Consider the following 72089-nt stretch of genomic DNA (forward strand, 5'->3'; position numbering starts at 1 on the left):
CCCCTCTTAATTTTAATCATTTTAGACATAACCCCAAGTCCTAGAAACCTCTAGAGACCTCTCCAAACACATCCAAACATATTTCTAAGCCTAAATCAAAGATCAAGGTGAAGATTAAAGTGTTTAGGGTTTCCAAGTGAGCTTTACACTTGCCTCCTCTTCTTGAAGATGCTTAGGTGAGTATTTTTAAGGTGGAGTAACCTTGGAATTCAAGTGTTCTTGAATTTTGAGGTAAGATTTCATCTTAGTTTCATGCTTATGAGTTTATTTGATAATTATGTTAAGATTTGAGGAGAAGAAATTGGAGAAAAAGTTCAAATATGAAATTAATGATATTTTGAGTTGTGAATTAACTTGAGCTATAATTATTAGTATGTTTTGAGCATAATCTTGTTATGAGGGATAATAATGATGTTAAAGAAGTGTCATATACAAGTGTATAAGGGTTGTGTTGAAGTTGTTGTTATGGGTTGATTATGAAAAGAAGTTTTGGGATTGAATTGAGTATAATTTGAATGTAATCTTTTGATTATGGAATTGTTGATGTTTTATTGTGGTTTGGGAGTTGTTTTGAGGATTGGAGGAAGTAGAAGTTATAAGAGAAATGTTGTCCGATTTTTTGCCAATTAATCTAGTTTGACCCTATAAACGCTTCAATGACTTACTCTTAGTGCAAATCATCTTAAAAGTAGATTTACAAGCTCGGGAGGATAGACGTTAAGTAAATTAAGGAGACGACAAGGTATGTTAAGGCTGTCCCTTTCTTTCTTACGGCATGATCTTTTGATACAAACCCATTCACATGATATCCATAATGTCCTTAATTTTTAGAAATGCTAGAAGCTTATGGTTCTTGAGGTTCTTATGATATTGTTGCTAATTGTCCCATGATTATTGATCTTATCTTATGATTTTTGATCTCATCTTGTGGTAGTTGGTCTTATTCTTTGTTGTTGATCTCATCTTATGATTTTTATTCTTTCAAGGTGAGATATGTTCATGATGATAGCTCCATAATGATAATCGGAGGTTTACCGACTTTACGTCACTCCGATAAAGTTATAACTTTTAGTTGGGCTCTCATGCATGCTTTATATATATATATGTATGTATTTTCTCACACCGCGCCGTGCTATAGTTGGCCGGGCAGGCACGTATATGTGCACACCACTGCAGTGGGCAGGTTATGATATTACTCCGTACGGGGGATGATGATAACACCAAGCCTAAATGGCCGGGCAGGATACTATATATATGTATGTATGAAAATGTTTTTAAAAAAAAGCTAAGCATGCATGACATCCGCCTTAATAGGCATTCAGAGTTACAGGTTGATCTCTTTTATCTTATGTAATCTTCATACTTTCATTATGTTGTTACTCATGCCTTACATACTCAGTATTCGTATTGACATCTTTTTGCTTGTGGACACTGTGTTCATGCCCACAGGTAAACATGGAGACAGTTCAGACTCAAGGCTGCCATCTCAGCATTGGTACAGGAGCACTCCACTTGTTCCGGAGTTGTAGCCCAGTTGGTATGATTTTTTTTGTGTACAGATGGGTATGGCGGGTCCCGTCCTTGTTATGTTATGCATTCCAGTAGAGGCTCGTAGACAGATATGTATAGCTAGATGTTCTGTGACCTTCTCGGTCTCTATTGTATTGGATCATTACTTTGGTAGCCTTGTCGGCTCAAGTACTTGAGACCAGCTTGATGACGTATATATGTATATTATCTTTTGGATTTGTTTCCCATACAGTTTATGATATTTATGAGTTAGCATGATGGCCCACTCAGGTATGGATATGAGATGTATGTATGTGTTGTGGTGCTCAGTAGGTTAGCTCCGGGTGCCCGTCATGACCCTCTGGTTGGGTCGTGACAGTGAAATAACAAGCCAATAGTACTAGAGCAAATGAATTAAAATCAAAAATATAACCTAAATTCAAACTCCAAAAAAAAAAAAAAAGTTTAACATAATACTCTTATGTCAAATTTCAACATTACATTAAGTTCTAACATAACTTAAGTAAATACTCCCTCTATTTCAATTTATGTGAACCTAGTTCCTTTTTTCTCCGTGCCAAAATAAATGACCTCTTTCCTAATTTGGAAACAAATTCACTTTATGAATGATTTACAGCCACACAAATATTCAAGACTTATTTTGAACTACAAATTTCAAAAGTCTTTCCTCTTTTTTAAATGTCGTGCCCAGTCAAATGGGCTCACATACATTGAAACGGAGGGAGTATAATTTAAAAGAAAGGGATAATATAAGTCTATAACTCCATTTACAACTAAGTTCTACTTTAATAACATCACTCATTATATGCGAAATTTGTCAATGACTCATTCTTTCTAATATTGAGAGGTGTAGTTTCAAACAAACAGGAAAAACTGTGTAATTACACCCAATTCCAATTACTTGGGTGGCTTTCCAAGGTGTCCTTAATGAAATAAAAGAAAGAGGCATGATGTAATTTGAATAAGGCTAGATAGAGTACTTGCTAGATAGAGGATTGGGAGGAATTCTTGAATAAGACCTCTGTCTTGCACCTTGCCATATATAGCTCTGACTACTTCGAAGAAGAGTGTAAATGTTGGCTGCACAAAGCGATATATTTTTAATAAGCTAATACTCCAGTTGACAGCTACCCATTCTAGCACAACTTAATTCCTTCACCAAGGCATAATTTAGTGCTAATGTGTTGCTACATAAATTAAAGGGAAAAGTATTCAAAACACACTCAAACTATGACCAAAATTGCCATAACACACCTCAACTTTGCGGGGGTCCTATGACCCCCCTGGACTTATTTTTTGTGTATTATTTACGCTTTCAACCGGTGACCTGGACTAGCAAGTGAAGCTACTCTCCTTCAGCGCGTAAGAGATGATAAAAACTATATGGACCAGTGTATATTTGCCACATGGCCGTCCAAATAACTTTTTTAATTCCCTAAATCCAATATCAAATCCCCACAAACGGCTAGGTCTTGTTCTCTTCTTCCACATTGAGTTCTTCCCCAAATTTTGTGGTAAATTTCTTCTCTTTATGTTTCAATTCTTACCCAAGATTGGATTCTTACAATTTCTTTCCCCAAATTTCTGATTAAAAATTCGGGTTAGCTATGGAAGAAACAAGATTGGATTTGAATAAGCTTTGTATGGACAATGAAGATCCAATGTTGAATGCAGAGGTGCGATGCAGTCATGGTGTGTTGCTCCCATTGAAGACTTCCTGGTCCGACAACAATCCCGGAAGAAGATATTGGTCTTGCCCCTACTATGGTTCGAAGAAGTGTAAATTTTTTTGATGGAGGGATCTTTCCAAAGTTGATGAAAGATCGAAATACATTATTCCAAAGTTGGTGAACAAAATGAAGGAGATGCACGGAGAATTAGCTTCAAAAGAGAAGAAAATTAAGGAGATGGAAAAAGGATGTGGAAGTTCCGAAATTGCCGAGATGTTGAAAGAGATTGAAATGGAAGAACAATCTGCCTCAAGTGATATGAAAATGAAGGAGATGGAAGAACAATCAAGTGTGATTAATCTGGGCAAAATTGAAAATGCAAAAGAGATAAAATCGAAAAAGAAGGGGATCAACAACTTTAGCTCTAATTTGATTTTCACATTTTGTATCTTGTTTTGTTTTGCTAGTTGGATCAGTTGGTTAATGCGAGGAAATGCTTCAACTTGTCATGACCAATTGCCTTAGTGTTTCTTGTATTTTTGAAGTTGAATGGTTTAGTTTTGTGCTTGATGTTAGGTAGGCAGTGCTTGGAAAAATGTCTTTTGTGTTGTGGTTAATGTTAGTTAGGAACTACTTTTCCCTTTTCTTTTGTCTTGTGGTTAATGTATGTTAGGAAATCCTTTCTAGTTTTCTTTTGTTTTGTGTTTAATGTAAGTTCGAAATTGATGAATGAAATCCCTTTAATTTAGAAAGCAAAGGTGTTACATGTGCTCCAACATAAACCTTGCTTAAATTGAAAACACGGAGACCAGTCTAATCTATTTCTATGATCTCCTTTTTTTTTTAACAAGGAAGTGTATCCGGTCCCTAGCAGCGTCACAGGCCTTGAAACACAATACATCCCCTGTCCTGAATCCATTAGCATCTATAAATTCTTTCCATCCTTGATAGAGCCGCATATGAGCACCAACTTTGTATTTCATTTTGTACGCACCTCTTTCAGAGATTACAACAGCTTCACGGTCATCGTCCGGGAGAAATTCAAGAATGCTACTTGGAAGGATCTCGTTGAAAAACATGTGATTACTAAAACTAAAATAACAATTGAAAATAACAAATAAATTAGATGAACACTTACGAAATCATCCTTTTCGACGTATGATTTGGTCAATTTTTTCTCAAAATAAGCTACCATTTTCGAATTAAGGCTCATGTTAGAGGCTATGTAGAATGCTATTTCATAGTATTAGAGTGTGAGTGAAAGCCTATATTTATAATGTGTTTTGCAATAAATTCCCCACTACTTAACCCCCAACCACCTTAGCTGTTGTTGACCACCTTTAAATCCGGTCAAAAGCTTGACCACATTTAGTGAGCAACATTAATTTCGTTCAAAATGCTTGACCAGATTTGGTGAGCAACATTAATGTAGTTCAAATGCATGACCAGATTTCACTTGGTCCATAAACTGCACTTTCAAAAAGAAACAGCTGCACCAACATAGGTTGCACATTCTGGACATTAAAAATGTGCACCAACAATTTCAAATAGAAACAGACATTCTGGACATTAAACATGTGCACCAATCAACTGCTGAAAGAGACAGGACTTAATAATAGAAACAGACCTTGGTATATATAAACAATTGCACCAATATAAGTTTGTACAAAAGTAGTGCATCACATTCATGATGATGCAACATTCAAGTGCAGTAGCATAATGTCACAAAACAACCATCTAAACCACAGCTACTTTAGTTTGCTTATGAACTGCAAAAACTGCCAACTACATTAACTTGTTCTGCCAACTACATTAACTTGTTCTGCCAACTACATTAACTTGTTCTACCAACTACCAACATATTAACACTACTTCCATGGATCCTTTGTCTGCGAGTTCTGGGTTACTGTCACTTTTTTCCTTTTCTTTACCCTCATCTCTTCAATCTGGCTTGATGTCATTCGTCGCTTTGCCCTTCCACCTCACTCGGCCCTTGCTTTGTGACCAAGGTCCCCAGTAACATCAGCTGACCTTATATGCTTTCTTGGAGCAGCATCAATTATCCTACTACTTGGCAAGCCATGTTGTAGACAAAGCAAAATAATTGTTTATAGTTAGTAAACTCACTTGCAACAAATATACCCATTCCAACAAATATTTCAGCTCTTACATTGTATGTTGTAAATCCATTTTCTGCGACAAATATACCCATTCCAACAGTCCTAGGCCTTTTGTAAGGGGTAGTTCTTCTTCTTTCATTATCAACAGCTGTTACACTAGAAGCTTGAGAGGTTTTTCTTGGTCTTCCCCTCCTCACATTAGACTGAGAAGCAACAGGTTGATCATGTGCATTGGCTGCAATAGGTGCAGCACTAGAAGCTTGAGAGGTTTTTCTTGGTCTTCCCCTACTCACATTAGACTGAGAAGCAACAGGTTGGACAGGTTGGACAGGTGCATTGGCTGCAACAGGTGCAGCATAACTTGTTGCATTTTCAAACCATTTAGCAGTAATGGTTGTCCTCCTTGTTCCCATACCTCTTGTTGGTGCTTGAGAAGTACTTCTGGGCCTTGCACTTGCTGTTGGTGGTGCTTCAGAAGTACTCCTTGGCCTTGCACTTGCTGTTGGTGGTGCTTCAGAAGTACTCCTTGGCCTTGCACTTGCTCTTGCTGGTGCATCGTGGTTAATGGATTTTCCTTGGCCTTCCCCTAGCTCTTGCTGGTGCTTCAGAACTTAGAGTTGGCTTTCTTGGCCTTTCCCCAGCTCTTGCGGAAAAAGCACTTGATTCAAACAAAGCTTACTGAGATGTCGTTAGCAATATCCGGTCCATTACCATAGCTTGTTCTACAAAATCCTACCAAAAACAAGTAGTGTCAAATCAAAACCATTACTACAAAGAGTATAAAAAACAGAGTTTACTTTGGACCTCTTTTATTATGGTTTTTACCATGACAAATGCTGCAAGTCATGTCAACTCCTTTTCTTGACAACTTACCATATCTTTTTGACTCAGTGGCTTCTCTTCTCCTGACCTTCTTTGGTCTGCCTGGCATAGGCTTTACAACTGGTGGTGCAACATAGGGGTTATTGGACTCAGGCCACATTTTCATATTGGTGACTGGTTGAAGAAAATGACAATAAGTCCTCAAGCAGGTCTCCTCATCAGAGCAAGCTATTAACAAACTCAATGGGTTCATACTTCTTATATAATATGGCAGCAAGGGCATGTTGACATGGTATTCCCTTGAGCATCTGTGCCCTACAACCGCAAGTTCTATTTCTCAAATCACAAGTATGTTGATATGGCCCATCACTAATTTCAAACCCTCTCTCACCATTGAAATCAATATTACATTCCATTGACTTCTTTATGTTGATTTCTAGTACCCTCAGTGCCATTGGAGATATATTAGTTAACAATGTTTTTGGAAATTGACTCAACTGACATATTCTAGTCATTACCTTCACTCTAATCTCTTCAAGCATAGTGATAATGGTTTTATGCCTTGGTCCTAAAATCCAGGCATTGAAGCTCTCGGACATATTATTGTCCACACTATCACACTTAATGTCAGTTCTAAAGTACAGTTTACACCAAGTTTCAGGTGGGTAGTACAGTAAATCTGCAACAATATCCTTACCATCCTTGGCAGTACCAAGCTGTTTCATTTTGTCCAAATTTATCTTCATCTCTCCTTCAAAGGTGCTTTTTGCACACTTCCAGAATTGGTTCCTTCTTTGAAGACCTCTCCATCCTTTTGCCCAGTTGGCTAGGATGTGTCTTGCACACATCCTGTGCTCCACCAGTGGTAACAATTCTTTCATAGCTGATTGAAGCCCCTACAATTTTGAGAAACAATTATATATGAATGGACAGAAACTAAATGAAGAAAAAAAAAAGTGATTGTCATACCTTTTGCATGTACGATATCCCGTGTAGTTGCTGCCATCTCCCATTCCCAAATTAGTTATCAACAATTTCAAAAACCATGTCCAAGTGTTCTTATTCTCATATTCCACTATAGCCCAAGCAATAGGCAACATTTGATTATTAGCATCTTTAGCAACAGCAGCCAATAGCTGTCCTTTGGTTATTCCCTTTAAGAAACAACCATCCAAACCAATACATTTCCTACAGCCACCTAAAAAGCATTTTTTCAAAGCATCAAAGCAAATATAAAAACTTTCAAACACCAACCTACCACTTTCACCAGAGTCATCAACCTTAACAACACAAGTACTCCCAAGATTAGTCCTCAAAATTTCATCCCTATAGTCAAATATCTTCCAAACTCTAACACATGATCACCCATGATTTCTTGGAGTACTTTAGCTCTAGCTCTCTGGCAAAGGGTTTTTCCAACATGTATGTTAAGTTCTTCCCTAATCAAATGCCGAAACTTGAAAATCCTAATGTTTGGTCGTTTCGTAATTCTATTCTTGTAATGCTTAGACAAGAACTTAGCATTGCACATGTAATTTCTAGTAGTCTTGACACACCTATGTTTAGGATTGTAGGTTTTGATCATGAAATCATTAGTCTTCTTGTCAAGACTTGCATATAGCAGCCATGGGCAGCCATCCCATATCTCACCCTAACCTTTTTGGGCTCATTGACAAATTTCTCTAATTGCACACCCCTTTGAAGTGCATATTTTGTAACAAAGATCCCTAAACTCATTCACATCCTCAAAAACCATCCCCAACTCCTACATCACTTTTTCAACAGTTTTGTCAAAAATTATCCTTCTCGTAGCCCTCCTAGACCCTCACTCATCATCTGTATCTGATTCAATACTATATGCATCGAACCGACATACACCGGCTCATCCCCAAAGAACCTTACCTTTCAAGCTTGTATCAGGAGTAGAAGTTTCATCAAGGCCCAGATCTGGACCAACTTCACCAACAGGAATTTCTCTAGGGTCATTTGGTATCCTTTCTCTTCTTTTCCTCCTCTGATATGACCTCCTTTCAGCCCTCAAATTTATGCACTCTTCATGAACATCATCACTTTCATGTTCAGCATCATGTTCATTAAAGAGTTCAGCTTGGTCAGACTCAGAACTATCATCGTGGATCGGTCGATTCAAGAATAGGAAATTCACTACTTAATGGGTCTTCGAAGCGAGAATTTCGGCGATTCTCGGTTCAAAGAAAAGTCTTTGCGATTTCGATAGTCGCCGGTTCTTTATTAAAAGAAAACCCATCCCCTTCTTGGATACCCCCATCCCTTTCTTCATTAAAAGCAGCCAAAGATTCCTCATTGGGGCTAGTGTATTCCAAAAAAGCAATGGGACCATCTACATTATCTAAATTATCAACCATGTGACAGACATAGATTTCAATAGTATCCCCATTTTCAAAACTTTGTGAAAGTTTCAAATGTCCCTATTAGTTTGGATTTCTACAACACTGTCACTATTAGGTATCCTAACACAAAATGAACAACTTGTAGTATACCCTAGTTCTTTAATATAATCCCTTAGTTCAAAAAAGGACATCCTATCCACATCAATATCCAAAAACTCTGTTATTTGTCCACCCTCATACTTTGGTTGCCCACTACTGACATCCAAAACCCCACCATGATACCATCTCAATGTTACTAATACAAACCCACTCATACCTGAAATTACAATTCAATAATAGTACAAACAATCAGTACCACATATATACAATAACAATAGATGGTCAACAACAATCACAACCCCACACACACATCAAATAACAACAATTAAATTCATACTTCTGACAATACAAGGCCAAACAGTGTATAAAATCACATTTTGGGGTGAAAATAAATTGGACGCACTTACAACAGTAATACTACACGACATAAGATTACACATCTCTTAACCCCAAATAACCCCAATTTAAACTAGGAAAAACCCATAATTTTTTAACAAACCCTAGAAATTCATACGACAATGTCACAAATCCTATATAATATAGAAAAAAATAAACTTTACGCGTACAATACTGACAAAGAACACGACTAACCTGGTATTTTTTCAGTTCACTAAAAGCTTGACACTACCTTGAAGATAAATCGACGATTTCGGGTCAAAATCCACCGCGATGTTACCACCTAAACTTAGTTTAACTATGATTCACACTGATTTGCAGAATAAAATGGTATTTGAGTGATTAAAATGGTAGAAATCGAGTGGAAGGTGAGACAGAATTTTGGATTTCAAATTTTGGAAAGCAAAATAATGAAAATGACCCGTCTGGTTTTAACTTTATGAGCGCGTGCATACACTCAAACTCGTTTGAGTGACTTTGTCCGGTTGAAAGCGTAAATAATATACAAAAAATAAGTCCAGGGGGGTCATAGGACCCCCGCAAAGTTGAGGTGTGTTATGGCAATTTTGGCCATAGTTTGAGTGTGTTTTGAATACTTTTCCCTAAATTAAACATTTTGTTTAATGTTATAACAGCTCTGTAGCTTGAGGGATGTGTTCTACGGTGAGTCCAAGAAGGAAGCTACTTGAGTTACATATAGATAGACGCAATTAATGTCACCACTTACTTTCGACATTTCAATTTATGTGATACAGATTTAATCAACACGGAGTTAAAAAAAGAAAAAGAAATAAAAACTTTTAAAAACTTGACAGCTTCAAGGTTCTTAAATACAGCTGCCCATGAGGACGCGACCCCTATAATAGAAGGTTTCTTCCCTAATTTGTGTACATTCAAGTTGTAGAGTACCAGTCATTCAACTGCATTATAAATGGCCCATTGTATTTGCAGCATATTTCGTAAGTAAAACTGCAAAAGAACCCACAAAACCTAACAAGATAGAGATGAGTGAAGCAATGAGCAACCGTCACTTGGCAAATTTCCATTCAACAGTTTGGGGATACCATTTCCTCTCCTACACTTCTCAACACACAGTACATATTCTTGTTATTATTGTTGCTTCACACTTAAATGCGTTTCTTTTTTATGATTTGTTGTATAAACTAAGTAGGAGTTTGGCCATAGAAACCAAAAACTTTTTCACTTTTTTTTTTGGAATTTTGGAGTTGGAGTTGGAGTTGTATTTGGCCATAGTTTTTGCAAAAGTTTTTTTTTTTGTTGAAATGTACTTTTTCAACAAGGTTTTCGTTGTCAAAAACAAGTTTTTTTTTTTTTTTCAAATTTAAATACAACTTCATGTTGTATTTGGAATTTTCATGGCCAAACACTAATTTTTGAAAAAAGTGAAAAAAGAATTCCGGAAAAAAGTGAATAATTCTTATGGCCAAACGGTCCTTAGAGAAATTACTTCAAAGAAATTTACAAAAATTATAGGCAGAATATCTAAAGACCCCCTAAGCTTGGGGTGTTTTATTTAAAATCTTCTTTAAACAGTATATGGTCCTCATTACCTCATTGTGCTTGACTTTTTGTATAATCGTTATCCCCTCAAACAATAATCGGTTCTAATGATCCCCTGTACTTGGCTTTTTTATAATCCAAGTGATTTGAAATGATGTCCGACGCGTGAGAGTGTAATAATAGTCACATTATAGCAATCTGATGTGTGAATAATCTAAAATACCATTTCTTTTATATTTAGTCACATTCCGACGGCTATTTCCTTATCTCCTTACATATATCTTCTCTATTCCTTCATTAAACTATATCAATTCTCCTTTTTCCATTTTTCTTTTGAGGGGGTAACAATTATGAAAAAGCCAAGTACAAGGGGCTATTAAGACCACGTATAATTTAGGGGATCTGAATAAAACACGTCAAGTTTAGGGGATCTTTAAGTATTGTGCCAAAATTATTTTGTAGTACTTACGTAGTAGATAAGAAATTATACTGGTACTTTATATAAAGGTTGTGAAAGTTAATAATGCTCAATTTTCCGCATGCAGGAAATTAGTGGCGAAGAGAAACATGAACTTGAAAAGTTAAAGGAAAAGGTCACAAAAATGTTAGTGGAAACACCTGAGAATAGCACACAAAAACTTGTTTTGATAGACACAATCCAACGATTGGGAGTAGCATATCATTTCGATAATGAAATTGAAACGTCCATTTAGAACATATTTGATGTGTCCCAACAGAACGAGGATGATGAGAACCTCTATGTAGTAGCTCTTCATCTTCGACTGCTGAGACAACATGGTCATTACAAATCTACAGGTGAATGTGTTCTATCTTCTACAGCTTCACTCTTTTCTGTTTGTTTTGTTTTTCCTTTCGTCGATTATTCCTGCTCTTTTGAATAGTTTTTATCTCTCCACTTATAGTGAGCTCATACTAATTAAATTTGTCACTATAAAATCTAACTCTTACCTTGGTATTCACCTGAGCCAATATTAAGATACTTAATGAGCAAATACTTTTGGCAGCATTTAAAATTGGGTTTCGTATAGCTTTTAACAAGTTAATTTTTTTTTTTTCAAACAATGAACATGATACTTAATCAGACGTCTTCAAGCAATTCACCGACCAAGATGGAAAATTCAAGGAAATGCTTACTAATGATGTCCAAGGATTACTAAGTCTGTATGAAGCCGCACATCTGAGGGTGTGCGGGGAGGAAATTCTTGAAGAAGCTCTCACCTTTACCTCCACTCCTCTCGAGTCCATGGCCTCCAACTTGTGCAATAACTCCCTTAAGGTTCAAGTTACTGAAGCCTTAAGGCAGCCTATTCACAAAGTCATGTCAAGGTTGGCTGCTAGAAAATACATATTTATTTACGAAAACAATGACGCACACGATGGTTTGCTTTTGAAATTCGCAAAATTGGATTTTAACGAGCTGCAAAAGCTTCACCAGAGAGAGCTTAGTGAGCTTACAAGGTACTACATCTGATCAATCTTCTTCATTCAAATTATGAATGCCTTTTAGATTAATCAAAATGAAATTTGACAACTTAGATTAATCAAAATGTTCTTGCGATCAATCGATGGTGGTGGAAAGATTTGGATTTTTCAAACAAATTGCCTTATGCAAGAGATAGGTTGGTGGAAGGTTACTTTTGGATAATAGGAGTGTATTTTGAGCCTAAGTATAGTCGCGTGAGAAAAATGTTAACAAAAGTAATCAACATGACCTCCATCATTGATGACACCTATGATGCTTATGGAACCTTTGACGAACTTGTGCTTTTGACCAATGCGATCCAGAGGTAAAACATGAACTTCATGACTCTTTTTTCCAATCCCTAATTGATCAATAGGAAAATAAACACGTGTGCTTGAAGGTATAATTAAGTACTTCTTGTTGTTACTGTGAAATGATGTGTAAGTACAAGAATTTAAAAAAATTTGCTAGTGCATTGATTTTGATACAAATTATTTTGATTTTGTAGATTGGACATTCTTGCCCTAGATTCTTTGTCGTCATCTATCAGACTTGTTTATCAAGCCCTTCTAGACGTTTACAATGAAATGGAACAAGTTTTGGCCAAAGAAGGTAATCTAAATCGCGTGACGTATGCAAAAGATGAGGTAATCTTGCTTGACTAACCGACATCTATATATATATATATATATATATAGACTAGTCTCAGGTCTGATTCGTTTAAAAAAATGGGTAGACTTATTTTTTAAAAGTTACAGAGATATTTTTTTTAAACGAATCAGACCCGACTCACAGGAAAAAAAATATTACTCCTTCTGTCCCAAAAAGATTGTCCTCCTTTCCTTTTTAGTCTGTCCCAAAAAGATTGTCCCCTTTCTATATTTAGAAATAATTTAACTTTATGAGATGATTTACAACCACATAAATATCTAAGGCTTGTTTTGGACTACACATTTCAAAAGTTTTCCTTTATTTCTTAAACTTTGTATCAAGTCAAAAGAGGACAATCTTTTTGGGATGGAGGGAGTATGTGACTTTAGAAAAATATGTCTACTAAAAAAAAATGGGTAAACTTTTTTTTAAAGTCACAAGCCATTTTTTTTTAAATTAAAAAATAACCTAAATGATTATTATTTTTAAATCTTGTCAGCGAAAAATGTATATTTGCACCATTTTGTAACGGCAGGGTACATTTGCACCATTTTGTAATGGCAGGGGTACATATACACCACTTTTATAACGAGAGGTATATCTGCTTTAAATCGCAAAGATGAGGGTTATATTTGCACCTTTGCATATATATATATATATATATATATATATATATATATATATATATATATATATACACACACACACACAGAGGGGCGGATCCACCCTAAGGGTTGGGGGTGGCATGGCACCCCATAGTTTAATAATTTTTTATATACTTATGTTGTAATTTACTTAAATTAGGTTAAATACTTGATCCTGCCACCCCCAGTCTTAAATTAGACAAAAGTATCACGACTGGTAGACACAAGTTTGAATCTATCTTGAACATTTTTCGACTCCCGTTTTTCTTTGTGCTTTTTTTGCTGTTCTAGTAATTCCCTTTTCGCCTCTCCCAATTTTCTATTTATCTTTTTATTATTTTATTTGTGATCTCTAGCGAAAACACACAAATAGAAACTTCAAAATCCATAAAATTAAGCATTTCTCTTAATCTCAAATCTGTGAGTATTTAATCGAAAAACTTGGGTCTCAATGGGAATTTTGGATTGAGATCAAAATTCAATATTTTTTTTTTTATAATTTCTTTTGTTTATTACTCCCTCCGTCCATGTTTACTTGTCCATATTTGAATTGGGACACTCAAAAAAAAAAAAAAAAAAAGAGAGAAATGAATTGGAGTACTTAACAATAAGGGTAAAATAGGTATAAAACGATAAATTATGTCTTGGTTTTTCAAACTATATAACTTACAAGTAAAAGTGGACATATATTTTTAGTATAATGGACCAATAAAAATGGATGGAGGGAGTGTATTATAAAAATTTATGCTATTCTATAATTGTTAAATTCAATTTAAATTAATTTACTAGTTAAATTGTGATGGAAATTTCGTAAGTTAATCGCTTAGAAAAAACATGAAATTTATGATTTATTTTTGAGAACTTGTAGTTTATCTAATTCTACATTTACTTATGGGGTGTATTTACCTATTGAAGAGTTTTTCTATTATTTTTCTCATTTTGATTAGTGTAGTTCCCTTATTGAAGATGTTATTTTACTTGTGCAAATTCATTTTTTAATATACATGATATACAAGTCCGTTGGTGAAATGTTGATTTTACTTTTGTTGTTAATGGGTGTGATTCCTTTTTTAAGATGATAATTATGTCGTTTCTTGATTTTTGAGCTGTAATTTCATATTTGCAAATTAAAAAAAGCCTATTAAGTTGACCCGAATAAACTAAAAAGAGATGGACCCGACCCAAATACACGTTCCTAACAAGATGTACATTGAAGAAAATTGTGACACCCACTACATTCAAATCCTAGATCCGCATCTGTACACACTATATCAGTTCAATTAAGTTGCATAGAAGAAAATGATAAAGTTTGTGATAAAACGTCCTTATTGCGAAGGAAGATACTTCCTTATTGCTATATATCTAGTTTACTATTTTTGCTTCATGGATTAAAAAAGCTGAATTTTCTTTTTAAAAAAGGATTTTTTTTTTTCAGATGAAAAGGTTGGTGAGAGCCCATTTTAAGGAAGCTCAATGGTTGAACGCTGATATTACTCCAACATGTGAAGAGAATATGTTTCTCACTCTCTCAAAAATGCACTTGTTAGTTGTGGCTATATGATGCTTGTAACAACTTCCTTAGTTGGTATGGAGGAACCTATAACCAGAGATACCTTTGAATGGTTGATAAATGAACCTCTGATTGTTCGAGCTTCATCAGTAATTAACAGATTAATGGATGACATTGTTGGACATGAAGTAAGTACAACAACAATTTTATTTTTCTCAAAACCAGAGATAGAATTGTCTCACTTAAAATTTTGCAGGTTTTGTTGGACAGACGACAAAATCCCTGTGATTGCTTATCAGCATATGTATATAGAAGGAACAAATTGTATACATGAATTGGATTTGCTTCAATCTGGCTTCGAATCACATAAAAGGAACATATTCAAATGTGTAATTATATTGAAGATAGTGAATTCTTTTAACTGTAGGTCGAACAACAAAGAGAGCATGTGGCTTCATTAATGATTGAATGCTACATGAAAGAGAAAGGAGCTTCAAAGCAAGAGGCATACATTGAGTTTCAGAAAGAAGTCATGAATGCATGGAAAGATATAAACAGAGAATTCCTCCGTCCAACTGAAGAATTCAGAAAGAAGTCACGACATTTGGTTGTTGTACATATTGTCACTACAAATTTATGCACAATGTATATAAAACAATATAACTTTGTTCATGTTGGGCCCGGGCAAAGCACGGGCTTACTACTTAAATGGAAGCCGCTAACGGGAGGAGCTTAGGGTCGGGAGGGCATTTTTGGAATTTCAGATGTAATTGCTATTTCTTCGACGCGTGCTATTCCATTTTTTCCTGTTTTGACACGTTCTCAAGTTTCACGATTACATCAGACTGATAACTCCATATTTTGATTTCAAAGGTATCCTGTATTGCTTCATCTCTTCATTCCTCTCTGTACCTGGTCTTTTCTGATTATTAGTGTTATTTAGATTTAAGATTATGTTTAGTTTTAATTTAAAGAATGTTTTCTTCTTATATTTTGAATCTCACAATGGAAGATTTAACTTACTTTTGCCTAAAATTTTAAGTTAATTGGTGATTAATTGTTTCACCTTTGTTCAAGCGGCTAAGAGAGGAGCTCAGGGTCAGCCAGTAAAGTTACCAAAATATCCTTTTGCTGATCTGAATTTAAATTAATCAAAAGAATCCCACCTTTTGTGATATGAGCCCACGAAGGTATATCTGTAAGTAACGAAATGAAGCAGCTCTTTGGCTGAAAAACTAAATTACTGTAACTCTCTTATAATATCTTTCTTGTGTTGACCAAATTGTCCTTTTACTCACCCCTCGGTAGGGGGCGGAGGGGGGGGGGTGGGCTTCTGAATTCTCAGCTTCACGCCTGTGCACCCATTACTCCATTTGCAGCTTTTACAAAGTTAATTATTGTTTCAATTTAATCTCATTTGGTGTACTCTTTGCTTCAACGTGTATAGGATAGCTTAAGCCTGTCAAACGGTTTCGGTTAAACCGGTAACCGGAGCCGAAACCGGTATAACGGTTATGCGGTTGTGAAAATCATGTTATATCGGGCCGGTTATGATTTTATTTTTTTCGAACCGGTAACGGGTTAACCGGTCAAAATTTAATTTTTTTTTTTTTAAAAAAAAATCTGGGCATTGTGACCGTTATTGGGCCATTGCCCAACGGTCCAATTTTATTTTTTGGCCGTTAAAACCCCAATTTTGGCCCCCCTCCCCCCCTAACCCTCCTAACTTTTATTTTTAACACTTTAACCTCTTTCCCACTCCTATATAAATCCCTCTCCATTTTATTTTCGTTCACACCAATTTTTTCTTCTCAAATTCTCTCAATTATTAGCTACTTTAAAATTACAAGTTCTCTCAAATTCTTAATTATTAGCTATTTTATATTTTGCAACTATACAAAAACAAAATGTTGGTGGAGTTGATGGATTTGCAAGTCTAGCCGCCTTCAATTCAACATTTGTTTTGGCGGAATTTATTTCAGCAATTTGGTACCTTCATTCCAACTCTATTTTAAATTTTCGTAATTTATTTTCTTGCAATTTATTTTCTTGCGATTTATTTGCTTGCGATCTAATTATGTCTAAGAGAGTTAGAAGAGGCGGTGGTAGTCGGGGGGTGGGGAGAATTATGGATGAAACATTTGTGCCGGAAACGGAAGCGTATATGATAGGTCAAGTTGACATTACTCAAAATAATTCAATTTTAGAACATGAACAATTAGAACACCGAGTTGGTCCAACCTATAATGAAATTATTGATGATGACGATGACGAAACACAATCACCGGAAAATCCGATAGGAGATAGTGATACACAACAAGGACATCAACCACAAGAATCCCAAACATAACAAAAAACGAGAAAAATCCGTACGCCAACCTCTAAAGTTTGGAATTTTATGACTAGAGATAGGGAGAAAGAATTAGCCATATGCAATATATGTAAAAAAGCATTTCAATTCAAGTGTAAGAACAGTAACTCTGGGAGAATAGGAACAATAAGCAATCATTTAAGGACTACACATCCGGATGTTTGGGTAGAGGGAACAGATTCCGTAGGGGTACTCAACGAACAATAGACCCATATACCGGAAAATCTTTTGATTACAACAAAAAGAAAGACCGTATAGAGATAGCTAAAATGATAGCTTATGATTATTTACCATTTTCCTTTCCTTCGGGGGTGGGTTTTGTTACTTATATTCAACATAGTAATAATCCAATGTTTGAGGGTATTCCTAGAAGTACTTGTAGAGCGGATATTATTGAGTTATATAAAAAAAATATAGATTTTATTTGCGTCATTTACTTAAATCTTTAAATTGTAATGTTTCCCTTACCGCTGATATTGGTCCTAGTCGTAATAAGTTAGAATTTTTTGCTATTACATGTCATTGGATAGATGGTAATTGGGTCATGCAAAAAAGAATTATAGCTTATTTATACGATGAAGGTAAGGGTCGTCATGACGGTAAATTTTTAGCAGATGGAATGACAACTATTATGAATTTTTGAACATTTACAAAAAAACAGTTTGTATTGCTTTAGATAATGCTACTAACAACACAAGAGGGGTTGGCCTTATAAAGGGAATTAAAACCTCCACTAGCGGATATTTTTCATGTAAAATGTAGCTGTCACATTTTAAACTTGATTGTTAGAGATGGTCTTTCCTTATTTGAAGATTCTATTCAAAAGGTTAGAGATGCAGTTGTTTTTTTTTTTTTTTTTTTTTTTTGTGTGTGTGTAATTCAAGTAAGGCTAAAACGAGAGATTTTAAAAATCAATGTGAGAGCCTTGGTATTAAACCTAGGAAAATTCAAGTTGAAGTTGATACTAGATGGAACTACACTTACATTATGTTGCAACAAGCATATGAATATAGGATTGCCATACAAAATACTCACAACAATCACAACAAAGAGGTTTCGGAGTGGTTATATGATTGCGATTGGGATGATGTTTTGGAATGCAAAGAACTTTTAGAACATTTTTATAATTCTACTCTTGTTTTTTCTAGACAATTTTATCCCGTGATTTTTTGGAATTTTAGCATACTTGACCGAAATAGCTAGAGTTTTATTTGAGTATAAGGAAAAATCGGGTTACCAAGCGGCTATGAAAAATTTAAGAAGTATTATTTTCCCGTTCCAACTTTATTCATATTGGTTTCTATTTTAAATCCTTGTCTTAAAATTTCTTTTACCTCTCAATTGGTTGAACAAATTTATGAATATGTAGAAATTACTACCGAGGAACCGTTACAATTTGAGGCCCTGAGTGTCATAGATATTGAGCTTAGAAAAGTTTTTGAATATTATTCTAAGTTGGAAGAAAGTGTTGCTCCCAAACCTCCACCACCTATTACTTCTACTTCTCAAAATAAAGGAAAAGGCATATCGAGTTCAGGTGTTTTTCAGAGAATGTCTTCTTCTACTACTCAAAGTACTGCAAAAAATGTCTTCTTCTACTACTCAAAGTGCTGCAAACTTTGATGATCTTGACTTTTATTTGACGCAGCCATTGGTGACAATGATCATGCCCGAAGCGGACGTGTGATGAAAATGCCCTCTTAAAAAGAATGTGACATGAAAAAAAAATTGCTTGAAAAAAAAAATAGAATTATTCTTGATATGATGAGAATTACTACTGAAAATAATTGATGAGGAGAGGGCTAAAAAATAAAGTGAAGATTTGAAAATAATGGGTGAAAAAGTCTAAAAGTGAAAAGTGCTTAGGGAAGTGTAAGTCACTATTATATAATTTTCCTACCCCTCCCCTGGCCAACATTACAACCCGTTAAAGTCCTATTTGATTCTATTCGAGCACACTTGATTAGTAGAGATGTACATAATGGGTAAGCCTATGGTTCTTTGTGCATACATGTGAATTTCTTTGTGAGTGCAAGAGTTGTTCTTTGATGCTAAGTCCTTAATTTATTGTCACGCCCCGAACCATGGCCTAGGCGTAACACGACACTTGGTGCCTAACTGCATGTGACCGAACGAACCCATAGGCTGGCTGAATCAACATGTGATATCTAAACATGCTAAAATAAGGAAACAAGATTAACACATGCTAATCTGCTAAAAGTCTGATTGAAATAATATTAATTGCAGAAATACTGTAAAAGTCTGAATAAACAGCCCGTAAGGCTAGCACATCAAACGTCTATTAATATCTGACTGATTGGACTATGTCTATGAAGCCTCTAAGAATACTGAAAAGATGACTGTCTAAAATACTAGAAAGACTGAAAGCTGGATAATGCCCCGAAGGAACTGGAGCTCACCAAACAGTTGATACGGATAGTCCTAGCTAACTGAATCATCAACCTATATATCGTTGCCTGCATCGCAAGATCTAGGTCCCCAAGAAATAAAAAGGGACATCAGCACATTTGAATTGTACTGGTATGAAAAGAAAACTGAAGAACACCAATCCAACTAACTAAACTGCTTTTCTAACGAAGAACACCAAAACTCTAGCTTTGAATCGCTTGAGAAGGATTTACCTTGGAAATCCTATGTTTTGGTTGAAGAATCATGTTACTAATCATGAATAAATGTTGGAATTACTTAAGAATAGTTAAAGCGATCTTACCTTGATGTGGGAGGATGAGGAGAGGAGGAAAACGACTGTTTAGGGATTTAGAATGAAGTTGTAATGTCTAATAACTGAAATTTCGAGTTAAGTGTTAAATTTATAGCATGGGACATTTTGGACCCCCAGGCTCACCAAGCACGGTCTATGGCTTGCCCTTGCCTCGCTTTGGGGCGAGATCGGCGAGCTCCCTTGTCTATTTTATACTTGGTCGACAGTGTTCAAGAAATGGACATAACTCCTATCACAGATCTCCATTCGGGCTCCATAATATACCGTTGGAAAGCTATTTCAAAGGAATACAACTTTCATATTTTAAGTTTTCTCAAATTATCAATGGATTTTCCCGAAATTGGGATGGAATGCAGACATATCGAAACCTTAGTCGATTCTACCGAATCCTAAGAACCTCTCTATTAGCCATTTTGAGACGATCATATCTCGTTGCTCCGAACTCCAATTGGCTTGGTCCTTATATGCCTAGAAAGGTATTTTTACATACTACAACTTTCGTGGGAACCTTTTACAAATTCTCAATGAATCAAGGGGTTATAGATGCCCAAAGTAGGCTTGTCAACCACTTTCGTAATAGTACAAACTTTCAAATTTTTCACTAAAACTCTAACGGTACGGGTCTAACCTTACTTCTAAGATACGGGGTGTAACATTTACATTTATTCTTTGATTTGAGTGTGTGGACTATTTATTGTTGCGAGGGCACTTGCTTTATGATAGATGGGTGATGTTATTAACTTTCTTTGACATAGTAGGTGAGCGAGCTTGAATTTGATGAGTTAGAGTCCGTCTCTGAGGTTAGGAGGTTAGACATTTGTTGACATGTATATCTTGCATGGTGATCAGAAACTGTATATTTAATAAGTTGAGTTGCTATAGGGCCTAATTGTTGGTATCAATCAAAGTCGTGGTGTTCCTAGGCTTGACTTATTGAGAGTGGTTTAATGCTTACGAGAGGACGAGCAAGAGTTTAAGTGTGGGGTGGTGATGTTCGGTCAAATATGCATATATTTAGTCACTATTGCCTCACGTCTTAGTACTTTTAATCTTCATTTGAGTACTAATTATATTACTTTGAGCTTAATGTTATATTTTATTATGTAGGAATAAAACGATGCGAAGATAAAGAAATTTGGACAAAAATTGACAAAAAGTGTGAAATTGAAAAAAGGAAGAAAAGAATTGACGTTAAAGAATGGAAGGAGGAAGCATTGCATGGCTCATGATGAGCCAATCACTGGTTAAAGAATTAAATACATCAAAGGAGAAACATTTGAAAAGAAGTGACTTCAAACGGGAAACATTACAGAGCAGCAAATTAAGGCATCAGTTGGTCGCAGGTGAACCAGTTTCGGACCAAAAACTATCATAATTCTTTTTGGACTCAGTTATTTCGTTTGGTCTTTTTTCTATACCTATAAATAATTCATTAGACAGGGTTTTTACACAACTTTGGATAACTTGAAACCCTTAGTTCAAAACTTTGGATCTAGAGAGAGCTTGGAGCCGCCGTGGAAGCCGTAGTTACAGGGTTTTACCTTCTCTTCTCTGTAATAATCGTTTGTACGTTTTTATTAGGATGATTTGTTGTTTTTCCTCCATGTCTATGTGGAGCTAAACTCTTTAGTTCTAGTGTTTTAACTCAAACATGGAAGTTGACGTTTGATTATCATTTGTATCTATTGATTTTTCATCTTTGGGTTATTTATTTAATCTTGATCTTAATTGTTTGATTCTTTGACAAAATAGTTAGACACTATTTGTGGCGTGTGAATTGAACTAGGGATAGGGAATTTGCATGTGTAATAATAATAAATAGAGCTTGTTCGATTAATCGTTTCGCTAATGAGGATAGGAATATACCTTTAGCCTCGCTTGGTTGAATACAAAGATATAAATGCGTTCTTGTTACCTCTGGCAACCATAGGAATATAGGCGTTATAGCAGCATCTACATGCTTGTGAGCAACTCGGAAGATACTCATAAAGTTAACATCAACCTGTCAACTAGTAACCCATAGGTAGAAAGATTTGACGACTCAACTGGATTGTTAGTGGTCATAGCCCTAGATCTATCTCTTCTTCGATAAAATCCACTCTTTCTTGGTTGAAGTTCATTATTTGCTTTCTTTTATTTTTATTTAGTTTATAAATATAAATTTGGATTTTATTTCTTGTTTAGATATAATTAGCATTAGTTTCATTTAGTTGACAGTTAATCATAAGTCTCTGTGGGTACGATATATGGACTTTAAATCCTATATTACTTGTACGACCACGTATACTTGCATGTGCATTTGGAAGCAACAATAATAATGGATAAGTGTGCAACGCATGTTCCCGAAGACTAGTACTCCAAAAGTAACGTACTCCAGGGCCATTCTTGCAAGCCAGTAAGCATGTCAAATCAGCAACCATAACCTATCCACTTAAAATTTGCTAGTGTGATCTTGATATACAAATGATCCTTAAGTGCTGGCTACATGATGCTTGCAACAAATTCCTTAGCCGGTATGGAGGAATTTATAACCAGAGAGACTTTTGAATAGTTGATAAATGAACCCCTGATCGTTTGAGCTTCAGCAGTAATTAGCAGATTATAATGGATGATACTGTAGGACATGAAGTAAGTAGTACAACAGTATCTCAGTTGGAGTATTATTTTTCCTGAAATTAGATAGAGTAGTCTCACTTAATATTTTGAAGGTTCATTGGCACTAAATAATAAACTAGACACTATTCTATTTACATTACAAGTACTTACAAGGATGGACAGAGAACAACTTGCCAGCGCTTGCTTATCGGCGTATGTATATAGAAGGAAAAGAAATATATGAATTGGATTTGCTTCAAATCAAATTGGCTTAGAATATGATAAAAGGAACATAGTTAAATGTGTGATTATAGTATTGAAGAAGGGGCAAATATGTCACGACCCATTTTAAGATCGCGCGGGCACCTACCATTTTCACCTCGATAGGCGAACCCTTAACCCAAAACAAATTCATTTGCAAGCAAGAACAAAGTTCATTAATCTCCAAATTACAACATAATTACCATGCGGAAATAAAACCATTAGATACAAACAAAATAGCGAAATTTTTACAAGATTTAATAAATACACTAACTCATTTCCCCTGACCTGGTCTAGACTAGTACAAGAGCGACTAAGACTGAAGACTGAATACAATAGTGAATATAAAGACTCAACCTCCATCTATGAACAAGAATGATGGAGGCCTTCAAGATAGGCACCAAGCATCTTTCGGAAAACTCCATCCAATCAATAATCCTAAAAAACTCTACACCCCCAAAAGGATGTAGCAAGAGTAGTATCAGTACAACACTAGTATTGGTAAGCATCATAGGCTGACAATAGTTAGAATAACATAACGGTAATAGAATCTACAAATAAGCATGGTAGGCAAAACTAAGTCAACAGTACACCTCATCTACCCCTCACCTCAATAAATAAAAGGTTCTTATTTCCATTAACTCATCCTTAGGGATTCATTTACTTACTACATAACCCTCATCTTATAGTTCATATAACATACAGTAGGCAACAATGCTCAAGTACCACTAGTCAACTATCATTACAAAATTCGCTCGTGTTTTAAGGAAAGTTCTCTCGTCGTTTTAGTGTTCATTACTCACCCAACCTAGCAAATCATACCCTTCATATTAAGGTCACCTAGCTCCACGCTTTCCCAATCCAAGATCACAGCCTATAATTATAGCAACTAATCCCAACTATGGCTAATTTGGTCCAGTACATCACAATTATATCACAACAAGTCATCACTTATGTTGCAGCATCTAAACCCAACTGTGCCAAGTCTCAATACATCCAATCCAAATATGTATATCAGAACTATATCACAAGAATATCACGAGAAGCCAAAGGTACAATGCAATGCAATAATGTATAAAATATGGATGCAATGCATATGCACCGATACACATGTATTCCGATGACGTAACATCACATCTCGGCAGTATAACTCATGGGTGACTCGCGAAGTCCATGTACCATTCCTCACGATTCAAGTAAAGACCTCGGCAATCGCTACTAGCACTCATACCTTGATTTCAGGATAAACATCGGACATCGATCCTCACATCACTCTCATCCAACTGATCCCAGCTCATAACTGTGTTTCCTTGTATATCATTAATGTATCAAGAGTATATCATGAAGGATGAGAAAGTGTGCAATGTATGAGTTCAATGTCAATAATCAAATCAATCTCAACAGTACCACACATGGGCACACCAACAATATCAATAAAAAGGCTACATAATAAGCCACAATAGGATCACAATCCTCGTCTCAAAACAACAACAAGTGAGGTGCTACAATATCATCATCAAGATATATCACTAGTCACCAATATCTACTATCTCCACGTGGCAACGAGCCAACAACAAATAGAACGAGATAAGTCACCACACAGCGGGGTGGATAGCCCCAAATCATATAACAATTCCCAACCTAAGGCAATATCCAACCCAGCTTCATACTCAAAGGTCGACATGAATTCTCCAACAATATCGTCTTAATACATGCTTCGCTAATTGAAGTCTCACCATAGGGTAATCATAAACCCACATCTATACTACTGTTACATAATAACCACTACCTTTTATACATTATCAATCTAAGTATCCATCTCAATCCCCAAGATCCTATACATGCGCTCCCCGTTTCATCTAACACTCGTATATGAAAGTCTAACCGGAGTCTACCAAGAGAAGGAAGCCGTAACCTACCTCAGGGCCAAACAGGTGCGCGAACATCCACTTTGGTTCCATCTTCCATCTTTGTAGCGAACTTGTAGATCCGGAAGGTCTAAGAACGATGGATGTATTCGAGTAAGTAACAGTTGAGGAATTTGGGTTCATAGGGGTAGAATCGTCATTTCTAAAATAATCATTCTAGATTCTTGATTATTGCTGTTTCACCTCTTTTATGGAGGACAAGGTTTACCTAAGTCAAACTTACGTCACTAATTCACTAAATCATTATTAGCAACTAAAGTTAACCCAATGAGAAGTAGAAATGATTTAGGCTAAGAACTAGTTATTAAACTAATTCTTGCATTAAGAAGGCCATCCTAGAGTTACTAATTATTCTAGGTCAATCATTACCACATTTACCCCTTAGTCTCATAAGATTAAAAGAAAGAATCCTCATTTAATGCTTACCATAATCATAAATGGTGCAAGAAGGAAAAGGGAATTAAAGGAAGATGAAATGAGGAATTTAAATGGTTTACCTTCCCAACATTTAAGTCTCTAGGGATGGAATTTTCTCTTAGTGGCAGCTGCAGATTTGGGGAAAAAGAATAATAGGTCAAGTTAATCAATGGGCTATAAATAGGGATATAACTGCTCGTCAACCGCTCTGGCAGTCTAGTCGTCGCTATAGCGACACTGCTTCAGCGGCTGAAGAATCGCTGGGGCGGTTAACTAATATGCATCTCCGCTTTGGCGGAGCACATTGTCGCTGTTGTACAATCGCTGGGGCGGCAGTTTATCGCTATAACGGTATATCTGGCCCAGTGGCCCAATTCCGATGTTTACACACAATTCGCACAACTGGTCCGATCAAGTTAGCGATTTTTAAGAGCATAACAAACCGAAGGTGTTTCAAGGGGTCAAGGTCGCGAATTTTCCGGAAGTCAAAATAACGACAAAACGGGTCATTACAAAATCTAACCTTTTTCTATAATGAAAACATGTGGCCTGAGAGTTTGACTAAAACTCAAAGTAAGGCTAATGTATATAATACACGCCTCAATGCACTCAAAAACATATTGATGAGACTTCAACTTTTGAGTCAATAAAATTTGTGGTCTAAGAGTATTACGTACTAAAATAAAATTAAGGCTACTATATATTACACACGGTGGAATCGGCTCCTTCCAAGTGATTTTCTCTCCATTTCATCCGGTAGCTACTTAGATTGTTAACACGTGTTTCATTAAAATTTTAATGACCAAGATATGTTTAGTATTAACTCGATTTACATAGTCTCTCTTCTTCCTTAATTACCTATGTTTAAAATCCAAGGCTCTCATCAAGACCCTTCTTCGCATTCTTTTCTCAATTTCTTAATTCCTTTCTCAGAAGAGAATCAAGGTTGGCAAGAATTATATCCAGGATTTACTTAAATTGATAGAAGTAAAAAAGACAATTCATTTAGAGATACGGAAAAAAAGAAGAAAAAAAATCAACATGTAAAAAACATCTTTCGTTCTTAGTATTGGGGTAGCAAAATGACTCTTTTCTGTCCATACTATGAATCTAAGCACAGGTCTCATTGAATGAAGTTTTTACAAATTATAGTGAGAACCAATATCCTTATGGACGGCCAACATTTTTCAATTTTTCGAGTATTACATCTAGTCTCTTTTTTGTTTTGTCTTCTTTAATTGTGTTCTGTTCTTCTATGACTACCTGGTAAATACCAGTGAGAAAAGAGTTCCGGAATTAAAAAATGGGTGGAACATTCAGTTGATTCACTTTTACTCATCAGATTCACCCACCAGATACTAAAAACTCATTTCAAAACAAGATGTGTAAGTTCAAATTCAACCTACGATCTTTATAAACGAAAATCACTCAAGTAAAAGAGTTTATCAAATATCAATTTCAAACGATCAATGATTCCGGAATAGATCTTCGTACACGGACTTTTCACAATCACCCAAGTAAAGAGTTTATCAAAATATCAGTTTACTCAATCAACGATACCGGATCATCACCGGGTATCAGCCATGCATCATGAATGTGTGACAATGCGTATATCAATTATCAACAATCAAGTTCAATATCACAAGTACCAACGAAGGGTACGCCAACAATGTGTCATATCACAATACCCACAATGGTATGCCAATACTATATCGATATCACAAGTACCAACAACGGATACGTCAACAATGTATCATAGTGCAAATACTAACAACGATATATCAATCATATCTCAATTAAGACAGTAACACAGATTCCGATATCTACCACTACTCATGGCGTCTAACCATCACAATGGAACAATCAACACACATAATGGGGTGACTAGTCCCAACACACAACAGGGCCCAACTTAAGGCAATCCAACCCAACTTCACACCTGAAGGTTCACATGCTGTCTCCGACATTATATTCTAAATATGTGCTTCGCTATGCGAAGTTTCACTAGAGGTAAGCCATAACCTACCTGGACTGCCGAATCGCAACACCAACAAGTCAGTCCTTTGCTTTGCCCTTCCGCTGAACCTCGGAACCAAAGTAGTATAAGCATAATCGAATTATATATTAGAAATCATGAAGAATGATACTAATATTGCTACTATTTCAATTAGGTCCATTTTAACCCTAGAAATTGGGGAAATGGGCCCACAAGGGCAAAATGAAAAATTCGCGGGCAAAATACCAAATGAGTCCTAGGTAATATAGTCCCACCATTAATTGTTGAATTAGCCCAAGGATTAGTCTAATTTCTGATTCAAGTAAAAACCCCCAATTTGGGTATGAACCTTAAGTCTCCAAATCCGAAATTCAACGTTAAAAGTGGAAGATATATGATTACTAAGCTTAGATTTATCAAATTTTAGCATCAACATCACCAATTTATCACACGTGACCCTAAGGAAAAGTTTTCCCAAAACCTCCTTCAAATTCCACCTCTAAGGGATTGTTAAAGGAAATGGGAAAATCTAAGATGATTGTGATTAAGGAAGAGTAAAGGATTAGGCAAGGTTTACCTCCAAGAATTTCTTCAAATTATCTCCAAGAACAGTTTCCACAAGCTCCAATATCGAGATGGAAAATAATGAGGGTCTAAGACTTATTTAAGACACACTTAATGAAACATAACTGCCCATCACCGCCACGGTGGTTGGGATGCCGCAAGTGACGCCGCTACGGTGGCTGAGTAACTGCCACAGCGATATGGCGAACTTTACTCGTGGCCGCCCCAGCGGGCACCAGACACCAGAATCCCCCATCTTTTTCTAAGTCTTCAGCACGGGAAATCCCGGGTTATTCCCGAGACCATCTGCTCACAACCTGACCACCAAAACCTATACAAAAATATGGTGCCAACGCGCTCGTGGTCTCGAAATTTCCAACGGAGGTCTCGTTGACCAAGTCAACCTTCGATGCCTTAATTCTCATTCCCATCCAAAGTCCCGAAATGCATCCGAACGCATTGGGAACTGACCCAAATACAGATACAGGTTCTAAACGACCATCCGGACCTCTCGAAATTGATGACACCATAACCTATCAAGTTTAGAAGTTTTGTTAACATTCTAGTGTTTCTATTTCAATTTCACCATTAAAGACCCGTGAAGAGGATTACAATAATGAAGGAGAATGGAATGATAGAATTTAAATCAAAGGAACTTACCTCTCAAAGTATCTTGCCCTAGTTTGAAAATTCACCCTAGGTGCTTGTTAGGAAGTGTGTTGGTGTTTTGTGAAAAGAGAAAATAAAACTGAGTATATAAAATTCAGGCTACTGTTTTACGTCGACCGCTGTGGTACCGCTATAGCGGCCTACCCCGAAATCGGTATGACCGCTATGGCGGTGCCGCCATATCTATCTTTGTGCCCGCCACAGCGACCACCAAGGAAAATGGATGGCCGCTGGAAGCGATCCAAGTGCCGCCATAGCGATATCAACGCAGCGGTACTCCCACCGCCACAACGGTATATTTTGGGCAGTGAGCTTGACTTTTGTCCAGTTTTTTCCCCTATCACCCCACATTTCATCCAAGGCCTCAAAAACACAAAACAAACATGCACATAAACAAAAAGACGCCCTACGAATACAACCGTGGCCTCGGAATTCCTAACGGAGTTCTAATTTCCCATAACGACTGGAAGGGTCGATACATAAACCTAAATTAACGGCTCAGATCTAAAGCATAAAAGAAATCAAAGGTTCAAACAACTCAAATCTACTGATACATATAATAAAAAGGGGGGTGGGTATACCTTTGGGGTCTGTTTGGCCTAAATTTAGGGGAGAGACGGACAAAGCATTGAATGCTCTGCCTCCTCCCCGCTTCAATTCGATGGGACACGTCGTGAACAGTGGCGGGTAGGTGGTGGTGCAGAGGAGCGGCACTAGGGTTTCACCCTAGCCGCCTCCTTTTTCTCTCATTTACACCGAGGCCCCTAGGGCATGAAATAAAATGAGCGGGGGAGGAGTATAAGACAACCCCCTTCCTTTTAATCGTTAAGTGGGCCGGGTCACGGTCCCTTTTGGACTGGGCTTAGTCCATCCTCTTTTGAAAGGGACCTGGTCCCATATATATATATATATATATATATATATATATATATATATATATATATATATATATATATATATATATACATGTGTGTAAATGCTCCAGGTATATTGATATATACATGGTGTATATACATACATATATACAGAGGGTGGGCAAAAAAAAAAAAAAACTAATACATAATTAAATAATGAAAAAACTAATTGTTAGTCCAATAGGACTTAAATAGTTTAAGAATACAACCCTTAAAATAAAAGTAAAAATCATTTTGTAGATGCCGGTCTTTGAGTTAAGAAAATAAATCGATTACGCAAATGCGCGCAGAATCGGGATTTAAAGGGTAAAATGGTCATTCCTTTTAATTACTCAAAATGCCTTGGACAATAAAACTGGAATAAAATTGCTCATTAATCTAATTTTCCTGATTTAATTAACTGCACGAAGAATTATTCAAAAAGGGTTTTCTTGCCCCTTCGAATAATTACAATTTCTTCAAAATAAATTTTCACAAAATTAAAATACCTCAGATGTTTCTTTATCAACTCCAAGGGTGAAGTTTGTCCCAAATAATTTCATAAAATTATCTAGACCCCCTTAGGGGTGCACAACTGATTTTATTTATTGTCCAAGGACTCCGAGCATTTAAAATATATATCTGGAGGTCAAAATTAGGTGTCAACACATATAACATACAAGAGGCAACAATGCTCAAGTACCACCAGTCAACTATCATTCCAAAATTCGGTCGTGTTTTAAGGAAAGTTCTCTCGTCGTTCTAGTGTTCATTAATCACCCAACCTAGCAAATCATACCCTTCATATTAAGGTCACCTAGCACCACGCTTTTCCAATCCAAGATCACAACCTATAATTATAGCAACTAATCCCAACTATGGCTAATCTAGTCCAGTACATCACAATTATATCACAAAAAGTCATCACTTATGTTATAGCATCTAAACCCAACTATGCCAAGTCTCAGTACATCCAATCCGAATCCGTATATCACAACTATATCACAAGAATATCAAGAAAAGCCAAAGGTACAATGCAATGCAATAATGTAAAAAAATATGGATGCAATGCATATGCACCGATACACATGTACTCCGATGACGGAACATCACATCTCGGCAGCACAACCTATGGGGGACCCGCGAAGTCCATGTACCATTCCTCACGATTCGAGCAAAGACCCCGGCAATCATACCTCGATTTCGGGATAAACATCGGACATCGGTCCTCACGTCACTCTCATCCAACTGAGCCCAGCTCATAAGAGTGTTTCCTTGTATATCATCAATGTATCAACAGTATGTCATGAAGGATAAGAATGCGTGCAATGTATGACTTAAATGTCAATAATCAAATCAATCTCAACAGTACCACACATGGGCACACCAACAATATCAATAAAAAGGCTACACAATAAGCCATAAAAGAATCACAATCCTCGTCTCAAAACAGCAACAAGTAAGGTGCTACAATATCATCATCAAGATATATTACTAGTCACCGGTTATCTACTATCTCCACGTGGCAACGAGCCAACAACAAATAGAACGAGATAAGTCACCACACAACGGGGTGGCTAGCCCCAAATCATATAACAAGTCCCAACCTAAGGCAATATCCAACCCAACTTCATACCCGAAGGTTTATATGCATTCTCCGACAATATCGTCTAAATATATGCTTCGCTAATCGAAGTCTCACCGTAGGGTAATCATAAACCCACATCTATACTAGTGTTACATAATAACAGCTACCTCTTATACATTATCAATCTAAGTATCCATCTCAATCTCCGAATCATATAACACTCGTATATGAGAGTCTAACGGGAGTCTTCCAAGAGAAGGGAGTCGTAACCTACCTCAGGGCCAAACAGGTGCGCGAACATCCACTTGGGTTCCATCTTCCATCTTTGTAGCGAGCTTGTAGATCCGGAAGGTCTAAGAACGGTGGATGCATTCGAGTAAGTAACAATTGAGGAATATGGGGTCATAGGGGTAGAATCGTCATTTCTAAAATAATCATTGTAGATTCTTAATTATTGCTATTTCACCTCTTTTATGGAGGACAAGGTTTACCTAAGTCAAACTTACCTCACTAATTCACATAAATCATTATTAGCAACTAATAAGTTAACCCAATGAGAAGTAGAAAGGATTTAGGCTTAGAACTAGTTACTAAACTAATTCTTGCATTAAGAAGGCCATCCTAGAGTTAATAGTTATTCTAGGTCAATCATTACCACATTTACCCCTTAGCCTCATAAGATTAAATGAAAGAATCCTCATTTAATGCTTACCACAATCATAATTGGTGCAAGAAGGAAAAGGGAGTTAAAGAGATGAAATGAGGGATTTAAAGGGTTTACTTCCCAACATTTAAGTCTCTAGGGCGGGAATTTTCTCTTAGTGGTGGCTGCAAATTTGGGAAAAAAGAATATTAGGTCAAGTTAATCAATGGGCTATAAATAGGGATATAACTGCTCGTCAACCGCTCTGGCAGTCTAGTCGTCGCTATAGCGACACTGCTTCAGCGGTTGAAGAATCGCTGGGGCGGTTAACTAATATGCATCTCCAATTCGGCGGAGCACATTGTCACTGTTGCGCAATCGCTGGGGCGGCAGTCTGTCGCTATAACGATATATCTGGGCCCAGTGGCCCAATTCCGATGTTTACACACAATTCGCACAACTGGTCCGATCAAGTTAGCGATTTTTAAGAGCATAACAAACCGAAGGTGTTTCAAGGGGTCAAGGTCGCGAATTTTCCGGAAGTCAAAATAACGACAAAACGGGTCATTACAAAATCTAACCTTTTTCTATAATGAAAACATGTGGCCGAGAGTTTGACTAAAACTCAAAGTAAGGCTAATGTATATAATACACGCCTCAATGCACTCAAAAACATATTGATGAGACTTCAACTTTTGAGTCAATAAAATTTGTGGTCTAAGAGTATTACGTACTAAAATAAAATTAAGGCTACTATATATTACACGTCTCGGTGGAATCGGCTCCTCTCCAGTGATTTTCTCTCCATTTCATCCGGTAGCTACTTAGATTGTTAACACGTGTTTCATTAAAATTTTAATGACCAAGATCTGTTTAGTATTAACCCTGATTTACATAGTCTCTCTTCTTCCCTTAATTACCTATGTTTAAAATCCAAGGCTCTCATCAGCACCCTTCTTCGCATTCTTTTCTCAATTTCTTAATTCCTTTCTCAGAAGAGAATCAAGGTTGGCAAGAATTATACCCAGGATTTACTTAAATTGATAGAAGTAAAAAAGACAATTCAGATTTAGAGATACGGAAAAAAAGAAGAAAAAAATCAACATGTAAAAAACATCTTTCGTTCTTAGTATTGGGGTAGCAAAATCAGACTCTTTTCTGTCCATACTATGAATCCAAGCACAGGTCTCATTGAATGAAGTTTTTACAAATTATAGTGAGCTCCAATATCCTTATGGACGGCCAACATTTTTCAATTTTTCGAGTATTACATCTAGTCTCTTTTTTGTTTTGTCTTCTTTAATTGTGTTCTGTTCTTCTATGACTACCTGGTAAATACCAGTGAGAAAAGAGTTCCGAATTAAAAAATGGGTGGAACATTCAGTTGATTCACTTTTACTCATCAGATTCACCCACCAGATACTAAAAACTCATTTCAAAACAAGACGTGTAAGTTCAAATTCAACCTACGATCTTTATAAACGAAAAACTCTTGCACGGATTCCAAATTGTTAAGGCTTAGTTGGAATTCTAAAAAGGATAGGAGAAGAGGACGATGAAATGGGTGTGAATTTGGGTTCTTGAAGAGGGGAGCAAGTAGGGGTTCTATGAGAGAGAAGTAACTTAACCACAGTTAATAAGATAAATCAAATCTTGGTCGTTAAAATATTAATTAGATACGTGTCAAAAATCTAAATGCTCAACTGGACGAAATGGAGAGACTACTACCGGAGAGGAGCCAAGTCCTACTAAAAATCATATTGACAGATACTTCAATTGTTTAGTCTTAATTAAACGTTAAGCCTCTAGTTTCTTCTAAGAGTTGTTAGTTTTCTTCAATTTTTAGGAAAATGTTATTTTCCATACGAACACACCCTTTGAATTTTTCTTTCTTCACTTTTACCTTTCTTTCTTTTCCCCATAGTCCTAACATCCAAATCCGAACGCTAACGTATTGTCAATTATGGCGCTTGTGTGGATTGGATGGCCTCGTACCATTTTATATAATGATAATGATATTTTAGCTAGGTACCTAACCAGCAACGGAAAGGAAAACATTATTGAAAATAGGACGGTACGTAGTGTTTCTTATTTAAATTCAATTCATGTCATCATCATACAAAATGAAAATAAAAGTGAAAAATAAGTTAAATCTATATAAGTAATTGCAATAATATCAATAAAGATGGTTCCATGTGATATACAAACTAAACGAATGTGTGGTTCAAAATTATCATTCTTGGCGTGTTCAACTAAAGTTAAAGCTAACACACCAACCAGACCAGAAATGTCTTATTCAGTTGACAAAAACTCAAAGCACGTGGTCTTATTCTTTTTTTGAGGATCATTAAAATTAGGTGATCCTAGGAATTTCTTAGAATGAGTTATCCAACAATTTTATTCTTAATTTTTTTTTTTTAAAAACCGAATAATACTAAGCAATGCTTAGTGGGTGCTTGTCATAAATTTTCTTGCAAATAAAACAAACAAACAAAGTCTAAAAGTCTAGCTGGAAAGCAAAAAAGGAAACAAAAGGAAATGAACAAATAGAGAGAGTCCTTGACAGCGACATAGACGAAGCTTCCAGTTGCTCTAGTTGGAAACCGCCATGAATGCTATCCGGGAGCTGTGTGATACTATTGTATGTCTGATTCGGACATGGTCTTATTCATTTCTCTTTCAAGCATGAAAATATTCTTACCATTCATTGAGCAAACTTTTTTCCCCTCTTGAATATTACTTGATCATAAGTCATATTATTCCGTAGAAATTTTTGTGGCTATAAATCATTTCCTTAAGAAAAAAATAAGAAGTTAAAAGTTAATCTGTTAATAAATAAATAAAAAATGTCATTCTTTTTTTGACTGACTAGAAAAGAAAGAGATTCATATAAATTAGGCCACTGGGAGTAAAAGGGAAATATTTGTTGATAAAATACACTTCAGTATATACTTTGAACTATATGAACGTAACTTCAAATCACAAAGATCACCACAATCCTCCATTTCTCAAATATGTTGTGGAGTTGGCACTTCAGTATGATCGCATGAACTATAAATGCCATCAAATTGGGTATGTAAGTATGTATTTCTGTAGGATATTTTGGCATTTTTTTCCAGTTATCGAATACAAAATTTCTTATATGCGCAAAAGCAAGTATTGAACCGGATATCAAAAAAGAAATATCAAAAAAAAAAATTGTTTTGGTTCGATAATAGGGTATATACCAAATTATGCACGCCCCTGCATATCTTGATTGTTTCCTCAAAATTACCAACTTTAATTTTATGTGATGGATGAAGATTAATTATGTTACCATTGAAGTCCCAGAGGTTATTTGAAGTTTCTCTAATTGTTCTTTTGGACGGATATATTGAAACAAACCCAATATTGAACAATAATTCCAAACAAACATATCTAAGTAATATTAATAAACTTGCAGAGATGAATTACAAAGAACTGAACAAAATAGAAATTGCTAAACATAACCCTAAGAGAGGAGATGAGAAGAGAATCTATATCTATATATCTATATATAATATAAAGCTAGATGTAGACAAGGCGATGTGACACTTCTCTATGGCCAGCATTTGCATTTATTTTTTTGCTCCTTTTTTGCATTTTTTCTATTTTTTGTTGCAATTTTTTATTCATTTCTGCTACTAATCTATGAATTAATTAAGGCCTCATACAATAAATGTAGCACTAAAGACCAGATAATTTTTTCATTAGTGTGAATCAGCCCAAGATGACTATTGCTTTTTAGGTTTGAAACGTTTCTTTCGCAACAAATTCATAAAGCTATAAACTACCCATAAATGGGTACATTAAAGTATTCAGATTTTTCTTTTTTTAAAGCTTTGATTACATATCGTTATTATTCTCTTCAAAATATCCTTATCAATATATGATAAGTATCGCTACTTTCCTACCATCGATTTTGTCCTCCTTTTTTAAGCCAGGTGAGTAAGTACTTCTTTTGAACTCTTTTTCCTGTATTCTTTTTTATTTCTATTATATTATATTGTTATTTGTTAGACATGGCTTGTCATGACCCAATTTCACTAAGTCGTGTGAGCACCTACCTTTCTCACCTCGGTAGGCGAACCCTTAACTCAACATTCACAAATAATAGAAAATAGCTGAAGAAAGTAAAATAACGTAAGTCTCACAATTATAATATAATATAAATAAGTGCGGAAGTAAATGAAATCCACCCCAGTATCTGGTCTGGTCATACAAGAGCATCTAAATCCAAATACTAAAAGTCTGAATAATAATACATAAGTAGTCTCAAATCATGTCTCAGAATGGAAAGCAAGACATAAGTAATAGGAGAGTCTTCAAGGTCAGCGGATGCCATGCTCACCCTGGAAATTAAAACACGAGTGGAAGCTAAAGCGTCGATCAGCCACGGGTCAGAGAAGTAGATTCGAACTGGTACTCTGCATTCATAAAAGAATGCAGCAAGTACGGGGTCAGTACAAACAATAGCACTGGTAGGCATTATCGCCCGACTAAGCATAGATAACACAATTCAGAAAATAAGCAGATAGCAAGGAATCTAACAAGTACAAGACAATAGGATTACAACCAAGTATCCGTCATCGCCTATGTAAACCTCTAAACCCAAATACACCAAGTCCGAAATATATCTGATCCGATCCAATCCAATCATCACAACCAATCACCAAGAATCTCAATCAAGTCATAATGCAATGCAATGCAATGATGGGATGGATGAAATGTAATGTCATGCAAATGACGTGTACACATGTACTCCGGACGGAAATATCGACGTCTTGGTAGCACAACCCAGCGTGACTCGCGAAGTCTAAGTGGCATCCGTCCCGAATCTTTGCCCAATAGACAGATGGGACCCTGGCTAATTGCTCACAGGGGGAATCTCACTGGCACCACCCTAGGAGACATGCGGAGTCCATCCACTAATAACGATATCCGGATATCATCGGAATCGGCCATGCAACAACAATGCTGGAATAGATCATCGGTCATCGGCCATCTCACAATCACTCAAGTAAAAGAGTCTGTAAAATATCTGTCTCACACAATCAACAATTCCGGAATTAAACCTCGGACATCGGCCTTCTCACAATCACTCAAGTAAAAGAGTTTATCAAATATTAATTTCAAACGATCAAGGATTCCGGAATAGATCTTCGTACATCGGCCTTTTCACAATCACCCTAGTAAAGAGTTTATCAAAATATCGCATTTACTCAATCAACGATACCGGATCATCACCGGGTATCAGCCATGCATCATGAATGTGTGAGAATGCGTGCAATGCGTATATCAATTATCAACAATCAAGTTCAATATCACAAGTACCAACGAAGGGTACGCCAACAATGTATCATATCACAATACCCACAATGGTATGCCAATAATATATCGATATCACAAGTACCAACAACGGGTACGTCAACAATGTATCTTAGTGCAAATACCAACAACGGTATATCAATCATATCTCAATGAAGATAGTAACACAGATTCCGATATCTACCACTACTCATGGCGTTAAACCATCACAATGGAACAATCAACACACATAACGAGGTGGCTAGTCCCAACACACAACAGGGCCCAACTTAAGGCAATCCAACCCAACTTCACACCTGAAGGTTCACATGCTGTCTCCGACATTATATTCTAAATATGTGCTTCGCTATGCGAAGTCTCACTAGAGGTAAGCCATAACCTACCTGGACTGCCAAACCGCAACACCAACAAGTCAGTCCTTTGCTTTGCCCTTCCGCTGAACCTCGGAACCAAAGTAGTCTAAGCATAATCGAATTCTATATTAGAAATCATGAAAAATGATACTAATATTGCTACTATTTCAATTAGGTCCATTTTAACCCTAGAAATTGGGGAAATGGGCCCACAAGGGCAAAATGAAAAATTCGCGGGCAAAATACCAAATGAGTCCTAGGTAATATAATCCCACTATTAATTGTTGAATTAGCCCAAGGATTAGTCTAATTTCTAATTCAAGTAAAACCCCCCAATTTGGGTATGAACCTTAAGTCTCCAAATCCGAAATTCAACGTTAAAAGTGGAAGATATATGATTACTAAGCTTAGATTCATCAAATTTTAGCATCAACGTCATCAATTTATCACACGTGACCCTAAGGAAAAGTTTCCCCAAACCCTCCTTCAAATTCCACCTCTAAGGGATTGTTAAAGGAAAGGGGAAAATCTGAGATGATTGTGATTAAGAAAGAGTAAAGGATTAGGCAAGGTAAACCTCCAAGAATTTCTTCAATCTCCAAGAACAGTTTCCACAAGCTCCAATATCGAGATGGAAAATAATGAGGGTCTAAGACTTATTTAAGACACATTTAATAAAATATAACTGCCCGTCACCGCCACGGCGGTTGGGATGCCGCTACTGACGCCGCTATGGTGGCTAAGTAACCGCCACAGCGGTATGGCCAACTTTACTCGTTGCCGCCCCAGCGGGCACCAGACACCAGAATCCCCCCTTTTTTTCTAAGTCTTCAATCGAAATCCCGGGTTATTGCCGAGACCATCTACTCATAACTTGACCACCTAAACCTATACAAAAATATGCTGCCAACGTGCTCGTGGTCTCAAAATTTCCAACGGAAGTCTCGTTGACCAAGTCAACCCTCGATGCCTTAATTCCCATTCCCATCCAAAGTCCCGAAATGCATTCGAACGTATTGGGAACTGACCCAAATACAGATACAGGTTCTAAACGACCATCCGGACCTCTCGGAATTGATGGAATTTCGAAAAAGGTCCGTTTGCCCAAAAGTCAACTTCGGATCAACCCTTTTTCACTTTAGGCCTATAGTTTCACCAAAAGTTGCCCGAATCTGGTCTAGACACTCGGGAAGCGTGTCAATGGTCCCCTCGGGTCAAAAGTGAGCTTATCAATGCTCGGGAATGGGCGAAAATGACGAAAGAACTATAACGACCAAAGGATCGTTACATGGCTATGCTTTTTAGCATATTTAAAATAGGCTAGTAATGGATTTATATATCAATGCAATATTACCCTATTTTGTTTTTCTGGTGATTTTATGATACTATTGTTTTTGGTGGATTATTGTGATATCTAATTGTGTTTTTTTTTTTTTTTGAAACGTAAATTGAATATCTATTTGTGTTACTCACTTCTTCTTCCAATTATGATCTCTAATGGATATGAACTTTATCGAAAGCAGGTTTTGATTTTTTCAGGTACTAAAGTTTTTGATAGCAGTTGTTTTTTCTTGTTTTTAAGAAAAAAAATTTGCACTTCTCATTCCTTTATTCCATATTTTTATAGATAGTGCAAATATGCTTTTATCGCTTAGCCATTTGTCACGACCCAAATCACTAATCGTGCAGGCACCTACCTTTTTCCCACTTGGTAGGTGAACCCGTCCCTTAAAGATTCATCCAACAACATAAATTATAAATAAGAGCAATAGAAGTCTAAAATCACAGATAGATAGTAATGCGGAATACAACAACTGCCTAAGGAATCTAGTTTGAATAGTACAAGAGCTACTAATATAAGTCTGGATTATACAAGTTTGTATCATGATATGTGTCACACCCTAACCTTATTAGGGTGTGATGGGCACCCGACCCTTACTTAGGGCCGAGCGAACCCTCAGACTCTTACCGCCTACAAAATCACGCCAAATTTTTTTTTTCTTTTTTAAATCAAATAAGATAAAACACATAGCAAAATTTTCAACAATCTCTTTTCTCGTAGCCTTTAAATCGAACAAATCTATAATTATACAAAATTTCATTACATAACACAGACCGACATATCACCGAGCGGAGCCGCATACGTATAGACAATCAATACCCACGACGTTGCCGTTCCGCAAAGTCTCTAACATAAACCAAATCGTAGCATACGAGTGCGTACTCCGCAATGCTCCGGAAAAATTGGAGCTCGCCAATCCCGCCTCGAATCATCTTCTCCGGCAAACTCCCGCTAACTGTGTACCGCGCGCATGAAACGCACCCCGAAGAAGGGGGTCGCATTACGGAATATGTACTGAGTATGTAAAGCCGTAAATACTGTAACGGAATCATAAGCCAATCCAGATGTACGGGAATGCAACTAACAAATCATAATCGGAATCAGATGTACGTAAGTATATCGGACAGAGCCTTATCATGATCGCAGGTGCCGAAGATTGATATGGCCGTAATCGTGGTCGAGTCGAAGTACGTAAAATACGTACCTTATCCGTATCATCAAAACGCTTACTTTCGCATCATAAATAGGCAAATCAAAGGCATGACAATGGCACGTAAATATGGTCACCATAACACAACACATTATAACATACACACCTGCCCGGGATATATACCACGCCGGAAACCGAACATATCATAACATAGATGCGTACCCCGGAACCGGACATATACCACGAGAACCCGGAACCGACCACATCATAATTCATATACCGGTAACTCGGGGATCGACATGTACCACAAGCATTCGTAACCGTTCACGGTAACCGAGACCGACATATACTACAAGATTCGAACCGGCCATACAAGATTCGTGAGACGGGACATATACCATAGGAAGATTCGAGATCGGCATATCATACTCATATACACGGTAGCCGGGGGACGGACATATACCACAAGCACTTTAACCGAACACATCATACTATCGATATTCATACGTATTATTTAAACGTAATGCTTATATCAAAATTTTTATGCCAAGATACTTGTATCAAAATACTTGTATCAAAATACGCATACGAGTACTTATATCAAAATACCGACATCATAGTACTTATAGTAAAAATACTTTGGCCAAATATTTACATTAGATTACTCATACATTTCTTATTTCGAACCGCATATCACATCGCAGTATTCGCATCGTAACGCTTGCGTTTGAGTACCTATCTCAAAATATTCATATCAAATTACTTGTACCGAGTATTTATTTTAATCGTCAAATCGCATTACTCATAACATAATATCCATATCGAATACGTATATCAAAATGTTTGTATCAAAATACTTGCATTCAAATGCTTATATCGTAGTTACTAGATACTTATAACAAACTTCGCAACGATAGCCAAAGGCTTCCATAAATTTTCGTACGGAAATAAGACAAATAGAACTATGAAAATAGGTCTCGGGATTATGGGCCCACCTCGGGTCAAGCCGAGGTGGCATACGTAAATTTACGAACATTAGGCTCTATGGAGCCACCCGTGAAGGTCTTAGGTAGTTCGGTTCCTTTTATGAAAGTTTTAGTGTTTAAGTTATTTTTCCAATAGAAGGAGTATAGAAAATCTAATTCAATTATATTGAATGAAAAAGGGCCAAATTCGACTCGGATTTCTAAGAGCAGAACTCGTCCCCGAGACTTGTAATCAAGCCTATTACAACCAGGACATGCCAAAGAAAGAAGAGATAAGCCTTACATACCTTAGTCGCGCCTTACGCTCATCGCATTCAATTCCCCGTTTCGCCCGTAATCTACAAATGGTCATTTTTACCAAATGTCAATAGTAAGACTTTTAGAATTCAAATCTTTAATTCACTATTTGTCTACGTAAATTTGGGCAAAGATTCCCCCCGTAAATTCGCCGCCCCGAGATTCTATCTCGGCCAACAATACACAGTAAAAATCCGAGAATGAGACTCGGCCACAGAGATCAACAATGACAATACCAATAATTACTCACAATAATCCAACCCACATACTAAGCCACCCGAAACTTCTCAACTTTCCTAGAACAATATTTAACGCATTTCTTGCTTCCAAATTCATAACTTCCCAACAATACACACATTAGCAACATTATACTCATAACAGAGAAACGACACTAGCATTATATTCGCCTTCCAAATCAGCCCATAACAATTCCAACATCAATTTAAGTTATCAAATTTCCATCACAAATTACATAACCACATCAATTAACATACTATATAAAAGTTGTTCCATCATCTTTACACATAACACACACACACGGCCCCATGTCCAACATCACCACTTCAACCAAAATCATCGAGCTTTCATTTTCAATGTAGAGTTCATAACAACCACAACTAGAATATTACATAAAATCAACTCATCTTACTTATACTAACTACACATATACACGGCCACACATGCATATATACAAATACCATGCCAACTTCCATATTCTCATGAGTTTTATCCTTTCCTACATTCCACAACATAAACAAAGCTTTCATAACATACAAAAGGGAATTAAATCTTACCCTTTTCCTTCAACTTTCTTCACTTGGCTAGAATGCGAAAACGGCGAAACGAACGACTTATCTTCCGAAACAATTTCGCCACGTTGTAGAGGACCCTTGAATTAGTAGAAATACGTGAAGAAATAAATTTTTTTGGACAAGATTTCCCATAGCCAAATTTCTATGGGGTTGGCCGAATGGCCTCCCCTTTGTTTTCTCTCTTCTTTTGTTTTCTTTCTCCAAATTTTTCTTGAACAAATGTGAAGTCTTCTCCCTTATATATATATATATCTCTTGCAACTCATGTGAGGGGCACATGCCCTTTTTCCAAATTTCTCTAGAATTTTCTTAAACTTTATGGCAAAGATGACTTATTTTTGTCATCTTTTCTTTCCTTTTTTTTTTTTTTGTTTTGGTCACATGGCCAATATGGCCCCTTTGGAATGTTCATGAACCCTTTTGTAAAATTCCCATTTTGCCCTCGACTTTCCTCAATATTACCATTTCGCCCCTAGCCTTCCACATTATTTCCATTGACCATTTTTGTAATTTCTTTTTTGCCCTTAACTTCTCACAATATCTCCATACTAATAATAGTCATAAATAATTGTTACAACGACTTGCACCTTAAAAATAATTGTTGAAAATAGTCTCGCCCTTAACTTTCCACGACGACTTTAGAATTTCCAAACGTACAAAACGCGGGCTATGACATCCTCCTCTTTAGAACATTCCGTCCCCGAATGTTCAACCGACCTTATGGAACCTTGTAGCACTTCGTAGGGGGTTCCTTTATAATGCCCTTCCTTTTATATCTATTCCTTATCCCTTTACCTTATTCTCTCAAACCTTTACACGAATCCTTATTTTATGTCATAGGTTTCCTTTCTGATACTTAAGAATATGGTAATCCCCTTTTGGTCTAATATAATATGGTCTCCTTATATGCCAACAGTTCTTCTCTTCAACTCCGTGCACAACATAGCAAAATTTCTTACCATAAGTTTTCCCTTCACTTTCTGTCGATACCCCCACATATGAGATATCATACATGTTCATATACATATACACATATAATTAGTATCAACTAACCCACAAAATACTTCCAGACACTATTCAAGCCTATCCAAATTCCAAAGCCGTGACGTACTTTCTCGTCTCTTTCTAACCGGGCCCGTCGCGTGCTACGTGGCCTCTGGCGGTTTCCAACCATCTTGTATATTCTAATTTCACTCAAGCCATTCCAAGCCTTCATTTGTCTCTTACGCCTAAATCTTTGGAATTTCTTGCATACTTCCTGCGGGGTCACCCATCCTCCCACCTTAGCACGCTTAACCTCAAAATTTTGCTGGTTCGGTGCCTTAATCGCCGATATAATCGCGTTCACTTCCTCGTATGTCCCTTACTACATAACTGAGCCACCAAAGTTTCACAGGTATTCCCACACATGCTCGTAGCACGTCCTTTCTTGTACATTTACTATTTTACCCTTTTTGGTCTTCCATACTACCTTTACCACTCTATCATTTGAAATCTATTCGTAGTGTGTACCATAATATCTTACAACGCATACGACTATACATCACATCCCGCCTGTCCAAAACTTTCTTCGTTTCAAGTAACAGAACAAATATATCCAAAGCTTTCTTATGGCCTTTCCATGTCGCCATTTACCTCCTTCCGTCGTACGTAAGGCTTACATGTGATTTCATTCTCCCATGACTGTTCTATAGCACGATCTATGACGTAAAGAAGGTCAACAATCCCTAGATGCCCTGTAGCCTCCTGTTTATAAATGTGGCGCGCTTCACACCATAAACAGGACTCTACCGGACACGACTTTGCAGACAACCCCTAGGACAAAGATCATATATTATCATAAGCATTTTGATATTCTGGACAAGGTCTGCATTTTTTTTGTACTTCTGACTCTGATGACGATTTTGTAAGTCAGACTTCTGCATCTCTGATTTGGATAAGGCTCTGCCTATTATGCCTCCATACTTCTGATTTTGATTACGAATCTTTCGATATATTTCGTACGACCGGCTCCTTTCGTTCACGGACTGTTCCGGCGTACTCGTACGTCCGACTCGATTACGAACCGTCCGACACGCTCGTACGTCCGACTGACACGAACCGTCCGACACGCTCGTACGTCTGACTCTGATTACCGGTCCGTTCGATATAGATCTGTACGTCTACGTCCGATATATGACATCATCTTAGCATTCTGTACGTTCGATATTTCGTCCGATATATGACCTCTTCTCGAGCATTATGTACGTTCGCACCCGTCCGACGTGTGACATCACCGGTACGTCCGTATTTTCTCGCACCTCTTCGGACATGCGATCCGTAATTGTAAAATAAGCATTTTAGTACTCTGGTCGACTTACTTACCTTCGTACCCCGCCTGGTATACGGCATGTATGTCCGGTTTGTGTATGAGAACAGGCGTCCGGCATTTTGACTAATGTACTTATCTTTTAGTCCCGTATGTTTCATTATGGTTCCGTTTTCTCGTTCGCATGTCTTACATGCTCCGCACATTTTCCGTACTCGACCCCTGCCGTCTCCGGGGCCGCGTTTCATGCCACGTGTACCCCGACGAGCCGAAGTTATTGTAGAAGGTGTTCCGCAGAGATGGAAAGCTCCATTCTCTCGAGGGTCGCAAGTCGCAGTTTGTTATGATTTCCGGACGTATGTTAGTAGACTTTGCAGACTGGCGTCGTGGGTGTTGGTTGTCGGTCCGTAAGCGGCTCGTGCATACCGATATGTCGGTCCGTGTTATGCATTGAATTTTGTATGATTATAAATTTGTTCGATTTGAAGGCTACGAGAAAGAATATTTCTGAAAAAATTTTGCTATGAATTTTATCCTATTTGATTTAAAAAGTCTGGAGCGATTTTGTATGCAGTAAGAGTCTGAGGGTTCGCTCGGCCCTAGGTAAGGGTCGGGTGCCCATCACACCCTAATAAGGTTAGGGTGTGACAATATGAAATAAAGACAGTAGGATAGGAGAGTCTCCGGGTGGTGGATCGGAACATGGCTCACCCTAGAAACTCCAACTGACTACCTCGGGAACCCACCCACGAGGGCCTGAAGTGGAATCTGTAACAAACTCTGCACTCAGAAAAGAGTGCAGCAAACACCATAATAAGAAGCCTCGAATGTTTCACTTTCCCTCTTATCATTATTAATATCAAATCACAATTCATATGAATGAATCATGTGGAATATGTATGAATGATATGCACGTATCAATGTCAAGTGTAAATCATATCAAAGTCCAATCGTGCCACACATGGACACATATCACAATATCAATATCGAATCAAGTTCGTTGCTCTATCCATGATAATGTCAAGATAAGTGAGAAATAACCGTATCACAACCACAATGTGGCAACTAAATAACAAGTTCAATATCACGCATATGGCAACAAGCCAAATCACAATAAACGAGGGTGACAAGCCCACAAGTCATCAACAATACCAACCTAAGAATATTCATCCCGACTTCATACCCGAAGTCTTAACATGCTTTCTCCGTCAATAACAAAATCTACATATGCTTCGCTAACTGGAGTCTAACCAAAAGGTAAGCTGTAACCTGCCTCGCTGCCGAGCTGGAGCCACAAACAATCAAATTTGAGCCTTGCCCTTCCGAAGAGCCTCCAAGTACTCAAAGTCCCAAGAAGAATCCACCTAGAACCTCTTCAAATTACCTTAAAGACACTTAGAAGAAATAAATATGAGAATGGGAAATGAAGGGTTTCACTTAGCATTAAATAACATTTTGTTTCTGCATTTTTCGCCGCAGCAAAAATGATCCGCTGCAGCGGTCACCCATCGCTATAGTGCATCAGCTCCAGCGGATGATATTCCGCTGGAACAGATTCCTCACGAATCCAAAATCTGCACCAACGAACCCGGGTTCACTGTGGCCCATGATGTCTCGCTGGAGCGAGACATCAGACACCAGGAACTTGCTGGTTTTTCACCAACTTCTCCCTAAAACCCGGCAATCACCCGAGACCTCTTAGATGCAAACCAGGCATATAAACATACATAAAAACACACTACGGACTCACTCGCGGTCTCGGAATTCCTAATGGAGGTCTATTTGATCAGGTCAACACCTAATGGCCAAAAATCAACTTTCTAACCAATAACCCAAAACGCTCCTGAGTGCCTTGGGAACCAAACGGAACATCCCACCAAGTCATAATTGATCATCCGGACCTCTCTAAATTGAGAATTTCTGAAAAAGGTACGTTTATCCAAAAGTCAACTATCATTCGACCGTTTTTCACTTTAAGGTTCTATTTCTCATAGTCATTATAAAACTCGCCTGATTACCTCGGGAACCATGTCACCTATCCTTGCGGCTCAAAATCATACTCACGAGGCTCGAAAAAAGGTCAACGAGGGTAAATGGGTCAATAGTGCAATAACGATAAATGGGTCAATAGTGCAATAACGATTAAATGAGTCGTTACGCTATTAGTAACTGTTAAGGCTAGAAAATATATCAACAATAGTAAGTAAGATTATTTTACAGTTAGCTTTACCATATAATTTTACATCTTTCCAATAAAAAGAAATTAATGAATGATAAATTTCTCAATCGTCAAAAGGATTCTTAATGAAATTAAGCTTGAAAATTTCATTCTATTTTGAATTCTCTCTCCTTTTTCAACGATATTATGTTGAATTCATAGAAAAACATTTTAAAAGAAAAAGCTATTTTTTTAGATTTATAAATATTTAGTATAGTTTTGATGATTTTGAGGATGGAAAAGAGTAGCTTTAGAGTGGAGTTGTTGGTTATAAAGAATATGTTGTTCCCGTGAAAGAAGAAGAAGAAGAAGAAGAAGAAGAAGAAGAAAAGGTTAAAGAATGAGCGAGGAAGAAAGAAAGAAAGAAAGAAAGAAGAAGAGAAAAGAAAAAGGGGAAAGAAAGGTAAAATGAATGAAAAAGATAAGGTAAAAATTAACCGAACAGATCCATTTGTGTTTCTCCCCTTCTATTACTTTTGTAGTCGACGTTGTTGTTGATGCATTTTCCTTTTCAATGAATTTTAAAAAGGAGAAAGAATTAAAATGTAACTCTTGAAAGGTAGTGAAGAGAAGTTATATAGTTACATACTAATATATTAGATATGAACAAAGAAAAACTATGTTTAAAATTGGGATGAGGCACTAGTATCTGCCGAACTTTTGCCAAAGTTGCTACGACACACCTTACCTTTGCTGGGGTGGGGGGCTGGGGGTTCCTATTACCCCCTTAAACTATTTAAAGTGTAATAATTACGTCCTTCGATGCTGAGGTGGCATAGAGAGTGCACTCACTCTCTTGGAGGCATATGAGAAACGAAAGATGAACTAAATTTCTTAATAATATGAACACGTGTCCTTTTTTAATTGGAAATTTTTATAATTAATTAATACACATAACTAATTAACATTACATAAAGATGATTTTCAAGAACTTTAAAAAAAGGCAATGTTCTTCATCTTCTTCATTATTAGGTCTGAAAATTCAATAAAAACTCAATCAAATCTGCACCAATCAAGCTCAAATTTCAACTGCAACTTCACAACAACATTATCACCAAACTCAAATAATCAATTTGGCCAAAAATCAAGAATTTTGACAAATCCATTTTATTCTTCAAGCTTTTTTAAGGTTCAACAATGGTGGATTCGAAATTCTTTCTCCATTTTCGAATCTCAGCAACAACTAAGGATCTAGAATGAGTTTAGCACTTGAATCTCAACTTTAAAACTTCAACAACATTCGAATCCGTTGAGCACCTTCAATTCTTGTTCAAGTTCATACAAGAATAATAACAATAACCATTGTCCTTTTCATTTTTCTAAATATAAAGTGATATTTCCATTATATTTTGGAATTAACAAGCAAACATAAAGGAAGAAAATGATTTAAATTTAAGAAAAACAAAAATAAAATTGTGAAATTACACGTGGCAGTGCGTGTAAATCACTGCAACCCAAGACTTTGGTTCTCTAGGCCACGTCAGCAATTAGTGTTGCGTTCAGTATACTTTAAAATAGTTCAGGGGGGTAATAGGACACACGCAAAGATAAGGTGTGTCGCTGGAACTTTAGCCAAAGTTTAGGGGGGTACTGGTATCTTATCCCTTTAAAATTTATATGTATATCGACATTAAGATATTAAAACCCGTAAAATAAAATAAGCAATGAAAACTACGTTTAAACGATGTCCACCAGTATAGTTTATATTATTATATGAAACTTAAGTATTTCTAGAAGATTAATACCCTGTAATTTTTAAAATATTAGAGAAAAAGAATAAAACTAAATGACAATAATAAAATGCTTTAGAACATAAAATCCAATCCATTTGAATTTGAGGACTAAAAAAGATTTTAAAGGTTAAATTATTCAAATATTTAAAAACTATTTCATAAATTCAACAGGAGCCTTATAATCGCGCGAAGCGCGAACCAATTTACTAGTTAGAAATAGATGAGAAACGGAGACTTTCAATAACAATTGCCTAACTCTCTTAGGTCTCCCTCAACTTCTTTATACTAATTATCTTCTTTTTTTTTTGGGTAGAATTTTTATACTAATTATCAACTGCTCCCTTCATGTTTTCTTTCCCCACTTTGACACGATGAAATCTGTTAACCTCCTCTGAAATACTTGCCACATCCTCCACCAACTCATCTTCCACATCAGCCATCAAGTCCTTTACCACATCAGTCGTATCATTCACAACATATATTTAATTTCTTGATAAGAAGACTTGTGCTAATTCTGTTTAGCACAGGTTTATATAATTTTAACAGGTTAAATTTTTTCCAAATAATTACTAATAAACATGATATTTAATTAGCAGATATCTTCAAGAAATTTATAGACCAAGATGGAAAATTCGAAGAAACCCTTACTAATAATGTCCAAGGATTACCGAGTTTGTCTGAAGTATCACATCTAGGAGTGCGTGGAGAGGAGATTCTAGAAGAAGCTCTTCCCTTTACCACCACTCGTCTTGAGTTCATGGTCCCCAACTTGAGCAATAACTTGCTTGAAGCCTTCAGCCAGCCAATTCGTAAAGCCATGCCAAGGTTAGATGCTAGAAATTACATATTTATTAATGAAAACAATGATGCACACAACGATTTGCTTTTGAACACTAAATTGGATTTTAACGCATTGCAAAAGCTTCACCAGAGATATCTTAGCGAGCGTACAAGGTATATCTAATCACTCTTCTTTATTCAGATTATGAATGCCTTTTAGGGTAATCAAAATGAAATGCAACAATAGATGTTCTTGTTGTATTGGTGGAAAGATGCATCCGGAGTAAGGATCAATGACTAGGTAATTTGGAAGAACTAGAGATGTGTTCTAGCTGGCTTCCAATCCCACCTACTCAGGTCACATTAAACAATCTCGATCAGAGTGTTACTGTGCATACGAACGTTGAGGCTACAGTAGCGTCGCATCACTTGTATTGTCGGGTTTGAAAAGTTAAGGATTGGCTTATATAAACTTAGCTTAGGGTGGAAAGGAGGCACCTTCTTCATCTTCAAACCCTTGTAATCATCGTTTTTTTTCTCTCTCAACAAGGAATACACCCAAAATGGTTACTTTCTTATTTTTTAGCTTCTAGAATCAGTTAATATTGTCTTTATTGCTTATCTTTGCATCAACCACGATCACCATTACTCCGGACCGGGCTCATAAAAGAGTTCTCGAGGTTAGATACGTTCCACTTGTCTTCAAACCATATAAAAACAAATCTATAATTGGCTTTCTAATTGAATCAGATTTCACCGAAAAATAGTTTGGCGCTATCTGTGGGGATAGACAGCTCTAGTATCGTCTTGACCCATAGCAGAAAATCTTAAAAAACTCTCTTGGGATTGGAGATGTTCTGTCAAAAGAAAACAATTAACCATGTCAAGGGTATGCAATAGCTCCCGTAAGTCTCATTAACCTGAAAACGCACGAGGTGTGACAACCTGGTGGAAGTGCTAGTGTTTGAACATAACGATGAGTCTACTTGAGAGCAGAGAAACAGCAGAGGAAGGATGCCACAAAGACAACCTAGTGAAAAACTGAGCGAAGGCATTTAAAGTGTAGATATAACATCTCGGGTCCTCAAACTAAGGTACGACTTGCATTAAGAGAGTAAAACGAAATTTACAAGGTTTCCCGATTTTGCGAAAGTGGCTGAGGAGCCTATTTGGGGCAACCTTAACCCCTTGATTAGTGAGGAATTTGGAAAAGCCCCCTTAGTGAAATTTTCATTACATGGAAATACCTTTCCTTCCATATAAAGATCATCCCAAACAGAGATGGGAGCAAGAATTTATGAGCGTCACAAAAACGCTCAGAGAAGCAGGCCTTCCGCGTTAGCTAGGGGTGGGCGTTCGGTTTTTCGGTTCGGTTTTTTCAAAGTTTGGTTCGGTTTTTCGGTTTCGATTTTTTGAAAGTGGACACCGAACACCGCACCGAATTAGTTCGGTTCGGTTCGGTTTTTTGAAGTTCGGTTCGGTTCGGTTTCGGTTTTTTAATTCGGTTTTTTTAGCAATTACACATCTCTCCATTTATTTCTATTTTTCCTTCTTGATTGCTTCGAGTTACGGAGGTTTACGCTAGACTAAATGTTTGAAGGTTTGATGATTTTAGAATCCAACCATAGTGATCATCCACACATACAAGATAATATTTTCTATATACAAAATATAATGTATTATACAACGTATAATAAAATCATGCGAGGTATATAAAATTTTTCATAGTGTATAATCAAATTATGTGAGTTATATCTAATTTATTATAATAGGTGAAATAAATTATATGAATATTATTCTATGTATAACATTTTTATTATACTATATATAATAAAAATCAACACTCAAATTGTTAGTATACTTGTATTCAATAGTAGTGTTAAATGAAAACCGAGATTTTATTTTTATGGAACAATGAAAGAAGTTGAGAATAAGGAGGAAGTAGAAAAGGTAAGAAAAAAACGCTGGAAAAAAATCTTGCAGAATAAGGAGGAAGTATGAAATTGTATAAAAGCAATTATAATATGAACAACAAATAGGTATTGGAGTTATTCACGTCTGAAGGGTTTCCTCATATATAGCAATTTGATTTACTATAAAACATTTAACCTGTCATGTAATGTTTAATAACATTTAGTTGCTAAGAGTATGTAAATATTAAAATATTATTGTCTACTTATGTTTTTTTCCCAAAAAAAAAAAATTGTATTCATGTAGTAAATCTTCAAAAAAAAAAAAAAAAAAAAAAAAAAAAAACTTCGATTTAACCGAAAAACCGAGCCAAAATACCGAAAAACCGAAACCGAAAAACCGAATTAATTCGATTCGGTCCGGTTTTTCGGTTTTCGGTGTTTATGCCCAACCCTAGCGTTAGCCATGCATCGCGCACAGGGTGAGTGCGCGTTGGTCATGCGTCCGGGCCCAGAGCAAGAAGAACTACTCTCTAACTAAAGTATGAGAGAGACCCCGCGTTGGGCATGCGACGCGGGCCCAATGCACATGGGTCAGATTTTCCGGTCAAAAGTCAGATTTTCACATTTTTCTTATATTTAAGCTTGGGGTTTAGTTCCCTAATACCCCTAATCACGAAAAAAGTCATCCTAAGGCAAGGGAGAACAATTTCCAAGCCTCAAGAACCCTCTAGGGTAAGTTCTATAATGATTTTAGGTTGAATTCAAGTCTTTAATACCCTTCTAACTTGACTAAACCCTTCAAATCATTAGATATTCGATTAAGACATCATTGTTGAGCAAAGAAACCTTAGAACTCAAATTCAAGAGGATTGAACTTCAAAAAGGTAATCCTTCTACTCTCTAATCATTTGTGGTTGTGAGTTGATGATTAGACTCTACATTCTTGGGCCATAGGTTGATAGGTTTGATAAAGAGCATCATATGCACTATGGTAGGGTTTTGGATTGTTGACTTAGGATTGTTGTAATCATATAGGTGATGAAGAATGATGTTAATTACATCTAATTGAGATTGCAGAATCACCTAAAAATTATAGAATGGGAATTTGGTGAAGAAAACACCACTAATGAAGGTTTTGGAGCTTTTTGACCACCAAATGTTTGATAAAATGCTTAGATGACCAAAGCATGGATATTATTGTTAATATGGAATCCGTTTGACTTGTATTACTATAGATTAAAGTTGAAAGGGTTGACAAATGTTGTATTACACTCAGAAGCAGGAAGTTAAGGTATGTGAGGCTAACTCTCTACGTTTGGGAATGCTAATAATTCTCCCTACGCCACGTGCTTTTACAACGTTACGAAATGCCTAAGAAATATAGTTAATCGTAGTTCCTTGTATAATTGCAGAACTTCTATTATTTAGTTTCGTAATTCATTCATGACTTTCATTCTGTACGTTGTGAACTCAATACGTAATCAATATAGACTTGTGTTTGATACCCATGAATCTCAATACTTAGCATGTTTATAAATAGTTAAAGCTTCAGTTCTCATAATCAGTTCATGAATACATGTCTCAATGAGTCATTGCTCAGTATGTCAGTGTTGTACTTTTCAGCATGATTCTCAGTTCTTTTATATAAATTGTTTAATGTTGAACACCTATGTTTTGGGCCTAAGGCCACAGTTATGTATACGTATACTTAGGCCTGAGGCCACGGACTTGTGCACTTATATTGGGCCTGAGGCCATAGATTATGATTTCAGTAAGGTGTGATCTTCCATTTAGAACAGGAAGTATTCTTATCTTTACATCTTTTGTTCAGTTATCAGTTCAGTTTCAATTTCAGTATTCCAGTTCCTTCTTTCAGTTGGTTTACATACTATTGCAATTCAAATTTACTAACTTCCCTTTTGCACGAGGCCTGCATCTCGCGATATAGGTAACGATTTACAGGACAACGCATCTGCTCACTAGGATCTCCAGTATTCAGCTGATTGGTGAGCCCCAATTCTTTCGGGGCCTTATAATTTATTTACGATCTTTATAGCATTTACAGACAATCAGGTATACCAAGGGCCTTTTTCGGGCAACAGGGAGTTTTCAGTACTTCATTAGAGGTTTCATAGACTATATTAGTAGTTAGACAGAGTCAAAGGATTTTACGTTAACCTTGTGGGCTACAATATTTATCTTTAAGACTTGATTCAGTATTCCGCACTTTCAGTTATTTATTCAGTCAAACTTTAGTAGATTAGCATATGTTAGTTTATTTTTCGTATTCAGTATGTTATGAACTCACATGTTGATGCAGTCAGCCAGTTGGTCCGCTCGGTCACATGTAGTCAAGTATCGGGTGTCGTGTTACATCCAGGCCCAGGTTTAGGGTGTAACAACAGAGGAATCGGAGGGGCCCCGGAGGCATATATTCCAAGAAAGTGGTCGACCTAGACCTCGGACAAGAAAGAAAAAACCTGCACACAAAAGAGGTCCTCAAAAGGGGGCTCCCTGACAAACGACGTGGTCATGGCCACGCTCGAATCGCAAAATTAGATGATGCAGCGCATGGAGATGGACGTGGCCACCATGGTCAATCATTATAGGGCTAGAACTCTGGCATCCAACACAAATATGGAAGAAGCCCTCGCGACGCCGCAGACTAAGAAAGAGGAAACTGACGGTGCGAAAGAACAACTAGACGCGTTCAATGAGGAGATCATCAGGGTTGAAAAGGAAATACATGAGCAGATGAACTAGATACTGGGAGCGTCGTCTATTCTGAAGGGCACAAGGGCTAAAAAATATAGGATATCACTATACCCGGAGAGCGAGGCCTCGGCTCTTATTCCGAGAAGGTTCAAAATGCCCGACATGCCCAAATATGATGGAACCACATACCTGGAAGAGCACATAACGACCTTTGAAGTGGCCATCACTGGGCATGGACAAAATCGAATCAGTCATGCTAAGAAAATTCCAGCACACACTCGTTAAAGGAGCACTTTCTTGGTACACTCATTTGCCCGAAAATTCTATTCATTCCTTTGCCTCTCTTGCAGATGCTTTTGTTGAAGCTCACGCGGGGGCCCAGAGGGTTGAGAGCATAAGCAAGACATGTTCGCCATAACACAAAGGGGAGATGAATTGCTAAGAGGATTCGTAGACAGGTTCCAGAGGAAGAGAATGTTGTTGTCCACTATTCCGAAGGATTGGGCGGATGCTCTGAACCTAAATAGTTTGGATGCATCCAAAAAGTTAAAAGAAAGCTTAAGGGAGTTCCTGCAAAAACATGGAGTGAAATAAACCTCAGATACACGGCTAAAATGCAAATAGAGGAAGACCAGTGGACAACGGAGCCGATGGAGGGAGGTAGTTGCCTCGCTAAAAGGCCAGATTCGGGATTTGGGGCAAAACTGTGAACCATAGAAGGCGATTCGATCCATACAAAGCTCGCGGATTCCCCAGCCAAAGCATGAACCAGGGTGGTGATAGAAGCAATCGAAGCCTCATTAGGAGGGACCCCCGGCGTTCTGAAGGAACAATGTTAAGGGTCAAGAACTAGTCCCCTAAAGCTGGCAGATCAAAATTTCAACATCGACGCGGTGGAACTCATCGCGGTAATAAGAACAATGTAGGAAGCGAGATTCCCCGATGAGTTCCAGACCAATCCGAACAAGAGAAATACGGGGTTATGGTGCCACTTTCATGGCACGCACGAGCTTGCTATAGAAGACTGCACGAATCGGAGGATTGAGGTAGTCCAGCTGCTGCGACCGAGGCACTTAAAAGAATACATCAGCGACCGTACGAAAATCACCCTGAACCGAGTTCTCGGACAAAATCCAGACAAGATGCCGCAATCTACTCACACCATCAACATTATTTTCCAAAGCGAGATAGTGAACAAATTACGTATACGTCACTAAGAAAGGCCAAAATTTCTGTTACAACGACTAGTCATGCCTGGGAACCTCCTGAGAGTAGCACCATCTCTTTCCCCGACAGTGACTGCTCGGGACTTTCCCTTTCACACAATGACGCCCTAGTAATATCTATTCAAATTACTAATTCTTTAATTAAACATGTGCTCATTGATCTGGGGAGTTCGGTGAGTATAATTCAGCTGCGAATCCTGAAGGAAATGGGAGTAGAGGAATCGATCATGTCGACAACTAAAGTGCTAGCAGAATTCAACATGTCAAGTGAACTGACCCGAGGAGAAATTGAGCTATCGGTCACGCTAATAGCACAGAACAAGACACGATCTTCGATGTCAGGTTCGGTGACATGTCTTACAATGTGATACTGAGAAGACCGTGGATTCATTCAATGCAGGCAGTTCCCTCCACTTTCCATCAAAAAATTAAATTCTCTACTCCTTGAGGAGTCGGGGAGATCAGAGAGGACCAAGGCGCTGCTCGGGAAATGGAAGCTGCGGTAATTACGACGACCCGGGGGGGACGAATCCGACAAATAGCAACCAAAGATATCGGGACCAGAAGCCGGGGCCGGAGGTACGGTGGGGTGACACGCAAGGGTGGAGACAACAAAAGAAAGTTACCAGGATCAGACCATCCCAAAAGGGTTCGTTATCCCAATAGATAAAGACCCCGCGGACTCAACCGTAAAAGCATTGAAACGCGTGGAGCTTTTCAAAAAACATCCCAAAAAGAAGGTACACCAAGGCTCGGGGCTCTCGCCTGAGCTCAAGAATAGATTTTTAAATTGTTTAAAAGCTAACTCAAATTGCTTTGCTTCGTCTCACCTGAACATAACAGGAATTCCTCCAGAAATAGCCATACATCCGCTAAGCTCGGATCCTAATCACCCCTATAAGACAGCGGAAGCGACCGATCTCTGCCATCCAGGACAAGTTTGTCAAGGAAGAGGTGACGCGGTTACTCTACATTGGATCGGTCCAGAGAGTGGAGAATTCGGATTGGTTGGCAAACATGGTGTGGTCCCCACGAATCGTTACTTTCTTATTTTTTTAGCTTCTAGAATAAGCTAATATTGTCTTTATTGCTTATTTTTTCATCAACCACGATCACCATTACTCCGGACTGGGCTCATAAAAGAGTCCTCGAGGTTGGATACGTCCCACTTGTCTTCAAATCCTATAAAAATAAATCTCTAACTGGTTTTCTAACTGAATCAGATTTCACCAGAAGACACTTGTGATGTAGGTGGTGGATAGATTTGGATTCTGCAAACAAATTGCCTTATCCAAGAGACAGATTGGTGGAGTGTTACTTTTAGATAATGTGTATTTTAAGCCTAAGTATAATCGCGCGAGGAAAATGCTGACAAAAGTAATTAACATGACCTCCATCATTGATGACACCTATGATACTAGAGGAGAAATTTGAATGGACATCTTTAATTTCCTTCTTTCAGAATGAAGTATCTCAAAAACAATTTCTTCCTGAAAAGAAAGATGGAGCTAGCATAGGTATCTGTTCTATGTTCCTTTGACTGATTACAAGTATAGGAGAGGGGAATAAAAATTTTGTTAGTACTCTTCATCATCTTACCATCCGTAAAAGAATTGCCTTTTGGGTAATTCAACAAATGTGTGGGAGATAAGGTGAAGTCCCCCTCCTATGTACAAATTATTGATGATACATGGAACTGTGCAGTTCAATTTTAAAAATTAAAAAATTAAAAAAAAAAAAAAAAAAAAAACTATAACAACTCTGTAGCTTGAGGGATGTGCTCTACGATGAGTCCATGAGGAAAGCTTTTTTTTTTTTTTTTTTTTTTTTTTGTCATCCACGAGGCAAGCTACTTGAGTTCCATATAGATCGATGCAATTAATGTCGCTACATACTCTCAATATTTCAATTTATGTGATGTAGATTCAATTAACACAGAGTTTAAAAAAATATAATTTTTAAAATGTTATAGCAATTGTGTAGCTATAAAACTTGTGAGACATGTGATCTTATAGAACAAAACAACTCGGATGGAACATTTTTGTACTCGATCATACTCGTAGGGGAACACCCTTTATTGAGTTTGAGCATTTAATCTACACTACCATCAATATTTAGAAGTTAAGAGACGCAGGAGTTATATTAGTTTAAAACAAAAAAAGCATATTGTTTAACTTGCTTTTCTTCTCTTATAATATTAGTGAAAAACTGTCTTTTCATCCAATAAGAATTTAGCACGTTATTTCTATTTTTATTTATTTAGTAAATCACAACATTAGTGACTAAACGTTGGCCACAACTCACCATACTTCTATCAATATTCTCTCCATCTTCAATTAACAGTCATTTTACTTCAACTAAAATTGTCCCAAAATTGTTACTTTAGGAATTTAAGATTAAAGTTGACAATTATTTTCAGCCATATTCTTAATATCAAAGAGTATACATAATATTCAAGAGGAAAAATTTATTAGGTATAATTTAGTAAACTTTATCTTGTATTTACATAGAAAATTTCATATATAGCGATAGTTCAGCGTCTAATTACAAAACATAGCGATAGTTTGTGTATTTACTAAACGTAGCAACAATTTATTTCAAAATATAGCGGAATACACGGTATCCGGGCGCAAGCGTAATATACTATATTTGTGTACTTAATAAGTGTGTCCGTGCGCACGCAATATTATCTCTGCCTAACTGTAATCGCGTGGATACAAGATCAACTTATATACATTCACATACACCATACAGTCATCACCCCAAAAACGCCACACATGCAACTTACATGCATACAACATACACTTTACATACATACAAACATATACTTGTATGTCACGGTATGACACTTGTTTCTTGTGAAATATACTTGTATCATCACCACACTCAAAAGAAACAACCCTCACAGTCTTTGTTTTTCTTTCACATATTATTTTCTTACGTTGTCCGTGGATTAAGCTTTCAAATCTCTATATTTTTTTCTCTCAATTGGTGTGCTTAAAATGAAAGTGAAAGCTTCTATTGTACGAGGCTTCACAGTCCAATTGGCCCATCAGATTTGGCTTTTGCAATTTGCATACGTAACTTGCAACGCAACTATCTCTTTCTTCAATTCAATTAGTATTCCTTTTTTTTTTTTTTTTTTTTAACACTTTTCTGCTATTGTTTCAATAAGGACCCTTTACTTTGGCAGCATTCAGAATTTACAGAGATTAGTGGTTCAACTGCATTATAAATAGCTCATAATATTTGCAGCAAATTTCGAAACTACAACTGCAAAAGAACTAAGTAAACATTACGAGAGACAGAGAGATGAGTGAAGCAAAGAGTAGCCGTCACTTGGCAAATTATCATCCAACAGTTTGGGGATACCATTTCCTCTCCTACAATTCTCAATTCACAGTAATGATATATGCTTCTCTTTTCTTCTTTTTGAGATTTCTTTTCTAAACGAATAGAAAATACTACAAGGAAATGTACGAAAATGATTTTTTAATATAGTAGCAGTAGTACTTATAATTACAAGCAGAATGTCAGTGTACTGAAAAACGTTTAGTGGCTACCCCCATTGAAAAATGATTAGTGGCTACTCCCACTGAATGTCGGTGGGAAAAACCTAAATAATAGTGTTTTCACACGGAAAAATTAGGAAGTTTCCCAGTGTTTCAATGAGAACTTGTTTCCCACCATGTGTTTTCTCGTAGTGTAGTACTTATAATTACAAGTAGGTGGGAAAAACTTTTATGAGCTAAGTTGGGAAAAACCTAAATAATAGTGAGAATGAGGTGGGAAAATCATGTTTTATAACACAAATTACCCGCTGAATGTCGGTGGGAAAAACCTCTGTTTCTAATAGTAAGATAAGACATCATACTGGTACTTTGTATAAAGGGTGTGAAAGTTAATGCGTAATGCTCAATTTTGGCATGCAGGAAATTAGTACCCAAGAGAAACATGAACTTGAAGAGTTAAAAGAAAAAGTCAGGAAAATGTTAGTGGAAACCCCTGAGAATAGCACACAAAAACTTGTGTTGATAGACACAATCCAGCGATTGGGAGTAGCATATCATTTCGATAATGAAATTGAGACATCAATGCAAAACATCTTTGATGCGTCCCAATTACAGAGTGAAAATCAAGACAACCTTTACATTGTTGCTCTTCGTTTTCGACTGCTGAGACAACATGGCCATGACATATCTTCAGGTGAATGTGTTCTATCTTGTACAGCTTCAATCTTTTCCGTTTGTCTAATTTTTCTTTTGGTCGATTATTCCTGCTCTTTTGAATGGTCGTATCTCTCCACTTATAGTGAGATCATATTAATTAAATTTGTCACAAAAAATTCTAACTCTTACCTTGGTATTCACCTCCAGCCAATATTAAAATGCTTAAAGAGTAAATACTTTTGGCAGCATTTAAAATTGTGTTTCTATAGCTTTTAACAAGTTTTTTTTTTTGTCAAACAATGAACATGATATTTAATCAGACGTCTTCAAGCAATTCACCGACCAAGATGGAAAATTCAAGGAAATACTTACTAATGATGTCCAAGGATTATTGAGTCTGTATGAAGCAGCACATCTGAGAGTGCGTGGGGAGGAGATTCTTGAAGAAGCTCTTACCTTTACCACCATGCATCTCGAGTTCATGGTCCCCAACTTGAGCAACAACTCGCTTAAGTTTCAAGTTACGGAGGCGTTAAAGCAGCCCATTCGCAAAACCTTGCCAAGGTTGGGTGCAAGAAAATACATATTTATTTACGAAAACATTACTAATGCACACACCGATTTGCTTTTGAAATTTGCAAAGTTGGATTTTAACGCATTGCAAAAGCTGCACCAGGCAGAGCTTAGCGAGCTTACAAGGTATAGTATTTGATCAATCTTCTTCATTCAAATAATGAATGCATTTAATTTTAGGTTAATCAAAATGAAATGCAACAAGTGATCAATCTATGTTCTTGTGATGTAGGTGGTGGAAAGATTTAGATTTTGCAAACAAATTGCCCTATGCAAGAGACAGATTGGTGGAGTGTTACTTTTGGATAATTGGAATGTATTTTGAGCCTAAGTATAGTCGCGCGAGAAAAATGCTAACAAAAGTAATCAAAATGACCTCCATCATTGATGACACCTATGATGCTTATGCAACCTTTGACGAACTTGTGCCTTTTACCGATGCGATTCAGAGGTAAAATATAAACTTCACCAATCTTATTTCCATCCCTTTTTGATCAATAGGAAAATAAACATGTACACTTGAAGGTATAATTAAGTACTTCATGTTGTTACTGTGAAATGATATGATATGTACGTACAAGATGTTAAAATTTAATTTGCTAGTGTTGATTTTGATATACAAATAATTCTGATTTTGTAGATGGGACATTAGTGCCCTAGATTCATTGCCGCCATATATGAGACCTGCTTATCAAGCCCTTCTGGACATTTACAATGAAAATGAAGAAGTTTTGGCCAAACGATGTAAATCGGATCGCGTGAACTATGCAAAAAATGAGGTTATCTTGCTTAACTAATCAGTATTAAGTTATTGGGAAGAAATGATAACTACTTTTCTGATAAAACGTCCTCATTACAAAAGAAGATTTTTCCTTATTTATATCTAGTTTACTTGTTTTGCTTCTTTTCTAGATGAAAAAGTTGGTGAGAGCCTATTTTAAGGAAGCCCAATGGTTGGACGCTCAATATATTCCAACATGTGAAGAGAATATGAAAAATGCACTTGTAAGTTGTGCCTATATGATGCTTTCAACAACTTCCTTAGTTGGTATGGAGGAATTTATAAGCAGAGAGACTTTTGAATGGATGATAAATGAACCTTTAATCGTTCGAGCTTCAACAGTAATTAGCAGACTAATGGATGATATTGCTGGACATGAAGTAAGTACAACAACAGTATCTCATTTACTATTTTATTTTTTCAGAAGTAGATACAGAGTAATCTCGCTTAATATTTTGAAGGTTCATTGGCACAAAATAATAAAATAGACATATGTATACAGAAGGAAAAGAAATATATGAATTGGATTGGCTTCAAATAGTCTTGGAATATGAATGATGAAAATGTTTAAATGTGTAACTATATTGAAGATATGAAATGTATATATTTGATGTAGGACGAACAACAAAGAGGACATGTAGCTTCAATAATTGAAAGCTACATGAAAGAGAGTGGAGCTTCAAAGCAAGAGGCATACATTGAGTTTCAGAAAGAAGTCACGAATGCATGGAAAGATATAAACAGAGAATTCCTCCATCCTACTGAAGTACCAATGTTTGTCCTCGAACGAGTTTTGAATCTTGCACGTGTGATAGACACTCTGTACCAAGAGAAAGATGGATACACAAACTCCAAAGGCAAACTTAAAGACATGATTAACTTGTTGTTTGTTGAATCTGTCAAAATATGATGCACCTTCTGAGAGGAAGTTCCCTCTACTTTATCAGGAAAAAGAGTTCAGCAGTTGGATTGTCTTTTTACTCATGTTTCTTTTCAATAAAACACAACATGAAGTTGTACTATCTAGTCCCGTTTTTTCAATGTTTACTTTCATGGTTATATCTATTACGTTCATGCTTGCAACTCTCACCTAAAGGTTAATACTAACATGCTTGTAGTATTTCATTTAACAAACCAAAATCTTCAAAAAAAAAAAAAATCTCAGTCAAACAAAAAAGGTGCGTCTGTTAAGTTTCGAGTCTACTAAAACATCCGTTAAAAATCTCAAAGTTAACTATGGGTATGTTTGGTATGAAGGAAAATGTTTTACTAAGTGGGGTTTTTTCATATTTTGTGGTGTTTGGTAATTAGCAAAAAGTACTGTCTCAAAAGTAAATATATGATCTAGGCAAACACTATTGGGGTTGAGATGGGGGGTTAGGAGTGTGGGGGTGGTGGGATGGGGGCTATGGGGTTAGTGGGGCGTGTTGTAGGGTGGGTATAAGACAATTAGTGTAGATGAAATTTCTTATTTTTCCTACTTCCAGGACAAGGTAGGCGTGTGCATGGTATGGTAGATACCGATTACCATATCGAAACCGAAATTTTTTATACTCCGGTTTCGGTATTATGGTATTTGGTATGCATTTTAAAAAAGTTTGGTATTCGGTATGGTATTCGGTATTCATAAAGAAAATACCGAAATATCGAATATCATACTGAAGTATATAGTTACATATACAATTCATATATCTTAGTATTATAATACTAACAAATATATAAACCAGTATTATTAGTAAACTAATTGTTAAAACGTTAGAACTTTGACTACTCTATCTTGATTTAAATATCTTTTTCATGTAGTTGATTTACGAAAGCGATTTTTTTAAAAAAAAATTTAAGCCATCACCACTAGGTTGTGAGCCTATGGTGTGGGGGGTTTGGCTTGGACCTCTACCATGTTAATTTATGTAAGTAACTTACAATGACTAGAGGGGGACATGGAACCTTGCCTCAAGACTACAAAAGATATTGCAAAACAATCTAAGGAAAGGATTAGCCTATACAAAGTCCTTTCCCAAAATAACAAGAAAATTAACTAACAAAAAAGTTACATTTCTCATATTTCCTTCTAAAAGTAGGTGTTTGCCATTTGTCAAGTTGAAGCAGCCCCTTTTCCTCTCTAGGAAGATCTTGAAGAGACTGATAGAAGGTCTTGTTTCCACTTGTAGATGTCATCTTAGCCAATAAGTTAGCTACTTGATTTGCTTCTTTAAAACAATGAGAGATGACATGATTAGCACTGCTGAGCATACTTGAAGTACTGTTGATAATGTGTTTGAGTTTCAAATTGCTAGTGTCTTGTTGAATGAGCATTTTAGTAATTATCATAGAATCAAGTTCTATGTGGAGATTTGTGTGACCATGCTGAATACACCACTCCACACCATACTTAGCAGCTTCAGCCTCAGTGTGATTACTATTTTCAGCCAGTACTGGAATAGAGAAACCAGAGCTAAAATCACCATTGTCACGATTCAACTAGGGGGCCATGACGGGTACCTAGTATTAGCCTACTGAGCACCTCTGGTCTAACATTACGTAAGAATTTCTAGGTGAGCCACATAGACAGATCGTGAATATCATAATTAGTACAGTCATCAACAACGATGTCCATGAGCATAAGCCAACAAGGCTACGAACATACTATATAACAATAAGCACTGATAAAGTTAAGGAACATCTTGCTACATACATCTGTCTACGAGCTTCTAAATAGAACACATGAATACATGAAGACGGTGCAGGACTCTGCCATACCCAAATGTGTATACAAAAGAGTAGTACCAACAAATGCGGCTCCGAACAACGGGAGCGCTTCTGAGATTCCGTTGATAGAGCTCTTAAAGGTCTGATCCGTCTACCTTTCTACCTGCAGGCATGAACGCAGCGTCCACAAGAAAGGGCATCAGTACGAATAGTGTACTGAGTATGTAAGGCATGAAAAATAACATAATTAAAGCACGAAAAATAGCATAAGATAAAAGAACCATTTATATCTCATAATACCTTTTAAAACATTCGTCATACTTATTTAATTTTTTCTAGAAGAGACACTTCTTACATCCACATGCTTACATATGCAATAACTTACAATACAATACAACATCGTAGCCGGCCATATAGGCTCGGTATTATCCGTACCCGGCCCTTTCGGGACTGGGTGGTATCTGTACCCGACCCTTTCGAGACTCGGTAGTAATCATACCTGGCCCTTTTGGGACTCGGTAGTATCCATACCCAGCCCTTTCGGGACTCGGTAGTATCCGTACCCGACCCTTACGGGACTCGGTAGTATACATGACTACATATATACATATTCAAGAGTACTTAAGTAAAAGCACGTCATCATCATCAATACCTTTATCACCACATATTTCTGTAGACGGTCAACTATCATAAGATAAGATCAATAGTGTTGTAAGAATATCAAGAAAGATGAACTTGGGTAGTATTGGAAATGGAATTATCATTATCGCTATATCTCACCTCGAAGGAACATATATTTTGAGGTGAGATCAACAACAATGGATAAAATCAAGGAAATCATGAAATAAGCTCAATAATCTCATAATAGCATTAGAATCATAAGCTTTGGAATTTCTAGAATTAAAATCATCATCATCATGTTTGTCATAGAAAACATCTCATCTTTAGCATCATAAAAAGCTTTAAGGATCATGAACTTCTAACTTTTGGAAGTAAGAAGGTTATGGAAACATATATAGAATAATAACATAGGAATCATGCCTTTTGAAAGAAAGGGACTAGCCTTAACATACGTTTCGGTCTCCTTAGACACTCAACGTTTATCCTTCCAAGCTCGTAAATCTACATATAAACCATTCATGCTATGGTTAGGCTCAATGACATACGCTCATCTTAAGCCTTCAATTTTATTCCGTTTAGAATCTGCCGAAATTCGGGCAGCATCTCCCCTGTTTATACTACATCCCAAAGACCACTAAGGGTCACCAAACAGCCCAACAACAACAACAACAATCAACAATAGCAACAACTACAATATAATACAATATAACCCTCTTTGATTACTTTAAGAATCATATCGAGCGGTAAGCTCGTTTAACGAATAGCAACCGTCATTCAAACCCAACTCTCCTTTCATAATTCAGTCCACATCCTTCATAACAATACGCATATATTTACCATATCATATTTAGCTCAAAGTATCCTTAAATGTATTCCAAAACAATCCATACTCCTATGCCTCATCCTTTACTTTCTATTCGTAGATTTCATATATTTTTTTCTCCATTTTTCCAACTAACACGTGAATAATTCCAATAACCGTTGGGATAATATATTCAGGTTATAATATATAATTTACAACCATTAGAGGTCATATTTAAACATTCGAAACAGCCCCTAAGAAACAGTGGCTTAACTTAACTTATTTCGATGTAGTCTTGCGGTGTTTAGCCTCAAACAACTTTATCAACATCAATTTAAGCTAACACACGACCAAAGGGGTGTTATGCATACCTTAAGCAGTGCATACAACCCAAGAATCACAGCTGCATCAATTCAACTTCACCCTCAATCAACAGACAACACCATAGGTTTGCTACTCTTGTAGTTTCTAACTTCCTTGATGGAAGATTGGGTTGCTTCCACTTGATTTGGGCTGAAATTTCATGGGTGGAAGTTGGGAAAATATTCTAGAGGGTTGGGGAATGTTTTAGAGGTGTTGTATGAAGAAAAATAAGGGTAAAACCCCTTTTATAGAGCTCTAGGGTCGGTTTGGACCGACCTAGAGCCTTGGTCACTGTAGCACGCGTTTCTGCTCTGTCAGCCTAACTTGTAACGTCCATAATTCTCTACTCTGATGTCGTATCGATGAAAGGTTTGTTGTATTGGAAACTAGACTCAACGAACTTCATTTTAGGCCTTTGAAACACCTTAAAACTCCTAATATACTAGGAGATATACCCCTCCAAAGTTGACTAAAAATGTGCCCAAAATTCTGCTAACTTTTTCCAAATTTTCGACAAATTTATTTTCTTCGATTTGCTTGGTTCCGGAACCTTTAGGCACTTTATTAACACTTGTTAAGAGTATTCATTAAACTTATAAAGGTTCCATTATTACTTACGACGCAAACGACGCGAAGTTTTTTTGAGGTGTAACATTCCTCCCCCCCTAGGAACATTCGTCCTCGAATGTTAAGCTCTTAGGGATTTTTATGAAAATTTTGCTAAAGTTTCCCCTGTTTCCCCTATAAGTGTACCACTACCATCCTGTCACAACAACTCAAAATATACAATGCCTCATAGGGCTATAACATCAATACCCATATTGGCCACACACGACCAAGAAATCATTCAAGAAGCATCACATACCTGAGGATAATGGTGTCTCTGGCTGGAGCTCTTTTGGGAGTGGAAACAAATGTGGGTGCCTGGACTTCATATCTTCATCAGCTTTCCAAGTCATCTCTTCCCTATTATTGTTTCTCCACAGGACTTTAACTGAGGCTACGGCTTTGGTTCTGAGTCTCGAAACCTACCTATCTAGAATAGTAATGGGTACTTCTTCATAGGACAATTTCTCAGTAACTTGGACATCTTCTACAGGCACTATTTGGAAGGATCTCCCACGTACTTATGAAGCATTGATACATGAAAAACTAGGTAGACTGACTCCAAATTTGAAGGCAGATCTAAATCTTAAGCTACTTGGCCTACCTTGCGCACAATCTTGTAGGGCTCGATATATTGGGGACTAAGCTTGCCCTTCTTGCCAATCTCATTACACCTTTCATCAGTGACACTTTCAAGAATACCCAATCATTAACTTTAAATTTGAAGTCTCGTCGACAATTGTTCACATAGGATTTTTGGCGACTTTGGGTTGTTAATAGCCGATCTTGGACAAGCGGACTCTTTCCAACTGCTTGTTGGATCAACTTTGGGCTCACTTATTTGTCTCCCCTACTTCGAACCATCCACTTAACGATCTGTATTTCCTCTCATTCTTATAAAACCTCATATGAGCCATATGAGTGTTGGAAGGTTAACTGGTACCATATACAATTCACCCCATACTAACTGGTTATCCAAATTTTCTTCGAGGTTCTAATATACATACTTATGACATATCGTTGGATGTCGTAAAAGCGTGTTCTACATACCCATTTATCTTAAGGCGGGAAAGAATACTAGAGTAATCTATATTTTTTTAGGTTTCCCTGTGTACACTAATCCTCATATGCTAGTAGAGAACTGAACATCTTGATCGAGTAACCAAATCTATTAGATAATCAAATAAGTCCCTGTTGATCATTTCCTGAACATTCTATGCCTGAAATTTTCATATCACCATCACATATATTTATATCATAACTTCATCGCATTCCTCTGAATATTTCATTTTCATTTCAGTCCCTCTCAATTGGTAACTCTACTTCTTTCCATCGACAAGATGTTACTAGATTCTGGCTTGAATACTTTTGCCTTTAAGGCTTCCCTGCATAATGTTTTCCTAACTAATCTGTGATTTTGGGACTTTGTATCCTCACAACTAGCTCACGGTGGCTCCTTCACTCATTTTTTGCCTTAGTCCATTATCTATTTTGAATACCATCATACTCAATCCTTTTTTGCTTCTTTATTTCTGAACTTTATTATACTCTTATCTTGAGTTTCTAAGTAATTTCTTCCATGGTGTCTCCCTTTCAATCTCTACTTGGTCATGCACATGACTGACTGGTTATGCTTATCGCCAATCGTCCTTTCATTTTGTCGGCCCACTAGTCTAATGTCCCTTTGAGGTGGTTTCTAATTCCTTTACACCATATTCCCATCTCTTAACAAGGCCTGCTTCTGACTCTATACTCGTTTGTCTCCTGCTCCCCCCTTAGGGTGTCGGCCCATTATTCTATATTTAACATCCCATTAGTCCTCCTTCTTCTTGCAAGTACATACTCTCAGCAAATCCAAAACTAATCTTAGTTGTGACTATTCATCGTCTGAATTTATCTAGTCAGTTGCACATATTGGTAACGAGTCATATATTCTCGTAGACGTACTGATCCGGGATAGGCCTAAGCTCCCATCAAAAGGATCTTCATGGTTTCTTTACTATTTTTCCAAGATCACCTTTCTCCTACTATTCGTCTTGCCACATAAACACTTGATCTTTAGATAAACCTCATTTAATCTACAAATTCGTCTTCTTAATGGAGGGTACATCTTATATCAATTCATGACTTCGAACCCATTCATCTACCATTACATAACCAATTCCTTCAATGCCTCGTTCATATCCTTCATTAGTTATTCCACCTTATATTGCTAACTCAATAATCTTATGGCAAGAGGATTCCTGAAAAGGAATCTTTCTGTACCTTAGTCCTAATTTCGTCTTATATCCATATGTCCCTATACTCGTACCTCTGTACAACATCCTTGCCAATATATTTTATGTGATAAAAGGGTCCTTGTCAATATCTAGCTTTTGGCAATATACGTCGTTCCCTCTTCTACCCTTTTGTACTCATAAATCATTAGCATTTTTATACTCAAGGGTCATGCGTAGATATATACTCATCCAGTTTCTATTTCAAAAAGAAGTTACAACTCCCATCTAATCGTACTGATACCTTATTTATGACACACTTTGGAAGGTTTAATCGGCTTATGTTTCACCTCAGTCCAACCAACAATATAAGGAGTAACATAGAACCATATAGAACCCGGATCAATCAGTGTGTACACATCGTAAGAGAATACTGTCAATATACCTGTAATAACGTCTGGTGAAGGGTCCAAGTCCTGTCGATCAGTCAATACGTGAGCTGGGCACTCCCCCTCTACCTCTACCACGACTTGCTGATGTCCGAGCGTCTTGCCCTGGAGGGTGCACCGATGACGATGATCCGACTGTCGATCCTATAAATTGCACCCTACTTCGATTGCCTAGAAATGGACACTCACACATAACATGACCTAGCTAACCACAGGCATAGCAAACATCCGAACCCAAGCGACATGACCCAAAATGTGGCTTACCACATTGATTGCACCGTGGTAAGGGCGGCCTTATGTGATTGGATTCACTTTTATACTAGGAACCAGAAACTCTAGAACTCTGACCAGGTCCGGTATAATTAGGACGATCAAATCTCTTGCCTGTAAATCGAGGGGGTGTACTAGCCACTGAATCGCCTGAGTGCCTAGAATGTTGTTGCTTCTGACCCCCTTCAAACTTATTAACAGCACCTAAAGATCTGGCCTTCTTATAATAACCTCCATCATAATCGCGCTCACTCCCTTGCGACCGCTGTTGTTTCTCCAAGTTTTGGGCATGGGCTTGAATATGAGAAATATCCATCCCATTCTGAAGGGAAGCTGTCAAACACTCCTTAATCAAATATGGCCCCAAACCACTCACAAACTGGTGTACACGGTCCCCATATCGACTACCAAGGTTGGAGCATACCTCGCTATGGAATTAAAGTGAAGACTGTACTCTCAAACACTCATATTCCCTTGTCTAAGATTCAAAAACTCATCAGCTCTGGCCCGTCGAACCTCTGGCAGCAAGTAATGTCGGAGAAAAAAATTTAAAAACTCTTGCCAAACCGGAGGAGATGCATTAACTCCTCTAGAAGACAGCCAAATCGTATACCAATGAACTGCAACATCCCGTAATCTGTAGGAGGCCAACTCTACCAACTCCACATCCGAAGCATGCATTATCCGTAAAGTTCTCGATATTTCATCTACAAAATTCTGCGGGTCCTCATTCGGTTTCGACCCATAAAATTCTGGAGGGTTCAGACTAATAAAATAATGGGCTCTTGCACTAACCGCTCTATCACCTTGACCTGCAACTTGCCGCTGGGACTGAGCAGCGACTAGCTGGGTCAACAACTGATTAGCCTCTCTCATATGTTGTCCCTCGCATATCTGGCAGAGGGACTGGGGGTACTGGAGCTGGAACTGGAGCTCCCTTATGCTCCTCTGATAGGGGTGGAGTAGGAGAGGTCCGAGATTAAACCTCGTTATGGGACTCACCCTCTTCTATCTCTGCCGGTGCCTCCCATTCAGTCCTTTTTCCTGCCACCGTCTTGCCTTTGTGGGCCTCTACAGCTTTCCTCTTCATAGGCATTACTGAAATCATAACACACGATTAGGAAAAAAGAAATTTCTGGTAACATGGCTCTATCACACGATTTAAGATGGGAAAGAAAGGTCAATCATTCCTAAATGCCCCGCAGCCTCCTATTTATAAGTGTGGCGCATTTCACACCCATAAACAGGACTCTACCGGACACGGCTCGTAGACATACCCTAGGACGAACTGCTCTGATACCACTTTTGTCACGACCCACCTAGGGGGCCATGAGGGGTACCCGGTATTAGCCTACCGAGCACTTCTGGTCTAATATTCCTTAAGCATTTCTAGGTCGGCTACATAGACAGATAGTGAATATCATACTTAGTACAGTCATCAACAACAATGTCCATGGGCATAAGCCAACAAGGCTACCAACATACTATATAACAATAAGCACTGATAAAGTTAAGGAGCATCTTGCTACATACATCTGTCTACGAGCCTCTAAATAGAACATAATAATACATAAAGACGGGGCAGGACTCTGCCATACCCAAATGTGTATTCAAAAGAGTAGTACCAACAAATACGGCTCCGAACAATTGGAGCGTTTCTGAGATTCCACTAATGGAGTTCCTAAAGGTCTAATACGTCTACCTGTCTACCTGTGGGCATGAATGCATCGTCCACAAAAAGGGACATCAGTATGAATAGTGTACTGAGTATGTAAGGCATGAATAATAACATGATTAAAGCATGAAGAATAGCATAAGATAAAAGAACTGTTTATATCTCATAATACCTTTTAAAACATTTGTCATATTTATTTACCTTTTTTTTTTTTTTTTAGAAAAAACACTTCTTACGTCCACATGCTTACATATGCAATAACTTACAATACAATACAACACCGTACCCAACCATATAGGCTCGGTGGTATCCGTACCCGGCCCTTTCGGGACTCGGTGGTATCCACACCCGGCCCTTTCAGGACTCAGTAGTATCCGTACCTGGCCCTTACGGGACTCGGTAGTAGACATGACTATATATATACATATTCAAAAGTACTTAAGTAAAAGCACGTCATCATCATCATTACCTTTATCACCACATATTTCCGTAGAGGTTCAACTATCGTAAGATAAGATCAATAGTGTTGTAAGAATATCAAGAACGATGAACTTGGGTAGCATTGGAAATGGAATTATCATCATCGCTATATCTCACCTCGAAGAAACAAATATTTTGAGGTGAGATCAAAACAATGGATAAAATCAAGGAAATCATGAAATAAGCTCAATAATCTCATAATAGCATTAGAATCATAAGCGTTGGAATTTCTAGAATTAAAATCATCATCATCATCATCATGTTCGTCATACAAAACATCTCATCTTTAGCATCATAAGAAGCTTTAAGGATCATGAACTTCTAACTTTTGGAAGTAAGAAGGTTATGAAAACATATATGGAATCATAACGTAGGAATCATGCCTTTTGAAAAAAAGGGACTAGCCTTAATATATCTTTCGGTCTCCTTAGCCACTCAACGTTTATCCTTCCAAGCTCGTAAATCTACATATAAACCATTCATACCATGGTTAGTCTCAATGTCATACGCTCATCTTAAGCCTTCAATTTGATTCTGTTTAGAATGCCGAAATTCAAAAGCATCTCTCCCGTTTATACTACATCCCAAAGACCACTAAGGGTTACCAAACAGCCCAACAACAACAACAACAATCAACAATACCAACAACTACAATATAATCCAATATAACCCTCTTTGATTACTTTAAGAATCATATCGAGCAGTAAGCTTGTTTAACGAATAGCAACCGTCATTCAAACCCAACTTTCCTTTCATAATTCAGTCCACACCCTTCATAACAATATATATATTCACCATATCATATTTATCTCAAAGTATCCTTAAATGTATTCCAAAACAATCCATACTCCTACGCCTCATCCTTTACTTTCTATTCGTTGATTTCATATATTTTTTTCTCCATTTTTCCAACTAACACGTGAATAATTCCAATAACCGTTGGGACAATATATTCAGGTTATAATCTATAATTTACAACCATTAGAGGTCATATTTAAACATTCAAAACAGCCCCTACGAAACAGTGGCTTAACTTAACTTATTTCGATGTAGTCTTGTGGTGTTTAGCCTCAAACAACTTTATCAACATCAATTTAGGCTAACACACGACCAAAGGGGTGTTATACATACCTTAAGCAGTGTATACAACCCAAGAATCACAGCTGCATCAGTTCAACTTCACCCTCAATCACCAGATAACACCATAGGTTTGCTACTCTTGTAGTTTCTAACTTCCTTGACGGAAGATTGGGTTGCTTCCACTTGATTTTGGCTGAAATTTTATGGGTGGAAGTTGGGAAAATATTCTAGAGGGTTGGGGAATGTTTTAGAGGTTTTGGATGAAGAAAAATAAGGTTAAAACCCCTTTTATAGAGCTCTAGGATCGGTTTGGACCGACCTAGAGCCTTCGGCCGATCGTATGTGACCCACATCGTAGCACGCGTTTCTGCTCTGTCAGCCTAACTTGTAATGTCCATAATTCTCTACTCTGATGTTGCATCGATGAGAGGTTAGCTGTTTTGGAAACTATACTCGACGAACTTCATTTTAGGCTTTTGAAACACTTTAAAACTCCTAATATACTAGGAGATATACCCCTCCAAAGTTGACTAAAAATCTGCCCAAATTCTGCCAACTTTTTCCAAATTTTTGATAAATTTATTTTCTTCGATTTGCTTGGTTCCGGAACCTTTAGGCACTTGCTTAACACTT

At 37.1% G+C, this 72089-nt stretch overlaps 2 protein-coding genes and 1 pseudogene across 4 annotated transcripts; all 3 read left to right on the forward strand.

The window, feature by feature from the left end:
- The first annotated feature begins 9884 nt into the window (after positions 1–9884).
- Positions 9885–15748, forward strand: LOC132053833 (sesquiterpene synthase 9-like; annotated as a pseudogene).
- A 5379-nt stretch (positions 15749–21127) lies between these two features.
- Positions 21128–48992, forward strand: LOC132053834 (sesquiterpene synthase 12-like). Its single transcript, XM_059445932.1, has 2 exons — positions 21128–21272; positions 48625–48992. Exons 1-2 carry the CDS (start codon positions 21128–21130, stop codon positions 48990–48992), a joined length of 513 nt encoding a protein of 170 aa, XP_059301915.1.
- An 8935-nt stretch (positions 48993–57927) lies between these two features.
- LOC132051860 (sesquiterpene synthase 9-like) lies at positions 57928–61207 on the forward strand. Of its 3 annotated transcripts, XM_059443111.1 has the most exons (7): positions 57928–58064; positions 58595–58868; positions 59152–59530; positions 59637–59855; positions 60045–60183; positions 60317–60565; positions 60802–61207. In XM_059443111.1, exons 1-7 carry the CDS (start codon positions 57975–57977, stop codon positions 61093–61095), a joined length of 1644 nt encoding a protein of 547 aa, XP_059299094.1. In that variant the 5' UTR covers positions 57928–57974; the 3' UTR covers positions 61096–61207. The 3 variants fall into 3 exon arrangements, with proteins under 3 accessions (XP_059299094.1, XP_059299096.1, XP_059299095.1); XM_059443113.1 differs by lacking the exon at positions 60317–60565; XM_059443112.1 differs by lacking the exon at positions 59637–59855.
- The last annotated feature ends 10882 nt before the right edge of the window (positions 61208–72089 follow it).

This window comes from Lycium ferocissimum, chromosome 4, assembly GCF_029784015.1.
Source record: "Lycium ferocissimum isolate CSIRO_LF1 chromosome 4, AGI_CSIRO_Lferr_CH_V1, whole genome shotgun sequence".
NCBI classification, from domain to species: domain Eukaryota; kingdom Viridiplantae; phylum Streptophyta; class Magnoliopsida; order Solanales; family Solanaceae; genus Lycium; species Lycium ferocissimum.

Coding starts and splice junctions, on each gene's coding strand:
- LOC132053834 (XM_059445932.1), top strand. CDS start 21,128: ATGGAAGGAGGAAGCATTGCATGGCTCATGATGAGCCAATCACTGGTT. Junction 21,273..48,624: donor AAGGCATCAGTTGGTCGCAG/GTGAACCAGTTT, acceptor TTTAATTAGCAG/ATATCTTCAAGAAATTTATA.
- LOC132051860 (XM_059443111.1), top strand. CDS start 57,975: ATGAGTGAAGCAAAGAGTAGCCGTCACTTGGCAAATTATCATCCAACA. Junction 59,531..59,636: donor GAGCTTAGCGAGCTTACAAG/GTATAGTATTTG, acceptor CTTGTGATGTAG/GTGGTGGAAAGATTTAGATT. Junction 60,566..60,801: donor ATGATATTGCTGGACATGAA/GTAAGTACAACA, acceptor TATTTGATGTAG/GACGAACAACAAAGAGGACA.